Source organism: Pelodiscus sinensis, chromosome 20 (genome assembly GCF_052426305.1).
Source record: "Pelodiscus sinensis isolate ZL-2025 chromosome 20, ASM5242630v1, whole genome shotgun sequence".
Classification (NCBI taxonomy): domain Eukaryota; kingdom Metazoa; phylum Chordata; order Testudines; family Trionychidae; genus Pelodiscus; species Pelodiscus sinensis.
The window spans coordinates 17,421,661-17,484,371 of NC_143071.1; the positions used below are offsets into that span (position 1 = coordinate 17,421,661).

General features: G+C 51.6%; 2 protein-coding genes and 1 long non-coding RNA gene across 8 annotated transcripts; 1 reads left to right on the forward strand and 2 right to left on the reverse strand.

Moving 5' to 3' along the window:
- Positions 1–3,362: 3,362 nt before the first annotated feature.
- On the reverse strand, positions 3,363–18,337 carry LOC112543595 (uncharacterized). The gene is made up of 7 exons (XM_075903723.2): positions 18,193–18,337; positions 14,645–14,992; positions 12,086–12,155; positions 9,159–9,271; positions 6,780–6,817; positions 6,350–6,490; positions 3,363–4,069 (listed from the first exon to the last, which is right to left on the reverse strand). The coding sequence occupies exons 1-7, from the start codon at positions 18,227–18,229 to the stop codon at positions 3,884–3,886; spliced, it is 933 nt and encodes a 310-aa protein (XP_075759838.2). The 5' UTR covers positions 18,230–18,337; the 3' UTR covers positions 3,363–3,883.
- An 18,909-nt stretch (positions 18,338–37,246) lies between these two features.
- On the forward strand, positions 37,247–60,626 carry RAB37 (RAB37, member RAS oncogene family). 6 transcript variants are annotated; one of them, XM_075903716.2, is made up of 10 exons: positions 37,466–37,790; positions 41,223–41,322; positions 45,101–45,211; positions 49,757–49,798; positions 50,469–50,535; positions 50,684–50,736; positions 52,373–52,438; positions 53,891–53,947; positions 55,036–55,112; positions 56,339–60,626. In XM_075903716.2, exons 3-10 carry the CDS (start codon positions 45,104–45,106, stop codon positions 56,442–56,444), a joined length of 576 nt encoding a protein of 191 aa, XP_075759831.1. In that variant the 5' UTR covers positions 37,466–37,790; positions 41,223–41,322; positions 45,101–45,103; the 3' UTR covers positions 56,445–60,626. The 6 variants fall into 6 exon arrangements, with proteins under 6 accessions (XP_075759834.1, XP_075759835.1, XP_075759831.1 ...); XM_075903718.2 differs by having other exon boundaries at positions 41,263–41,322; XM_075903719.2 differs by lacking the exons at positions 37,466–37,790; positions 41,223–41,322 and adding an exon at positions 37,247–37,364.
- LOC106732901 (uncharacterized) lies at positions 42,543–49,867 on the reverse strand. Its single transcript, XR_001369161.4, has 3 exons — positions 49,595–49,867; positions 45,056–45,236; positions 42,543–43,650 (listed from the first exon to the last, which is right to left on the reverse strand). It is a non-coding gene; the product is annotated as an uncharacterized LOC106732901 (long non-coding RNA).
- Positions 60,627–62,711: the final 2,085 nt, after the last annotated feature.

The window sequence follows — 62,711 nt, forward strand, 5'->3', positions numbered from 1 at the left end:
TGCGAGGAGTAAGGGACAAGGAGTAAGGGACTAGCAGTTTATTTAAAAACAAAGTAAGCTATTTTGAAATAGTATTGAAATAAGATATGCAATTTGCATAGCTCAAGTTGCGTATCTTATTTTGAGCTATGTTGCAGTGTGCACTCCAAAAAGATGAATAAAACCGGGACTTTTCAACTTAGAAAAGAGGAGACTAACGGGGAATATGATCGAGGTCTCCAGTGTGGAGAAAGTGAGTAAGGAAAAATTATTTATTTGTTCCCTTAACACAAGAACTTAGGGGTCACCAAATGAAATTAATAGGTAGCAGATTTAAAACAAACAGAAGGAACTATTTCTTCACACTATACACAATCAACCTGTGGAATTCCTTGTGAGAAGATGTTGTTAAAACCAAGACTTTAACAGGGTTCAAAAAAGAACTAGATAAATTCATGGAGGCTATTAACCAGGATGGGCAGGAATGGTGTCCCTAGTTTCTGTTAGTCAGAGACGGGGAAAGGGTGATGGGAAGAATCATTTGATGATTGCCTGTTCTGTTCATTCCCTCTGGGTCACCTGGCATTGGCCACTGTCGGAAGACAGGATATTGGGCTAAATGGACCGTTGGTCTGACCCATCATGGCTGTTCTTAAGTTCTTATGGAGTAGAATTAATTACTTGAAACTATTTTATTCTTGCTCAGAAGCAACTTTTGTGTGTTCCCTGGCTGCTTTAACCCACCAAGGAAGTCATAAATGTGAACTTTGATGTGAGAATTTGACTTTCCCTGTAAAAATTGGATCTTGGGACCAAGTCACCTTTTTGCAGGTCTGAATCTGAACTTCCCCCTGACATTTGGTACCAAGTTGACCCCGTCTCTGGGGAGACCCCTTGCAACAAAAGCTTGAGTGGCGTGCTGAAATAGCCTCACAGAGGCGTTCAGTGCTTCTCATGTACGCTTGTGCTGAGTCATCTATCCATCCTACTGCAGCTCTGAACACTCTCTTCGTTCTTGTACAGACAGTTACGCCTGGAGGTGACGGCCGGTTATTGGGACTCACTTGTGCCTGACTCTGATACTCAGGCTATGTCTACACTCACGGCTTCTTGCGCAAGAATCTGCAGAGCGTCCACACTGCCCGCCTGCTCTTGCGCAAATAAATTTACAGTACGGCGTGGTAAGAGGAGGCTCCTTGCGCAAGAGCTATGCTCTTTTTTGACAGATGCAAGCCCTCTTGCGCAAAAGCTCTTGTGCAAGAGGGCAGTGTGGACACTCAGCAGGGATTTCTTGCGCAAGAAAGCCCTATGGCTAAAATGGCCATCAGAGCTTTCTTGCGAGAGAGCGTCCACACTGCCATGAGCACTCTTGCGCAAAAGCACAGCTCGCACATGGCAGTGTGGACATTTTCGTGCGCAAGAGTTCTTGCACAAGAAGCTGCGAGTGTAGACATGGCCTCAGTGTACAGATCCCTGAAGGAGGCTGTGCCTTAACCTACTCATCCATATAACGGGAACGGCAACCCTCTCCGAGCAAGGCAACAGGCCGCATTCGTGTCTGAAACACCTAGGCCTCTTGGATCTTGTTCTCCACCCTGCCCCAACTCAACATTGGCTCTGGGACACGGCGTCCTTCAAACCCCTACAGCTGGGTTCTTCCTGTGGCAACAAGTTCATACTCCTCTTTTAAGACCATGAGACAGAAGGAAAGCCCTGAGTCAGTTTAAAGGGTTAATTATCCAACAGCCCTTTTTTGGCTGTGGGTCTCTGAAGAATCCAGTCAGAATCGGAATGCCAATCCCCAAATCTCGTGTGTATAAACGCAACTGAGGAACTGGTTTCCCTGCCTCACCAAAGCTTTTCCCTCTTCTCAGGGAATGTTTTCTATCCTGCCGGATTTGTCTGCCTTCTCTCCTCTGGTGTTACACTTTGTGGAGTAGCTGTGGTGAATTTCCCTGCCCTCCACCCTCAATGGCCATGCAGATACAGAGACCATTCCTACTCCCGGTACAATATGGTCTCCCGAAACTTCCTACAACATGTCTGTCCCGTGCATATCTACCTTTGATATGGCACGAGGAAGTGGTTGGTGTCCCTCTGCAGGGCATTGCTCCCGTTTCTTTAAGCACAATTCCCCACCTCTGCTTACGCACATCCACATGCTGTTCATTAACTTTGTCTCCACCGGTCCATCCCTAAGCTACGGGACTTTGGCTCTGAACTGTTCCAGCACCATGATCCCTGGGTCTGCCTCCCAAACCCAACCTCTCGCCCCACATCTAGGAACTGGACCAGAACCACCTGTCTTGGACCCTTCGCTGCAGAATCACATTTTTTCCCTCTCTGGCTTTAACTTCTCTGAGAGCGTCTAGATAAGTGGGTGTAAATAAGACTGCAGACCTGGTTCTCCTGCCTCGCCAAAGCATTTCCCACCCCACCACATCGTGTTCAGCTGCATCAGGCCGTTCTCGTTAGACCATCTCTTAGTCTACTATTTATTTGAGAGAATTTGGTCTGTCTGTCCGTCCATCTGTTCAAGAACACCTCCTAAGCAGTAAGAATTTGGGCCACCAATTTCAGTATAACCGCTTCCTAGTACCATACCTTACAACAAGGTAAGGGTTTGGCTGTGTAGGGTGGGGGAATGAAGGTCCACTCCCCCCACCCTGATGAGTATGGGGACACATACAACCATACAGAAAAGAGACAGAATCACCGGGCAGGTGAAAGGGGCTGGCTGGGGGTGCCCTCCATCTGGGACTGCCCCAGCCCTGAGCCTCTCCACCCCCAGGTGCCCTTTGGGGGAGGGGCTGCAGCTCCCCCTCCCATTTGTACAGGGACATTGTTGGCTGTTCCCCTTCATCTGGGAGCAAGGGGAAAGTGCACAGTTTGCTCCATTCCTCACTCTGAGGAGCGCAAGGGGCAGACAAACCTAAACCTACACAACTGGGGGACAGGAACCCCTCCCTCGGTTGTGCCTTCTGGAGCTACAGCGGCCATGGAGAGGCACTTCTCACCTGGCTCCAAGCTGCTGCAGTGAGAGAGAGCTGGGGCAGTCCTCTGTCCTGGGGGCAGCCTGCACACTGAACCCCTCATGCCCACCCCACCCCAGAGCAATGATTTAAAGGAAGAAAAACAAACTGAGTTCAAGGCCTGAGCAACACCAGGCAAATCTTCTAGTTCAATATAAAGTCTTAGTCATATGATCTGGCCCATTAGCCACCCGAACACTCTACTACCCAGCCTTCCTGCTATCTCCTTACAAATCTTCAATCTAGTATCCCGGGACAAGTACACTGCCCCGGAGGTTCTGCAGTTGCACATTCTACACTCTACTCCTGTGCAAAGGAGGCAGAAGACCGGTAAGCAAGATGATCTCTGGGATTTATTAAAAAAAACAGCATCCCTGGTGTGTCAGTGGCTGGATCTGTGCTGAGCCTCTCGCCCACACCTTCCACAACTACAATGATCACTGGTGTTGCTAATGATGATCCTGAAGTGCCTTCAGACTCCTCAAAGATTAAAGCATGCTCAGTATAGTTTTAGCGTTGTGTATTTTAGCGGTCTGGGTGTACGCCCTGCGCTGCCCACAGTGACATAGCATCATAAGACAACCTGCTCTCGAGAAAAGCAAAGGGCTTCAAGAAGTTGAACCACTACTGGGTTGGTGGGTCCTGGTCTGCTATTTTTTTCCACTCATTTTATTGTGTTCTCATTCGAATTCCATTGGGAAGTATGTCTGTTCACCAGAACAGCTGATTAACCAGCACTCCACCAGAGGATGGATAACAAAGCGTTGACAGTGGTTCCATCTGGCACCTGCTGAGACTCCCCCAGCATCTCGGGTGGTTGCAAGGGATGGAGTCTTAGCACTTCCACACGACTGCAGGGGATAAGGTGCCAGCTATGCCTTTGAGAAGGGACCTGTTCCAGAGGTAGCTTGCTTCTTTCTCAGCTTGCGGTAGTCTGTTTGGTCCAGTCTGCTCAGGGGGCTTTGGTCTGATGGCCTGTCCATATTGACGTAGTCCGCCTGCTCATCCAGGATGGGATACTTCATTGTGGCATGAGAAATATTTGTCCCTCCTGGTGCCTGCAATTTTAAAACAGCCCTGATCAGGGAGAAGGAAGGAGACCGTAACTAGAACAGATGCTCTGTGCTTTTCCTAATGCTCCCACAGCCAGTGGGCAATAGGGCCGGGGCACCTGTCGGCTGTGGCCATGGCACATGCACAAAATTGTGCTGCCCCGAGCCCCACGCTTCAATAGGCCCCGCATCCTGGGCCCCGCAAAACTCTCATCCGCCCCTGCCTGCAGCTCCTTCTGTGTGCTGATTCATCAGCACTTTGAAGAGCTCCGGTCTAAAAACCAGCTCTGCCCGGCAGCCCGTGGCGCTCCAGATCAGTAGAGGAGCATGTGACGTCACTCCTGCACCCGTCGCGTGAGATGGGAGCGAATAGCTGCTGTAAATATTATGTGTGTGCACTGTTTGCTCCCCATCTGTACTCCGACGGGGCCTGCTGTTCCCCAGCACATGCAGTTACCCACAGGTAGGCAAACGTTGGGCGCTCAAAGCGGAACAAAGCAACATTGGCCTTCTCTGGACTAAGATTTCAGTTGGAGAGTGAGATCCAAACTTCTTCAGACCTGGTGGAGACTGAGCTTTTCAGAAGCCTCTAGAAATGCCCTACAGCCTGTCCTACAGCCTTTCCACAACACTTCACGCTGCTAATTCTCAGAGGAGTAGCCGTGTTTGTTTATAGCTGCGAAAATAGAGATGGGGAACCTTTTTTGGGTTGGGGGCTGCTGACCCACAGAAAAATCCTTGGGGGGGGGGGGCTGCATACAACTGAGAAGCAAAAAAAGACACTCCCCACATGTCCCTTGCACACCACAGCCTAGGGGGCCAGGCCTGTAGATTCTGTGTGCTCCAGCACTGATGGGGGGTGGCTGGAGCACTAGTGTGTGTGGGGAGGGGAGCCTGAGCCTTGGGGGCCAGATCCAGGCAAGCCAGGGGCCACATCTACCCCCCAGGCCTTAGGTTCCCCACTCCAGCACAAAAATAACAAGGAGTCATATGGCAGCTTGAAGACTGATTTATTTGGGCAAAAGCTTCGCTGATGAAGTAGGTCTTTGTCCATGAAAACTTATGCCCAAATAAATCTGCTAGTCATCAAGGCACCACAGGACTCCTCACTGCTAATGAAAGCAAAAGGATTCAATTGCAAAGGGACCTCTTGTGCAATGCCCTAGAACAGGCATGAAATTGCATGTAGAATCACAGAACACTAGAACTGGAAGGGACCTTGAGGGGTCATCGAGTCCAGTCCCCTGCCCTCATGGCAGGACCCAGTGCCATCTAGACCATCCCTGATAGATATCTATCTAGTCTGCTCTTAAATATCTGCAGAGATGGAGATTCCACAACCTCCCTAGGCAACTTCTTCCAGTGTTTGACTACCCTCACAGTTAGGAACCTTTTCCTAATGTCCAACCTAAACCTCCCTTGCTGCAATTTAAGCCCACTGCTTCTTGTTCTATCCTCAGAGGCCAAGGAGAACAATTTTTCTCCCTCCGCCTTGTGACACCCTTTTAGATACCTGAAAACTGCTATCCTGTCCCCTCTCAGTCTTCTCCTTTCCAAACTAAACAAGCCCAGTTCTTTCAATCTTCCTTCATAACTCATGTTCTCTAAACCTTTAAACATTCTTGTTGCTCGTCTCTGGACCTTCTCCAATTTCTCCACATCTTTCTTGAAATGTGGTGCCCAGAACTGGACACATTACTCCACCTGAGGCCTAATCAGTGCAGAGTAGAGCGGAAGAATGACTTGTCGTGTCTTGCTCACAACAGCGTCACACTGTTGACTCATATTTAGCTTGTGGTCCACTCTGACCCCTAGATCCCTTTCTGCCGTACTCCTTCCTAGACAATCACTTCCAATTCTGCATGTGTGAGATTGATTGTTCTTTCCTAAGTGGAACACTTTGCATTTGTCCTTATTAAACTTAATCCTATTTACCTCAGACCATTTGTCCAGTTTGTCCAGATCATTTTGAATTATGACCCTATCCTCCAAACCAGTTGCAACCCCTCCCAGCTTCGTATCATCTGTAAACTTAATAAACGTACTCATTATGCCAATATCTAAATCGTTGATGAAGATATTGAACAGAACCCGTCCAATAACAGGCCCCAGCAGGATTGTGAACCATTAATAAATACTCTCTGAGAGTGGTTATCCAGCCAGTTATGTAAATGCTCTTTTGTATGACTCAGCGTGCGCTGTACAACCCAAAGGCAAGAATAAAAGGGATCAGAAGACTCTATTCAAACGTCTCCGCATTTTAGAGCTGAATGCCTGTCTCCTTACTACAGCTGAATACTCCACCATTTCCGGACTGTGCTCGGCCTGAGCAGAGTGGGGTGATGGGGCTGCGCTGGTGGATTTTCTAGGCTTTGGTTTCACAATTGCATAGGAAACATCAACTTCTGTGCTTGTGCTGGCCACAGCCTGGAAAAAATAAAACATACTGTGAGCTAGGATCTCTGAGCTGGTGCTCTCTGTCCCTGCAGTAACCAGCATCGGGCACCTTCCAGGCTACTATCATTTCTGGGAGGATCCAAGGCCACTGCCTACCTCGGTTACCTGCCCTGTGGGTTTTTCCTCCCTTCTAATGTCCCACACACCTACAGCCACTCTCACTGCTTTCTCCAGGCTCGAGCTGGGCTGTTAAAGCCACCCTGGTGGGGTAATTTTTCCAGCCCCTCTGCCAAGCACAGCACCTCTTCCCCTCTCTTACCTCATTCACTGCCGGAGTCCTCCCGCCGGCCCCAGCAGCTGAAAGGTAACAGACCCTCATTACACTGACGGAACGCTGCTAAAAGAGACACGATCTACAGAGGAGGGGTGATGAGGAAGAGGGCTCCCTCCAGATACTGAAGAGTTCAGCTATGGCCATCAGCATTGCTAGGTTGGTCTCTTTCTCCAGAGCTCTGACTGCTGAGCTATTCGTGCTTAGACTAGGCAGCTGAAGACAGGCCGTGGTGACTTGGGATAGCTGGGATGAGGCACAGGGCATGTACCTAGAATGGGTAAGGAACACCCATGTGCAGCGACACCCCTCCCTCCTCGGTCTTTCAAGGGGAGACAGATGGGTCTTCTCCGGTTCCACCACCCCTGTAACTCTGAGGTGCATCCTACAGACCAGAGCCATCTGCGTCCCTGGAGCTCCCAAGGTTGCCAACCCACAGAAATTTCATTTACGGACAAAATGGGAAAAATTTGCGAACAGACAAATTTTTTTATGGACATAATTTTTATACTGTATTAAAACGACATAAATGGTGAAAAGCGAAGAGTAACCGTTGTCATTCATTCATACATCACAAGAACAATATGCGATTTAACTCACTTTCAGTTAGTTAGTCACGGTCCTGGAAGTTTTCCATTTTGTGATCGTACATCCGAACACTGACGCACAATCCATTCTTCACATAGATTTTTGACATTGTAAACAACTAAAACGTCCAATTTCCACTGCTCCACAGTAAAATGGCTGAGCACAGAAGTAATTTAATTGCTATAGAATAATTTCTGTTTTTTGAAATTTTATTGCACTTTTATGAAATTTACGGATTTTCTACGGATTTTATGGACATGTCCAATTTCAGCTAATTTTTTACAGACTGTCAGTAAATTTACTGATGATTGGCAGCCCTGGGAGCTCCTGACCCTGTTTCACTCCTGCAGCCTTCACGTGTGTAATAAGCACCAGTCCCACACCTGGCTCCTGCACCCACAAGCAGAGAGCAATTGTGCTCCTGCCCTGATTCTCTGGAGGGCCAGTGGGCAAAGCAGCTGGAGGCAGCGAAGAGGAAGCAAGTCTGAGGCAAGCCATGACCCACCAGCACAGATGAAGTGTAGACAAAGCCACTGAGCCAATGCTCCTCTGGCGTACAAGTGCCACCCTGGAGCAGTGGGACTCCTCTGGGCGAAGGAGGTGGCCTGTTGCTGTTTGCTGGCTTTAAATCTCTGTACCAGGAAGGCAAGATCAGTCAGCTGTACAAGTGCTCCCTTGGGAGTGGGGGCTTGTCCCCACAGCCCTAACAGGGGAAATATTAGCCTGGTGTCGTTCCGAAGGGCATGCTGTCGTCTGTCCAATAGCGTTCGTACAAGCCCACCAGCAACCCAGCTTCCTCCTTCTCTATCGAATTGCATTACGTGTGGCTGAGCTGGTGCCTTGGGTAACGCAGCTGCTGCTGTTCTGGCCACTGCAACACACCCAGCTCTGGCTAATCCCTGGCGCAGGGGCAATGCAGTTCTGGGCAGGAGCAACGTGCGCGTGTGTAAAATAACAGAGGGCTTGTTCCTGCAGGGCCCGAGCACTCTTGCACGGTCAAGCAAGGCACTTCTGCTTGCCGCCCGTAAGCGAGTGCGGTGAGGGGGCTCTTGGGTGGGGCTGGAACTGGACACACACAGGAAAGTGGGGCCGGCTATTCAGCCTCTTGTAGGACTGGCCCTGTGGAGGGTGGCAGAGAATGGGATGGGGGGGGGGTAGTTGTGCAGGGAATTCTGCACGGGTCGGAAAAGAGGAAGGGGGCTGCTGTCTAGGATTGTCTATGATGCTTATCCCTGTGATAAGCAAGTGCCCCCCCCCCCATGCTCATGGACTAAGCCTGGGGAAGAATTATCCCCTGCTGCACACAAGGGCTGAGCCCAGATCTCGCCAGCCCCTGACCCGCACCCTCTTCCTTCATGCTCACTTCAGCCCGAACTCCAGTAAGAGACACCGGTCGGCCTCCCAGCCCCTGCCCTGTGTCGGGGGGGAAGGCGGGGGCTGTCGTCTCACACTGAAAGCCCTGCGCTATAGGAGCCGTGTCTTGCTATGGGTCTCTGTGGGCTTAGCGCCGTTTGCTGCGATTATTCACACCACAGCCAATGGTAAGCCACTTCCCTGGCACTGAACGTGGAAACGGGATCACAGGGCCCTGCCTGCTGTTTGGGAAACACAGCGGGTTCCTGAGGCAAAAGTCCAGATTTTCCATGGGTGCTTAGGATCCTGGCCTTGGCAAAGCTTCCTTGGCCCGGGCTGATGGGCTGGGGAAGGGAGAAAAAAAAGGGAGGGCAAAAAGAGACTGACAAGACCCGGGCAGACCCCTCCCCCGCTTCATCCTCTCACCCTCTTTCCTCTTCAGCATCACGCTTCCTGCCAGCAGTATGGCTACGATCGGTAAAACAACTAGAGTCAGCAGGAGCAGTGGCAAGAGAAGCACAGACCTGGGGGGAGAGGAACTGGAAGAAAAAGGAACAAGAGGATCTGTGAGATGCTCCCCACCTGCCCGTGAATGGGGGGCGAAGGTGGAAATTCAGTCGGGGCACAAAGCTCACGCTGTTCACCCGAGCACCCCTCCGTGTGCCAGGACAGCAGCCATGTCCCTCCCCACAGCTCCCCTCACCCAGTGCCCTCTCTGCTGCAGGAATGGCTCACCCCATCCCCAAGAACTTGCATTTGCTCCCTGACCTAGCCAACGCCCCTTCCCCTACCGCCCAGCTCCAGAGAACCACCCAGAGCCCCCCGGCACCTTGTCAGACTTGGAAAAAGTGTCGGTGCCCTATCTCCACTCTCGTCTCCTAAAGGCACAAGCCCTTCCCCTGCCTTCTCGGGCGAGGCTGCTCTCAAAGCCTCGCTCCAGCAGCGCCGGGACAACCCGAGTCCCCTTTAGCCAGCCAGGGAGAGCCAACAGGCAGAAGTTGCACCAGTTTAAAGCAGTGCACAAATGGACGCTGTTCAACCTCTGCCTGCCCCAGCTGGAGGCTCCTCTCAGTTATTGGCAGCCTGGTTCTGTTGGGTTTCAAGCGGCGCTGACGGACTGCGCGGCTCTAATCCAGCGGTAGCGCCATGTGGGCGTCCACACCCGCAGTTGCAACGGATTCATTGAACCTGTATAAAAGTGAGGGTTAGGCCTTGCCTGCACTGCGGCAGCACAGCACCAGTCCTGCAGCCAGCAGACTAACTGGGGAGGTTGCCCCAGGTCCCGCACTTTTGGGGACCCCTTGGCTCTTACCCCAGTCATCCTGTGGATGAGAGGGACCCGGGGGGTGACAGGGCTTGGTTCAGGGCCGCAGGAGGAGTCGCCTCCCCATACTCACCACGAGGATGGTGGGAGCTGGAGCGGCTGGCAGCCTGCGCCGCTCCACTGGGCCAGGTCACCCTCCCGGCTCAGCAGAGGCAGGAAGCAGAGCGCTCTGGCCCCAGGGCCCTCCACTTCCCACCACCACAGAGAAGCGGGGTGCAGTGGGCGGGAGGGTGGCACGGTGCAGCAGGGCAGAATGGAGCAGGCTCCTGGTGCCTAGGTGGTGAGCCGGGGGAGATGCCAGCTGCATTACTCAGGGGAGGAAGGTGAGGGCAGGACTTCAGGAAGGGATGGAGCAGGGACAAGGGGGGATTGCAGCAGTGAGAATTGCCCAGTGCCAGACCCTGCCCACCCCTCAGGACAGCCCTGGCACCAGCTACACCGCTGTGTCCCTGTTGGGTAGACACTTGGGACAGGGACGGAAGGGGTGTTTCCACGCTTGTAGTCAATCCGCCCCGAGAAGCTGTAGCTACCTAGACAGAAGAATTGGTCCATTGCCCTAGTGATTGGGGCTTTGGGTGGTTTAACAGCGCTCAGCAGCGTGACTTTTTTTTACCCCCCGGTGTAATGTTGGGAAGCTGCCCTAACTTCTAGGTCTGTGGCTCAACCTTCCATTTCTACAGCAGGGAGGAAGCGTGAGACACCGCACAGCTAACAGGAGCTCTTTACCAGCCACTGTTACAGGGCAACAGAGCGGCAGGACAGAGAAGAGGAACGCTGAGGGTTCTGTATGGACACTGGCAGCTGGGAAGCCAAGCCAAGTCCACTTCTTAGCACGTGTGCCAAGGGAGATAGGAAAGAAATAGCGAGTTGGCGAAATCGCCATGTCAAGGGGAAGATGTGATGTAGCAGCTGGTGACAGGCTGGGAAGGCAGAGCAGAGAGGGCTGGCTGCACGGATCAGAGGAAAGAGAGAGGATTTGGTTGCTGCAGCCGTGTCTGTTTGGTGTGTAAAGCAGTGTTTCTCAACCTTTTTGAATATAGTTCCCTCTTTCAAAAAAAAAGGTTAAGTACCACCAGTACCTACAGTTTTCAGACACACATTTTTTTCGACTATTGCAACACATTTGTTTAAACAACGTAATCATAGCCGGGCGGGTGATTACATTTTGGGGTGTAAAAAGTACAAAAATAAAGCGCTGTAAAACTTAAAAATACAGTTTAAGTTTCAGTTGTGTTGATGAACCCCCCCCCCCCCGACTTCTCTCGAGTACCCCTAAAGGTATTCGTACCACTGCTTGAGAAACACTGTGGTGAAGGACAAGGGTGATCTTTGGGGGATGGGAGTCTGAACGGTTTCTCTTACTGGAGGTTGGTTTCTCGCACACGGGCCTGAAAAGCATTGTGAGGGAAACCAATGGAGGTACTGCAGCGAGTAGAACAAAGGTCTTGAGGACGCTTGGCCTATTGGCCTGATCACAGAGAGAGTCTAGGTTATGAGCGCCTGCAAGCAGATGGGAACTTCCCTGGTTTTGTATGTGCGGAAGCCACCTCTGCAGGCACAAATCTGCAGGCACAAATCCCAGCCCCCTTAGGCTGCCTGCATAAACCAGAATTTACTTGTCTCTGCTAAGGATGCAGAATCCCATTCAATCAGTGAACCAGTTAAACTAGTTAACTGGTTACCCACTAAAGCAGGGGTGGGGGGCTGCGGTGTGGCACAGTGGGCCCAGCTGGGCTAGAGTGCTCCCTACCCATGGCACGACGGGCTGCTCCGGCCAGGCTGGGTCTACTGTGAGTGGGGGGCTGCTCCAACCAGACTGGGCCCACTGCATCACACCACAGATGGGTGGGGAGCTCCAACCCAGCCGAGCCACCAGTGAACTGTAACCAGGAAGCATCATCCAACTAATCACCCACATCCCTCATCTCTGCAGCGGCAGACAGTAACGTTCATGCAAAGCCGGGACTGGAAATTCAGCCCTGGACACCCCCGCTGACCCAGGCCTTCACACCTCCTTAACTGGCCTTACCTTTTGGGGTGCTCCGTCATGTTTGCTGTGGAGAGAGATCCAGTCGTTACCATCACTGCCGTGGAGAGAGCTGAAAGTATAAGCCAGAAAACAGAGTTCTGAGATAGTCAAACTGTCCCTGGGCTGCTGTGTTCTTATTCACTGCTTTTTAGGTGAAAGCTGCCAGCCTGCCCGTGCTGGAGACTGGAGCCCTCTCTGCACAGACACTCCCAGCCTGGGCACAGCAAGATCCCCCCTGCCCTGCTAGGAGTGAACGGGGCGGGGGGTCCGTTTCCTTTGCCTCTTAGCTGAGCCTGCCATGGAGGGGGACAGAGCCCTGCACAGACAGAAGGTTGGTCTCCACAGTGGCATGGGCAAACACGAGCTGTTGGCAGGGTGAGCAGGGAGGTTGCCTTAGTCCTGTGCTGCTCGGTGCTCGCCGGCCCAGCTGCTTGCTCGCTGCCCTGGCTGGGAAGCTCCTGGCCGTGCGATGCAGCCGAGTGCAGCGTGCCGGCTGGGGCCCTGCACACGCTTTGGCCGATCCTGCATCTGCATCCATAACCGCAAAAGCGAGCTGCGGACTGGCAGGGCTCTGACATTTAGTCAGGGTGGCGTGTGAGCAGGCATGCAGCGCAGTGGCTGCTAGGATAGACTGTCACTAGCAAATGCACCGCACACCAGCGACCATACAACCAGCCCATAGTAGCTGCTGTTCACTGTACAGCAGGGCTCTGTAATGGACCCCAGCAGCAGGGCCAACAGCCTTGCCAGGCCCTGGGCCAGGTGGGAGGGGGCCATGCTCTGCACCCCAGAAGGGGTGGGGCCTTGGAAGGAAGGGGTGGGGCTTGGGCAGCCAACCAACAGTGCCACCCCGACTGTCGCAACCCCCCCCTTCTGTCCTCAGTGTCTGGGGCTCCAGCTACTACTGCTGCCATGGTAGCAACAGCAGCAGCTGGGAGCCCCAGGCGCTTTCGTATTGCTGGGCCATGAGGCACTTGCCTCCTTCCTCCCCCCCTTCTCCCCCATGGTGGGTCTGATCCAATGCGCACTGAAGTTAGGGGCACGGAGCCCTAGACTCCCAGGGGCTTTGGCTCAGAGCAGCGGGAATAACCCTTCACTCCATAGTCCAGGCACTGACTGCGAGCTCCAGATTTAACCCATTTGCCCCGCGGGGGCCATTCAGCGTGTTGGAATAGTTACTGGTCAGATGCTCGCTCGGCGTTAGCAAGGTTACATGTCGACAAGCAGAATTGTTCCCTTGATTTGATCTTCGCAAGGAAACGGCGATGGAAGGGGCAAACTCTGCTGGCTGCTTCAGTTCCTAGTGCTGCCAGCCTGGCTGTGACCCAGCCCAGCGTGGGGAGCCCTCGGGGACTAGCCCCTACTGCCAGAGGCCAGCTTGCTCCACGGGGCCTGCTGCATGGAGTGTGGCATGCGGGGCAAGGTCCCCAGGTAGAACACACAGCCCTCCTTGCTACTTCCTGCTCCATCCCCCACCCCCAGCCTGCTGCTTGTCCCCATCCAAGTCCTGCATTCAGTATAGGAGTCTCCCCTATAGATGGCTGCGTCACCAGGAGACCCTGCTCCTGCCTCCCTCTGCCCCAGCCTCAGGGCAGCAGCAACAGGATTACCTCTACATGTGACAGGGAGTGGCTTGCAGTGGTCACCTTATCTAAAAAAAAAGATACATTGGCATTTGGGAAAGGTTCAGAAAAGGGCAGAAAAAGTGATTAGGGGACGGGTCCCATATGAAGAGAGATTAAAAAGACGTGGACTTTTCATCTTAGAAAAGAGGAGACTAAGGGGGAATACAATAGGGGTCTATAAAATCATGCCTGCTGTGGAAAAAGTGAATAAGGAAAAGTTATTTACTCATTCCCACAATATAAGAACTAGGGGTCACCAAATGAAATTAATAGGCAGCAGGTTTAAAACAAACAAAAGGAAGTTTTTCTTCCCTCAGTGCACAGTCAACCTGTGGAACTCCTTGCCAGAGGATGTGGTGAAGGCTAGGCCTTTAACAGGGTTCAAAAAAGAGCTAGATAGATTCATGGAGGTTAGATCCATCAATGGCTATTAGCCAGGATGGGTAGGAATGGTGTCCCTGGCCTCTGTTTGTCTGGAAATGGATGACAGGAGAGGGGGTCACGTGACGATTACCTGTTGTGTTCCCTCCCTCTGGGGCATCTGACATTGGCCACTGTCAGCAGACAGGATACTGGGCTAGATGGACCTTTGATCTGACCCAGTATGGCCGTTCTTATCTTCTTAAGTTCACTGCAGCTGCTTTCCAGCTACGGTACTGGGAGACCCCCAGCAGCTCTCTGCCAGCCCTTCAAGCACTAGGAGCTGCTGCAGGAGGGAGCTTGGGGCTGTCTGGGAGTAGATGGTGTCAGCTGCTCACACCCCGAGCACCTCCTCAGCTCCACACACCCAAACTGGGGCAGTGAGTGTTGGCAGGATGCTACCCTGGAGATAAGCTGGGGGCTATAAATATCAGTCTGAGTCTCTCACCAGCCCATCCCAATTGAGTACACACGGGCTCCAGGTTGGCATCAGTCGGTCCCAGCAGAGACTCACCGGGGAGAACCATCATATTAACACGGGAATTAGGATCACGTCCACTTTTATTTATTCCGCACCAGTAGGTCCCAGCGTCTCCCAGGGTCAGGTTCTCCATGGTCACAGTGAACGTGTTCAGGGTGTGATTGTCTTGGATGGAGACGCTGCCCCGCTTCACCTCGGCCTCCAGCCCTGCAGTCTCAATGACCTTGGAGCAGGTGCTCCACTCTGCTCCTCTGCACCAGTATTTCGGATTGCCCTGATATACTTTCTGGTACTGACATGGCACAGACACCGACCCGCCCAGGGTTCCCCTCACCTCCCCTTGGGTGGTCAGCGCAGGGACAGGTGGTGCCGAGAAACAGCCTGAAAAACAAAACAAAGCAAAATTCTGACCGCCCCACTCCACACCCAAGAAGGGGGCACATGGGTCCTCAACCTCTAATCAGCAGAAGAGGCCCAAGAGACTTGTTCCCTGCACACAGCTCAGCCTGTGTTCACCACGACAATGCACCGGACGACCTGACACCACCCAACCACTCCCCAAACTCCGCTAATAAGCTCTTAGGTCTCATTTGGCTTGTGCGGAATAACCCCCAAGATGGCTAGCAGGGAACAGCTGGAGACTGGGCTATACCCCTTTGGCTCGCTCCTTTCTGAGGCTGAGAGCAGGCGTGGGAGAGGAACTCCCGCTTTCAGGCAAAGTGCTTCTGGTGGGAATGGGAAGAACCAAACCCTCTTCCCTGGGAGGAGGAGGAGACTCACTTGGGTGCAGGGTGCCTGCATCAGCCCCATAACTGCCCCTTTCGCCCTTAATCTGTTTCCCAAAGAGCAAACTCTGCTTCCCCCTGGGACTGCGAGGCTTCCTGCTGAAGTCTGCAAACCCGCAGCGTGGTGGCACCCAAACACTTCTGCTTTCTTTTTCTTATTGGCCACCTCCTTTCCTTTTGCTCAGTTCTCACCAGCTTCCTCCCTCCTTCCCTGCCCCCCCGCCGCCGGTTTGCAGGCAAGAAGGCAGAGCGAAAAGGTGGCTTAGCAACTGGATTTGTGTAGGACACTGGCTTTGATCCCTGCAGTGTTACAGCTGTTTAACACATACCACATGCATGCTTTCTGCCCAGATAATAGAACTTCCCTTACAGCTGTGGCCCTAGCGATCTGAGCACAGGAATGGGAATCAGGAACTCCTGACTTCTACTCCCGATGCTGATCTTGACTCTGCAAGCTGGGATAAGTCACTCCTGCTGTAGAATGGGGGTACTGTGGACTTACCTGTCTCCCCGGGCATGTCTACACAGCAGGGCTAAAGCTGAAATAAACTACACAACTCAAGCTACCTCAATTGCCTAGCTTAAGCTAAAATAGCTTCTTTTGGCGCTGTCTACACAGCACTCTTCCTCTAACTTCCCTTACTCCTCATACAATGAGGGTTACAGGAGTTGGAGTAAGAAGTCCTCCAGCTCGATATTATTTCGACATTATACACTTGAGATTGTAGCTTTGCAGTTAACAGTTCGTATTTATTACATGTAAGGGGCTTACTCTCTGGAAAGGTAACTGCAGTGATTTGAAGTAGCTTCTATACAGTTTTCCTTGAAATCAGGTGTGGGCTCAAACAAAACACAAGATCCCCTCCCTGTCCCAAACATGGGAGTTCATGTAGGAAAGAATTTTGAATGTGGATCTGAATTTTGTAGTTGGCCCCTGTGCCTGTAAAGGCCTGAACCAAAACACAACATTGACACACATCACGAACCTTGTGGGATGCAAAATCTAAATCCACATTTCATGGTTTGGGGCCATCTCCTCTCTAAATAGATGCTGTAAAAAGAGACTTAGATGGCCCACGTGAAACTGTCTCTTTGCCCTCTAGTAAATTTTACCTATGTGAAAAGTTGATATTTGCCATTGTAGCAAAGCTGTGATTGGCCCACTGAGTTCCAACAAAAGTTTGTCTGATTGACAAATACTTACACAGGCAAATGTAAAATTTGCTTTAGGAAAATGCTTCCCCAGAGAAGCTCAGTCATATGAATGCCCATGGAAAGTAAGCAGATATGGAGCATGACCAGGGCTGGTGTGAGTTCATTAAAAAGGGTGAATGAATATTCATGGCACATTGATAGAATTGTTATTCCTGGTGTTGATGAGCTGATAGGAAACAGCCCGGTTTGGCACTCCGTTCCCAGGTTTGCAAAGGGCCTTGAGCTAGAAAGCGGACACCTTAGTACTTGGAAAGGGAGCGTGTTTGACCTGGAATCTCTGGGAGACCATCAAGGTGCCGTTTTTTTTCAGAGCAGAGCCACATCCTAAAGAAACATCCATGGGGCTCAGGAGCTGCAGGCAACATTTCCTGCGCTCTGGTACTGCTCTCCTCCTATGCCACTTAGAACCTCTTTGATTCTTCCCTAGACCCTCCCTGCTTGCAGGGTTCCCTGTAAACTGTGTGCTTGGGTGGCCACTCAGGAGAGATTCAAATGCCTCCCAGCTGATCAGCAGCTCCAGCAACATGTGGCTCTACAGGTGGTGCACATGTGCACCTGCCTTGGTGCACAGAAAAAAAATATTCTGCACATGGATGGAAAAGGTTAGAAGGAGCATTGCCTGCTGGCTCCATTAGCCACCCTGGGCCTGCAGTTGTGCCCACGATTCATTCAAGTTGATCCACAGGAGGGAGCTTCTGTGGCCGCCTGGGAGGTGTAATCCTCACACAGACAATAAACTCAAGCACGTCTATAGGACCAGGCCCTTTCAGCCCCCACAGGCCACGTCCGTGGCCCACCAGAGGTGAGTCAGAGCAGGGAATCACCTCTGGGGCCAGGTAGGGATATGAACATCCTGCCCTCAAGTGTTTCTCTTAATTCCCCATCCCCCCTTTAGCCTCACCCGCACTGCTGTAGCCATGCAGAGATCCCAGCAGGTACCCACCTGGGAGAACAGTCACGTTCATGGGAAACGCCCTCCCCCGCCCCAGTCATATCCAAATGTGCTTATCCCACACCAGTAGGTCCCAGCCTCAGGCTCTCCATGGTCGCTGTGAATGTGCACTGCCTGCGGGTGCCTCTGATGGAGACTCAGTCCCCTTTGCCTCGGCCCCTGTCCCCGCCAGACTGCTGCTCTGCACCCGCATTTCTGATTTCCTCCATCACTTTCATGGCCCTGACACTACACAGACACCAACGTGCCCAGGGGCCGGCTCCCCTCCCCAGGGCCAGTCAGCCCAGGGGCAGCCAGGGCAGAGGCACAGCCTGAAGGACAAAGCAAAACCCATAATTTCCTCTTCACTGAGTGGGGGGGGGGGGCAGAGGAGCAACTTGAGCCCCGTCTCCCCACTGGTCTCTATCAGACCATGCGGTGTGCAGGCGCCACTATTGTACTTGTGTGATTCCCGTTAGTGTTCGTATGAAGGTACCCAGCCCAGATCCCCAGGAGAGAGATTATAACCCCCCCCCCCCCCCAACTCCTCTCCTTCCCAAGGGAGACTGGCTCTCAGGGTGCTTGCTGGAGGGGGAGGGATTAGCCTTTCAGGATGTCCAGGTGTGACTGGAACAATAGAAATGTCTCACCTGCCAGGAGAATCAGGCCAGCGAAAGGCAGCTGCATTGTCCCTCCAATTGCCCCCTTCTCACTCAAGCTCTGTACCGACTTTTCTTTTAAATGCTCCAGAAAGTGAGCGCTGGCTCCTTCCACCTGAGACACTTCCCTCTCTGAGGTTACTTCTGCTTTGTGGGCTGCCGTTTCCTGGTGCCCTGCTTCATATCACAACCTGGCCCGGTTACAATCACTGGGGCAGAAACAATAGATGAAACACAGAAGAAAGTAGCAGGCGGTGGCGGGAGAGGAAGAGGGGCAGCAATCAGCTGCACTCCAGCTTCTGATGGAAGCTTTTGCAGGGCGAGCCTTTGAAGGCCTGTTCTTTCTCTCTGGGTGCATCTAAAACCCCAGCCGTGACAAACACTGGTTGCCCATTCAGTGCTGGTTGTTCTCCTCTCTCTCATGGGGTATTAATGCATCATTGGCTTTAGCAACATCACCTGCCCTTGGACTGTGTTTTATCTGGCAACATTCAGCAGCGAGGCAGTGTGGTCTAGTGGCTACAGTGCAGGGCTGGGACCTGAGTTCTGACTGCCATTGACTTGCTGCGTGAAGTCACTTTGGCTTTTCTGTGGCAAGTGGAGTGGGAGAAACTGAGCCTGCTGACTCCTTTGGGGACCTTAGTCAAATCACTTCCTCTTAATGTTTCAATGTCTCAATGAGAAAAATGGGGGCTGACAATAGCTACTGTTCTACCCCCAGGGGGAATTATGGGGCTAAGTCAGCAGGTGATTGTGCAGGGCTAGGACTATGGAATGCCGTGGATAATTACCACATATTAGCACACACTGAGTTGTTCCTGTTTCTCTAGCCATGCTGAGACGGCAACTTTGCTGTTCACTATTTTTATTACATGGAAGGATTATTTTTTAAATACTGTCTTAGTCTCTACACAATAAGCTAAATTCCCAGCCCAACTTCCCTTCTCATTAGTGACAGATTGGAAGCAAAACCTCAGTCCCCGCTCCCATTCTGAAATTTTTGGAAGGGAATCTAACTCCAAAATTGGACAGCTCACCCCTCTCGCTGGGATGTTTGTGAGAATGCAAAATCTAGATTTGGACTCAGAGCTGGATTTTATGGCTTGGGGTGCAACTTCACTTTAAATAGAGGCCAAAAAGAGAAAAATAAAGGTAAAGCTAGCATTTCAATCCTGAGGTTTTCTTCAGTCTTTTCCCACCCTTACACTTAAAATTAGAGCTGAGAAAATAACAGATAATGAATGTAACCTGCTTTTTTGCCCCTAAATATTCTACAAAGAGGCTACACTCTCTTCTCATTTATCCGTTACCCAGTTTGAGGCTAATTTTTGACCCCAGCAGTGCTCTGTGAATATTGGGTATTTGTTACTTGAGAGTATTGTGGTTGATCAGATAAGTCCTGTCCTATTGTTTCCGGTCTCTGGCTGGATGAATGTGCAAGCACTTCCAGCTTGTGTACATATTACTCCTGGGAGAATTCTGCACCCCTGTGTATGCACAGAGTTGATGTCCACCGCAGATTTCTTTGCTTCCCTGCAGACAAAATACTTTCTGGTGGGCAAGCAAAGGGAAGCCATAAGAGCAGTCATGCGACTCTCTCCAACACCCGGACCCAATTGAACCCCAACTGGACCGTCCTGCAGAGTCTATTATCATTGCACCCAGAACCTCCCAACAAGCCCCTGTGAATCCAGGCCCCTCTCCAGATCCCCCACTGAGATGCCCACACCCAGAATGCCTCTCGCAGAATCCTCTCAACCCACAAGTGGATCTCCCACATTAAGCCTCTCCCCAGTTGGATCCTGCTTTGCTGAGCCTGCCTGCCCACCCCTAATGCACCGAGCACAGAGGGGGCAAGGACTTGGGCTGTCTCCGGGGCAGGCCCATTCCTCGCACTGTGTGAGGGGTGGATGCAGACTCACTGCTGAGTCCGTGTCCTGAGGCGAGTGGGGGGAACTGTGCTGTGATCTCTGTGTAGCCAGCAGCTTGTGTTCCTCGGCGCCCTGCTGGAGCCTCCACATTTATTTAACAAATACAGTTGCAGAATTTTAAACTATTGTGTGCAGAGTGTTTATATTTTACTGCAAATTTGTATTTGTCTGGTGCAGAAGTCTCTCAGGAGTAACCTATGTAAAAGTCAGTCCCTGCTAACGCTCCCACGTGAGACCTTATCAAATGTATTTACAATACAACTGGCCGGAGGGGAGAAGGGTACTCACCTGGGATGGGGAAGACACTAGCTTCAGGTCCTTGCACATCCTGTTTCAGTGTTGCCCAGTGGATTGAGCACTGATCTGGGACTCAGGGGAGCTGGATTTTATTCTTGGCTGCTGAATGACCTTTAGCATGTTCTCATGTCTCAGTTTCCCCATCAGTAAAACAGGTAAAATGACACTGACCTCCTTTGCAAGGTGCTTAGATTTATGGGCAAAAAGCCCAGATCAGAGGCTAGGTCTAGACTTCATCCCTCTGTCGATAGAGGGGTGCAAATCAAGCACGTCGAAATTGCTAGTGAAGCCGTGATTTAAATATCCCATGCCTCATTAGCATAAACATGGCTGCTGCTTTTTTTCAAAACGGAGTTTTTTGAAAAAGAAACGGCAGTCGAGACACAGATCTGTCGAAAATAAAGCCTTTTCCCACAGATCCTGTATTCCTTAAAAAATGAGGTTTACAGGATCTGTCAAAAAAGGCTTCATTTTCCACAGATCCACGTCTAGACTGCCGTTTCTTTTTCGAAAAAACTCCGTTTCGAAAAAAAGCGGCAGCCATGTTTATGCTAATGAGGCACAGGATAGTTAAATCCCAGCTTCATTAGCAATTTCGACGTGCCTAATCTGCATCTCTCTGTCGACAGAGCAGTGTAGTCTAGACACATCCAGAGACAGGTGAAGTCATTAAAAAGAGAAGATGTAAAGCTGACGCCTCCTTGCTTCCAGTGTCAGAGTTGTAGGTGCTCCCCGTAGTGACAGAAACAACGTTGGACTACTTTTTTTACTCCTGTTGGCCCTGCAGAATCAGCACAGCTCAAGGGCAGGAGTGCTGGGGGGTCTGGATTAAGGATGTGAATGAGTAGTTGACTAGATGATTAACCAATAGGCCTAGGCCAGGGACTAGCCAGGGACCAGGCCAGGGGCCCCCCACAGACGGGGCTGCTGCCACCCTGTTCTGCTGCCTCTATCAGGGGCAGCAGCACAGAATGGCAGGTGGGACCTAGTTTGTGCAGGAAGCTGGTTTTAATCAGGTCCTCTTGTGGACCAGCTCCCACCTGGCACCCCATACTACTGCCTCTGATAGAGAGGCAGCAGTGTGGGGTGGCAGGAGGCTCCCCAGGAGTAGGGCCAGAGCACACTGGCTGCCAGCCACTCCTCTGGGGACTATAGAATAGCACCTTAGTGACTATAGAATTCGACTAAGAATTTATGCCGTTAGTCAACTATTTTATTACCCACTATCTAACATCCCTAGTCTAGATTCTATTCGTCCTTCTCTGTCATCACCTGAAACAAATGCTAAATTCCCATTATAGAGCCAATCAGTTACACCTATGCAAACTCATTTGCATATGAGGTTCTGTGGGTGTTGAGGTTTTTTGCCTTTCTGAAACAAGCCCAGAATAAAGGAACCACACAGGCACAGCGAGGATCAAATAATTGTGTTTGCTGAATGTATGCAAGGTTGGAGGCCTAGCTCTAGAAACCCACCCTGTTGCTCCAGTTGGGCTCTGGTGGCTTCTCAACCAGAACACAGTGAGCCCCATTAAAAGTTTCACAAACTACTTAAAGGGACTGGCACTAGTATATACACTACATCAAGAGTCACTGAGGGTATAATCTGAATACAATGGCATTGCATGGGAGTATATAGACAGGGCCAGATTAACCCTTCTGGAGCCTGGGGCTAGTAGATTTTATGGGGCCCACCCTAGGCTCGAGGAAGGAGCCAAAATGAGGGGATCAATGTGCAGGAGAGGGCTGCTGGGGAGTGGGTTGGAGGTGGGGGTGCAGTAGCAGGCTAGGGGTGGAGATTAAGGATGTTAAGTATCAGGTAATTGACTAATTGAATAGCCGATGCATTTCGCATTAACTATTCAATTAGGCGCCTCCGCCTTTGAAGTGTAGCAACAGCTGTTGCTACACTTCAAACCCAAAAGTGCCACACGGAGACTGGAGTCAGTGGGGGAGTCCCCAGTTGATCCCAGGCTCCACATGGCACTGCCACCTGGAAACTCCACCTAGGGACACCCAAGCTGGCCCTAGGTTGCACGCAGCTTCTCAAAGCGGTGGTGCTGCATGGAGCCTGGGGTCTGGCCCCAGGCTTCAAGCAGCACTGCCACATTGAAGTGGGAGTGGGGGAAGCGACTAGTCAACTCTCCGATAAGTATTTGCATATTGGACAGTCGACTGGTCCTTCACATGCCTCGTGGAGATGTGGGGTCTGGGAGGGAGGGAGCAGAGGATTGGGGTGCTTACCTGGTGCAGCTCCTATTTGGCAGGGGGAACAGCTGGTTCTGTGCCACTCTGCACTTGCAGGCACCGCCCCCCACCACTTTCATTGGCTGCAATCCCTGGTCAATGGGAGTGGCAGCGAGAAAGGCTGCAGGGAGAGAGAGACCTTCCCTGTGCTTGCAGCGCTGTGGCTCCAACTTGGGGGGAAAGGGGAAGTAGCAGCACACAGAGCCCGCCCTCTCCCCCACCTCCACCCCCAGCCAGGCAGAGCCCGCCAGGAATGCAGCATGCAGGGGCTTTGGTGGCTACATCCCAGAGCCCCGGGCCTTGGCCTACAGTCCCCAAAACCCTTTTCATAATCCAGCCCTGTACACAAAGGGAGCATTTGTATTACTGGTGGGGACATGCTAGGACAGAATCTATCCTGACTTGAGTTTGCAGGAACTGCAGCTGGGGGAAAAAATACTGGAATACACCTGGATGCCAACATGGCACCCTACATTTGTATAGGGTCACTTCCCAGAGCAGGAGCCTGCTTTCATTGGCCAGAGCCAGAGAGAAGGCAGGGAGAATGGATCCGTTTAAAACAAGGCCCTCTGCTCTTAACACTCCCCAGGCGGTGAGGTAGAGGGTTTACTGTGGGATGGTGGCATCCCGCTGACCTGAAAGGAAGCCAAGGAAGCCATAATGGTTCTCCATCTCTAGGGCTGGTTTCTGGGTGGCTTTGCTCTGTGGGGTTAATATACGGGACTGGAAGGCTTTTGTGGCCTAAGCTGGTTCTTCCTCAGATCTTTGGGGATGCCCCAGGCGAGCCATGTGGAATTGGTTCCCCCGCAGAGGCTGAGACAGAGGAAGCCGGGCTGAGCAGCCCTTCTGAAAGGCTTCTGCACTCGCCTGAGCTGTTATTTGCACATGAAGGCTGTTGCCCAGATGCTGTGACCACACAGCGAGATGCGGTTGGGGGGTTTTGACATAGAGCCCAGGGAAAGAGGAACAGGAAGTTTGGGCATCAGAGGGCAGCTCTCTCTTGACATCAGGGGCTGCTGCTTCATGAGGCCTGTTCAGCTCCTTCCTCCCTTCGAGAGCGCAGAGAAGCTCGATACAGCTGTGGGGTGGCAGCAGACCAGAGGAGCTAAGGGCACTTTGTAAGGGAGGGAGGAGGGGTGCCTGGAGAACATTAGGACGTGAAGAGGTAACGTGATCCTGAGAGACTTGTGCGCCCACATACGCTCACCAGCTCTAGGCACACCCACGTATTTTCTTGCATTGATACGATCGAGCTCCCCCCTCAAACTCCTATTGACTCTGCCACCCAGGGGATCTGGTCCTGGACCCAATGAGACCAATATGGTCTCTCTTTTCTTCCATCCACATGCAGAATAAATTGTGTTATGTGCACAGAGGCATGGTTGGATGTGCACCATCAGTAGAACCACATGCAACTGGGTGGCATATGAATCTCTTCCGGGTGGCCGTCTAAGTACTCAGCATACAGGGTACGCTGGCTGGGACTCCTTCCCTGCTCTTCATTGTCACTAGCTCAGGCCCTGCACATGCCTAACACACTCCCAGGATTGGTCCTGAGAGGTGCCAGGCACCTTCTGCAAGTCACTGTCAAGACTCCGGGGGAGCTGAGGGTGCTTAGCCCTGGTCTCTATGGGTGCTGAGGCATTTCACTGCTCAGCCCTACAAGCCCTAGGCAGTTTGCAGGGCTGAGTCTCAAGAGTGACTTACAGAGTCGGGACCCCACATCCATGAATCTCCCTTGCCCAGAGATCCCAGCTGGTCTCTGGCCCCAAAGTGCTGGCTAGGACTTCAATCAGAGCTTGCATTTCCCTGGTGCTCAGGGGTAACAACAATCCGCTGGGTCAGATCCCCCCCACCCTCATCACTTCGGGGTTTGCTGCTTCTTGGACCCCACAGAGAAGCCATGAAGCCAATTGTCACTTCACTTGCACTGATGTAATTCAGGAGTAATTCTAACAGTCATTGGAGTTAAGCCAGTGTCAAACTGGCCTGAAGGCAGAATCAGAGCCTAGGAGCTCTCTCCTTAGCTTGTGGAAATTGGCATTGTTCAAGGGCGGTGGGTATTTTAGGCAGGGGAAGGTAGTGCCTTCCCAAACCACCAGGATGACCCCACCCAGACTCCATCCCCAGAATGCCTACAGAAGGCAGTATAGTAAGAGAGAGGTAGCCGTGTTAGTCTGATCTTGGTAAAATAAAAGGAAAAAATATGTTGCACTTTAAAGACTAACAAGATAGTTTATTAGGTGATGAGCTTTCGTGGGCCAGATTCACTTCTTCAGATCATATTCTGAAAGAGAATTGGCATGACCATATATAACAAAGGAATACAATGAAGAAAGTGAATACATTATAAACTAACAAATCAGATTTTAGAACAGAAGGTGGGGCGAGGGAGACGGAAGGAGGAAATAGTGTATTGTAAATCAAAGGGTGGCTAATCTGGAGTTAATAGGACTATCAATAGGTGGGGAGGCTGTCTTTGTAATGTGTAAGGTAATTAGCATCTTTATTAAGGCCCATTCGTAACGTGTCGAATTTAAGCATGAATGAAAGTTCTGAAGTGTCTCTCTCTAATCTGGTGTTAAAGTCTCCTTGAAGTAAGACGCAGGTTGCCAGGTCTTCCAGGGAATGCCCAGGTAGATTAAAATGTAGACTAACAGGTTTTTCTTTGTGAAATTGTCGGATGTCTGATTCTTTGGCGACGTGACTGAGCAGTCTGTCCAATATACATTGCAGAGGGACATTGCTGGCACATGACAAACAGCTGGCTAAGCCAGAGCTCTGCCATTATAGCCTGGCTGAAAAGGCCAATTACAGCCAGCTGAGCAAGCCCAGGCCTGACGGGCTAATGGAAGCAGGTTTGGGCCTCATGAGCCACAGGGCTATATAAGGCAGCCAGAGGGGAAGTGAAAGGGCAGGAGGTGGGGTTAGTCTGAGTGTGCACCCAAGTTAGACGGTGAGGCTGGCTACTAGAAACCTAGAGCTCTGTAAATAGAAGCTGGTGGGAAATTGGCACTGACATAAAAGGGACAGGTGACTGCACCAGAAAGGGTCTCCAGCTGATTTGTGGACAAAGAAGGTTTCCTAGGGAGAGAATCCTGAGCAAGGACCTTGCCACAAGGTGAACTGGGACCAGGGAGGCTGGGGCTGCTCACCCTCCCCATAATGCTAGGGGTGTACCTTTGTTCCTGGGGGGGCAGGGCTTGGGCAGCAGGGGTGAGGGTGTGGTCAGGGGATGTTGGGACTTGAACTGCCTAGACTTGAATTGGGGCCTGGACTGGAAACCACAGTTCTGCATGCCACAGGCAACTGCCCTAGTCCCTAAGCTACTGCCTTTACCCACCCCCCATGGCATTGTTCCATTGACTTCAACACTGTTCAGTGGGGTCCAGGCATGCAACAAAAGCACCCAGCTGTAGGTATGTGGGGAAAAGGGGCTTCCTGAGTCCCTGGCTGGGAGATGCTAACAAACAATTCTCTCTGATTCCTACAGACTATCCTGGTTGGAGACAGTGGAGTGGGGAAGACGTCACTGCTGGTTCAGTTTGACCAGGGCAAGTTCATTCCAGGCTCTTTCTCTGCCACCGTGGGCATCGGATTCACGGTAAGGGCTGAATCTTTGGCTACTGCTTTTCTGCAGCACAGGGTTCATCCAGAGAAGGGGTATGGACTATTCTAAAAAACGGAATATCGGACTTAACGTGGCAGCACATAAGTCTGAGGATAGTCGCTGATCAGTAGCAGCACCGGCAAATGCGGCACATGAAGGTAACTCTGATGTTACAGGATATTGAAATCACATGTCAACGTCAGTGGCATTAAGTGAAGTAAAGCCTGGGGTTTGTTTCCATTTGCCTCATCGAATAGCAGCATGGTGCTCCCATGTGAGCAAACTGATCCAGATTCAGTAGTATGGTCCGGTAGCTCCGCATTGCTCTGGTAAAATAGCACCATAAACCCAGCTTTGGCATTTCCCAGGCCCAGACCTGCAAACGCAGCACATGCGTTCTTGCCTAGCTCAGGGGCAGCCTTTTCTCTGTTCATATTTACAGCATCAACGTGCCATTGCCCTCTGACTGGCAGGCCCGGCTCAGCCTTCCTTGCACCCGCAAGGATGCAGGGTCTGGTGTTCTGGGACCTTGCTGGACCACCAAGTGATCCCTGGAAATACCCAAGAGCTGAGCGTGACTCTGAAGGATGCTTTTCTGGGCTGGTGCCTCTGGAGCCCCCAGCAGTGGCTCTGTGTGACCTGAGTGCAGCCAGCAGGCAGATACAGCCCCTCTGCACAGACAGAAAACACCCTTGTGCCTGTTCTCTCTGTGGGGCTGGGGCCGAGAGGCAGCCCCTCTGCATTAGAAACACATGCTGATAGAAAGCTCCCTCCTATTGTGACCTACTTCTGTTCCCAGAGCGACTCTCTTGGGATCTGTCACCTGCCTCTCTGCTGCACCTACAAGTGGGAGTCTAGGGCTTTATGCAGCCTGCTTAATCCTTTGAATCAGTGAGTCGTGGACACTTCTGCTCAAGGCCCTGGAAGGCTGAATTGCTCCCATTACCTTGCAAGTCTGAGAAGGACGGGCGTCTCCCCGATGGCTCTGTTCATCTGGAGAACCATGCTTGGTCCATCCCCTTATTCCCTTCCATGAGGAGAGGATAGAGCTGTCTCGGAGTCAGGCAGCAATTAATAACAGGGATTTCCTTTCCAAATGGGGTGAAGAACCGAGGGAATAATGGTAATTGGCTACTAACAACCTCCTGTCAGCTGGGTCTCTGAGATGAGGAATGATGTGGAGGTGCAGGAAATGCCTAGCAGCTGAGTGGAGTAAGGCTGCCCTCTGGTGGTAGTATGTGGTGGTGTAGCTATGTCCCTCCCAGAATATTAGACTTTACCTACACTTGCAATTGATCCACACAACTTTGTTATTCACAGGGAGCGTAACCCTCCCCTCCCCCAATGGCAAAACTTTTGCCTTGGCAAGTGCGAGCGCAGCGTTGTCGACAGGAGCGCTCTCCGGCCAACAGTGTGGAAGCTGCTTGTGAGGCCTAGAAGTCTGTTGTCGGCAAATATTCCGTGGACACAGCCTTGTCGCTAAGAGCTGCATAGAAGTGGGCTCTAGCCCAGGGATGGGTAAAGGGGCCTTCATGGGCTGGGTGCAGCCTGCTAAAGCAGGTGGATTCAGCCCACAGATGCCCTGACACTCCCCCACCCTCAGGCCAATCAGGGCCTGGGGGAGGGAGGGGTGTACAGTCTCTCTCACTCTGCAAGTGCCCTGCACCCCTTGAAAGGCAGGGGCAGGGAGCGAGAGACTTTGCATGCTCCTTCTGCGTGCTCCTGATTGGCTTGGGGGTGAGAAGTGCGTGAAGTCTCCTTCTGCCCTGCAAGGGGCACACAGCGCTTTGAGTGAAAGTGTCACATGCTCCTTGCAGGGTGGGGCAGGAAGCTCATGGGTCTTTCAGGTGCCTAGAGGGAACTGCCAGCTGTTCAGAACAGCTGGTAGTTGTCTCGAAGTGTGGGGGGGGGGGCAAAGACTTCACATGCTCCTCCACCCCCCCAGGCTAATCAGGGTCCTGGGCCCACCCCTTTGGCCAGAGGCCCTTCACCTTTCAGAGTGGCTAAGGGCCACTTCAAAAATTAGTAAAGTGCCCCCCCCTAAAATTATTGCTCACCCCTGTTCTAGCCCATGAAAGCTTCTTCCCAAATAAATGTTAGTCTTTATAGTGCCACAGGCAATGTTCTCTCTAATCTTTTCCATCCATGTGCAGAATAAATTTTACGTGCACTGAGGCACATGTGCACCACTAGTAGAAACAAAACCCTAGTGGTGGGTGCTCTGCTAATCAGCTGGGCAGCATTGGAATCTCTCCTGTGTGGCTGCACAACCACACAGCTTACAGGGAACGCTGGCCATAGGACTCCTCGTTCTTTGCTGAAACAGACTAACACAGTTACCCCCCCAAAACTTGTCTCCTGTGTCTAGACTACAGGTTTTCTTTGAAAAAACTTCACCTGTGTCTAGACTGCAGTCATGTTCTTTCGAAAGTAAATGGAAAGAATGTGGCGCATTTTTTTTCGATCACGGTAAACCTCATTTTACAAGGAATAACGCCTTTTTTTGAAAGTACTCTTTTGAAACAAGGCACTATGTAATGCAAACTGTGCTTTTTTCGAAAGAGCGTCTAGACTCTTTCGAAAAAGCGGCTTGCTTTTTAGAAAAATCTGCTTGTAGTCTACATGGTCTCTTTCGAAAGAGGGTTTTTCAAAAAATTAAGCCTCTTTCAAAAGAGGCTTGTAGTCTAGATGTAGCCTAGTGTTGGTGAGAACTAAGGAGAAGTCAATTTGCATGAGGCTTTGCAGAGCAGGTAACTTGCTGACCTTTTTGTTTCCTGGAAAGAATATGGAGAGAGTTCAGTGGCCTGTCACACATTTCCAAAATGCAAATCAGAAGAGCAGATGGGTTTGGCTGATAACCTGTTCCTGTTTGGCCCAGCCAAGGAGCACAATAGCTATGTAAATTCTCCACCCTGTGCTCCTTTGTTGCAATGGAACAAAGACAAACATCTCTCCTTCCTGCCAAAGACACTCTGTGTTCCTTTCTTTACCTGCTATTGTCACCACAAAGCAGCAGAGGTAGCATTTACATGGCATAAAACTAGAGATCCAAATCCTATCTGCATCAGCATGCCCTCTAAATCCGTGGTTCCCAACTTTTTTTTTATACCGCAGACTGGCAAACCCATTCACAAACTTTTGCAGGCTGGTAACCTTTCATTTGCATATTTGCTACCTCATATCTGCTGCCCCCTGAGACAGAAGCACCAGCTGCGCCACACCTGGATCCATAACCACTGACCCACTGCAACCTGCCCCCTCTTGCCCTTTGACCTCTAACTCCTGCCCTCCCTCAACCCCAGTCCTTCTCCCTTTAACCCCCAGCCCCAACCCAGCCCCCTGTTCCCCAGTGCCTGATACCCTTTGACAGTGCTTTTTTTGTTTATTTAGAAAAAAAAAAAAGGTGCCAGTACTCCAGGGGAAGAGTTGTTGAGCAAAAAAAAAAAAGGCAGTGGGGCCAGCATTGCCCTTTTAAGAGACACAGCCCAGTTGACTGCCGACCATTTTCATTAGTGGTGCCGGTATGCTCTTCTTTCCAGGTAAGCTCTGACTGGAGGTTCCAGTACTGCATACTAGGCAGTACCATCACAAAAAAGCACTGCCCTTTGACCCCCAACATTATGCCCTTCACTTTGACCCTTTAACCTCTGGCCCCTACAGCCCATGCCAACCCCCTCTTGCCCCGTGATCCCACCATGCCTTCACCCAACACCCCTTTGCCTTTGACCCCAACTCACCCCCACACTCCCAAGAGTGAGGCTGCCCTCTCTAGGGAGCATGGCTACTAGTGTCATGCAGGCAGGGGGAGCAGACATTGGCAGTGTACACGCTCCCTCCTCCTTCGCAGTCCCTCCCTCCCCAAGTGCGTGTTGTGCTCCCATAGATAGAGGTGGGGGAGAGGAAAGTGTGGAATCCCATCTGGGCTGCCATTTTACCTGGATGGGAGGGGGAGAGAGAGGGAGGCGCCTCTTGCTCTGGGTCCTCCTGCTGCCACCTCAGCCCCAGAGCCTCCGCTGGGCAAAATCAGCTGCCATGGCTGACGCAGCTGAAGCTGGCTGCTGTGCAGCAGCTCAGAGCTGCCACAAACAGCTGGCTTCAGCTACGGCAGCCGCTGCAGCCCGGTAGCCAACGATTTGCAGTCCAGCACCAGTCTGCGGACCAGCAGTTGGAAACCGCTGCTCCAAATCTAAGCCAGTCAGAGGGTTCGAATACATTCATTATAGATCTGGGCAAGTCATTCAGATGTGGCTGTAGATCCAAACGGCTCCGGAGTTTTGAGGGACATCTCTCCTTTTCAGTGTGATTGGCCATCCTCACCCTCTCTTAGAATCCTAGGGCTGGAAGAGACCTCAGGAGGCCAACTGCTTGCTAAAAGCCGCACCAATCTCAACTAAATCATCCCAACCAGGGCTTTGTCAAGCTGGAACTTAAAAACCTCCAGGGATAGAGATTCCACTACTTCCCTAGGTAACCCATTCCAGTGCTTCCCCACCCTCCTAGGGAAATAGTTTATCCTAATATCCAACCTAGACCTCCCCTAATGTAACTTGAGACCATTGCTCCTTGTTCTGCCATCCATCACTACTTAGAAGAGCCTCTCTGGAACCCCCCTGCAGAGAGGTGAAGGCTGCTATCAAATCCCCCCTCACTCTTCTCTTCTGTAGACTAAAGAAGCCCAAATCCCTCAGCCTCGCTTCATAAGTCATGTGTTACAGCGCCTTAATTTTTGTTGCCCTCCACCAGACTTTCTCCAGTGCACTCACATCCTTTCTGTGAGGAGGAACCCACAGAATAACTCCTGGAACTGATGTGCAGAATGCACTGTTCTTCTCTCATCTCCCTCCACCTCCCAGCTGCAGCATGGAGCCCACCCACCACTGAAATACAGCCCTCCTGGGATGGCATGTGGCAACTCTTTAACAGCAGCTCTCCGTTCAGGACATAAAGTTAGGAACAGATGATTCACTTGACACTGCAGGAGGATTTCAGGCCTGTAGAACATAATTATCATCCAGAGTTGTGAACAGAATAATTGTTCTTGGTATGATTAAAGCCTTACTTATTACAGCACCTACTAGGAGCTTTTAGTCTCAGCGCATTTTAAATACATCCACCCAAAGGATCTCAGTTGTGTTCAGTTTCCTGGCCTATGAGTTCATACTCCATGGGCATATTCTTCTGTACAGTTACCGAAACTGGAAATACAGGTTCTGAAACTATTCTCTCCTGAGGGGCAGAGGAAAGTCTTGGCTAAAACAAAACTCAGGCTATGTCTACACTGGAAAGGTTTGGCGACGAAAGTCCTGTCGACATGCAAAAGTTACCAAAACTGAAAACTTGTGAAACCCATTTTTCTGCCAACCCACTGTGGTCATTTCATGGTCACATTGTTAGCTCCCCTGTCGACAGAGCAAAGCAATGTGGGTTAGCTTCTTACTGTGCCTGGCCTCCCCTTCAGACACTAAGTGCGGAGGGAACGCATAACGTAGTGCTAGGCATTTTGGAAATGTGAAAAATTTCCCATCAGCCACCTCTTCCCTGCCCTCCCTGGGTGCCCAGCTTACTTTTGCGCCCACATCATGTTCAATGTGCTGAGGACAGCACGCATTGCAGCAGAGCTACTTCTGCACTTACCAGCAGAGAACGGAGACAGTTGCTGAAAGTCCTTACAAACCTTGGGATTTGAGAACAATTAAACATAAGAACGGCCATACTGGGTCAGACCAAAGGTCCATTTGCCCACTATCCTGTCTGCCAACAGTGGCCAATACCAGATGCCCCAGAGGGAGGGAACACAACAGGTAAGCATCACATGATCCCTCCCCAATCACCCATTTCCAGACAAACAGAGGCTAGGGACACCATTCCTACCCATCCCGGCTAAAAGCCATTGATGGATCTAACTTCCATGAATCTTTCTAGCTCTTTTTTGAACCCTGTTAAAGTCCTAGTCTTCACCACATCCTCTGGCAAGGAGTTCCACAGGTTGACAGTGCGCTGAGTGAAGAAAAATTTTGTTTGTTTTAAACCTGTTGCCTATTTCATTTGGTGACCCCAAGTTCTTATATTGTGGAAATAAGTAAATAACTTTTCCTTATTCACTTTTTCCACACCACTCATGATTTTATAAACCTCTACCATATTCCCCCCCTTCCTCTTTTCTAAGATGAGAAGTCTTTTTAATCTCTCTTCACATGGGACCCGTTCCAAACCCCTAATCACTTTTGCTGCTCTTTTCTGAACCTTTTCCAATTCCTCACTGCCTGATTGGTACACTGGTTGTCACCAGATTGAGTCCCTCCTCCTTGTCCACTTACATCTCTTCATCAGTAACTTCTGTCTCCAGGATAACTCCTGTTTCTGACTCTATGGGAAGTATCCCCGCTGGGTGTGGACATGGGGTCTCCACCCGGGATTGCATCCAGTTCTTTATAAAAACAGCACGTTGTGGGTGCAGCTCACACCCGCTGTTTGCCGCCTTCACTTTCTGTTAAGTCTGCCGGAGCAGGAGAGTGTTTTGAGCAATAGCCACCCCCGTGTCCCTGAGAATGCCATGAGGACACCAGGAAATGGATTTTAAGTTCTCAGGGTTTGCAGGTAGGAAGTGCATATCTGTTTGCCTGTTTACATGGCTGCAGAGAAGTGGAGTTCAACGCACAGGCCAGAGTGACTAACTGGGCATTGTGGGAAATATGCTAGAGGTCAATAAATTTGGCAGACTGTAGTACACACTGCATGACTGTCAATAGTAGAGGAAGGGGGGAGACAAAAGCCCCTTGTGGGAGTTCTTTGTTGCCAAAATGGAGCATTTGTCGCAACTTTTGTCATGTCGCAATGTGAATGCTCTCTGGCTTTGTCACCAAAAACCCAAACAAAAAACCTTATCAGTGAAAACTAGGCCTCGGAGACCATGGAGAACACAGTCGCTGAAACACCTGCATGGAGCATATCTCTGCCATCTCCCCTCTGCGTTTGCATGCATCATTTAATTTATAGACCTGTAAAAGCATAATCGCCGTATGTTGGAGACAAGTCCTGACTTTGGTCTCAGTCCTACTAGTTTTACATGTTGAAATCCATTGACTTCATAGAAATTACTCCATATGTGCACTGGGGCAGAATCAGGCCCACTGTTTTCAGTGACTTACCCCAGCACTGGCGAGGGAAGAATGTGTCCCCAGTTTTGTCCTCACATTGTGTAGATTGACTTAAATGGAACTACACCAATTTATGTCAACTGAGGATCTGCCCCTGCATGGCTGTGGCATTGTTATAGTGAGGGGCAGTGCTTAATAATTACTGTGTAGGTGATTCTGTACAAAGGGCATTGCCTGAAATGCATTGGCATGGTGGTTTGTTTGAGTAACATAACACACTCTGTCATACAAAGAGGAAAACATTCCTGGCTCCTCCACACACAAACCCCACACCCCTCATTAGATGAGATCTGAATTAGACCCGAGAAGTGTTATAGGATCATATTTACCCTTTTCCCTTTGAGCCTGAATGTCTTGCCAGACATTGCAACCTGCTCTTAGTCTGTGGTGGCCAGGGTGCAGGCTGGAGATAAGTCCTGACAGTTGGGGATTGAGGGTAGAATCACTGAACTTGGTAACACTGGGCATTTAGTTTAACAGAGGTAGAATGGTCAGAACACAAATGGGAGACCTGGGGTGTGTTCGAGGCTCTGTCAAAGGCTGTGGCTTTGTCTTAACAGCCGCAGCGGCACTTTAAACTGCAAGTGTGGCTACAGCACTAGTGGTGGGAGAGAGCTCTTTCCCAGCGCTCTTTGTAAACCACTTCTGCAAGGGGAGTAGCTAACAGTTCAGGGAACGCAGCACGCAGTATGGTAGCATGGTTCACACTGGTGTTTTACAGCTACCTTGCTGCGCTCTGGGGGAAGGGTATCTTTTCACACCTCTGCACCAGAAAGTTACAGTGCTATAAAGTGCCAGTGTAGACTTGTGTGTAGCCTCAGACAAGTCACTAATTTCTTTGTGACTGTTTCCCCAGATGTAAAATTATGAATCGCTGTTAATTACAGCTAGATGCTGTACAAACGGTAGACATACAGGATGCGTCTACATTACAGCGCTTAACTCAAAATAAGCTACGCAAATAGAGCTACGTCAATCTTATTTTGAAATAGGGTGTGTCTACACAGGACTTATTTTGAAATAGAGCACTCTTCCTCTGACTTCCCTTATTCCTCGTACAATGAATGTTACAGGAGTCAGAGTAAGAAGTCCTCCAGCTTGACAGTATTTTGACACTATTTCAAAATAACTTAGTCCATGTCTACACAGCCAGCAGTTATTTTGGAATAGTGCGGCTTATTTTGAAATAGTGTTGCAGTGTAGACTTACCCACACAGTCCCTGCCCCAAAGAGCCTGCAGTATAATCAGACAAGTTTAGACCAAGGATGAGAGGAAGGGATGTGAGCCAGATACTGTGTGATTGGAATGAATGTTACATGACATTTGCTCACAGTCGAAGTCACATTTGGCAACTTTACCCCTCAGTCCTAGCGATTTTTTTTTTTCTTCCGTGAGGCTTGAAAATGTCCAGATTTCAGACTGCTCCCAAACCAGATTTCCACTCAGTAAGAAAAGTCTTGCCTGGATTCTATGTAGTGCAGGTGAGGAATGACCAGCCCTGTGTCAAATTCTCTGATGGGCACACTCACCTCAGGTCCAAGAGACAGGAGCTCAGGGCTGGCCTTACCATGAGGTGAACTGAGGTGGCCACCTCAGGTGACAGACTGGTCCAAGCGAGGGGACATGGGGGTGTCATTTGAGCTCCCCGCCTCAGGTGCCAAAATGTTGTGGGCCAGCCCTGCAGGAGCTAGCTGGAACCCTCGGGTTACATGATATGAGAAATTGGTCCTTTGTTAGTGGTTTGTTTTTCTTCCCCTAATGATGAGCCCCATGGGATGTTACCACCCCATTCTCCAGCTAAGTGCTCTATTGCTGATTTATGAAGGGAACGAAAGCACTTTTCACTGCTATGATTATACAACCAGAGCGACCAGCAAGATGCAAGATTAATGCATCAACTGATGTTTATATGACCCTCTCCACTCCTCCCCTTGCCTTCAGTGCCCTGCTGGGAAGTTTCCCTCCCATTCACTCTTTCCTATAAGATGAAGTAGAACTTCACCATCTTTCTTAAATATCCTTTTAAATGAGTTTGAGGTTGCCTGAAAGCATCGGGTTAAAAGACTGGGGTAAGGGTGAAAACCGAGTTGTTCCATTGCCCCCGTTATTCCAGACAGTGCTCAGGCAGGTGGGGAGCATGGAGTGGAGAGGAGCTGGCCTAAATCAAAGGCTGTTTGGATTTCACTGTGCTCCACCAGCCTGGAGAAGGTCTGCTAGCATGGTGGTGTGACATGCTTCTTTGCTGTCTGTGGTGGGGGTACCTTGGAGGGAAGGCAGCAGATCACCTATGAATGGTCATAAAGTTGTCATCAAGCAGTCACTAACTCTTTGGGTTCAGTTATTGAGTCCTGGGGGAATGCTGCAATTTTACTATGATTCCAAATGCAACAATCACAGAATTTCCCCCTGACCCCCAATTTCATTGTATGATGTTAGGGTGAGGTTGGCCTCATTTTGCTCCTCCACAAGTCTCTAATGATCACTGAAAGGTGTGTGGGTTAATATGTTTAGTGCTACCGCCATGCATGGCACTTTAGAAAGTTAGCGTTCAGGCAGGTTTCAGCCCCAAACAGATTACTATTTAAAGTGGAGAGAGGCAAACAATGGCTGGGCCCTCAGGATGGGAGTAGACAGTCGTAACTGATCAATGAAATACTCTCTCTTCTAGGTGCCCATCACCATAGTATCTGAGCACCTCTGCAGAATACCACCTGACAGCAGCAGTGGGTTTTAATGAAAGACTTGAAGGAAGTGGTGTGGTGGATGGGCAGAAAGACACTATCTAATCCAAGGGGGCACTGGGAAATAAAACAGGAAGTTAAGAGTGGGGGGGGGGGGTAATGAAACAGTGTTTAGGGGCAAGGCAGAGCACACAGGGCTGGACAGTTTCGTAACTCAAGAGAATCTGCAGGCTCATGTCCCTCTTGGCAGCTCTGCAGAATGAGCAGAGGGGGAGCTCTCCAAACTTGGGAAAATTCAGCAATGGACACAGGCGTGCCCCCCTGCCAGCCCACAGCTCTGGGTGTTTCAGAGCCCAAGGGTGGTTTCAGCCCATTCTGGGCAGATGGGATTGGATCTGAATTAGAATCCAGGTCTTTGGTTTTAGTTCATGCCCCTCTGGCGTCTGCTTAATTTGGGCCTGGGCTGCCCAGAGCTGAGCCCCTGAAACTCTGGGCTTGCTGCATCTGTTGCATCTGTTATAAATGCTTGAGCTGGGCCCTGTTGTCATCACAAATTAAGCCCAGTCTCTAGTGTATATGGGTTGATGACATAGCTCTGAGGACAAACCAAAAAGTATATTAGTCCTCCTGAAAGCAGCAGCCTGAGTGATCTGAAGGCTTCCCCTATGTCCTCTTCCACCCAGGTAGCTGGATATACCCAGGCCAATGTATGTCCATACAGACATGCCCAGGCCAGTGCATTGCCAGGCCCTGCTCTATGTCCCTCCACTCCAGGTGAGCCAGCAGCTAGCCCCCTTTTCAGCCTGCAGCCACTCACACAATGGCTGTCACTGTCCAGGGCCACCCACCTCTCAGTGCCTGAGGCCCCCTGCAGGCCCATCCTAGAAGCACCTGTATCCCTGGGCCCTGGCTTGCTGGCTGCATGCAGGCTAAGGATTTGACCCAGCTGGAGCCAGTGTGCTGGATGCCCCCTTCACCTGGCTTTGCTCCGTCTCCCTATGGGGGTCAAACCAACCCCCTTCAGCTGGCTCTTGGGAGGGGAGGGGAAGATGGGGGAGGAGGGGCTGAGCTGCAGGAGATGGGGGAAGGGCCAAGGAATGGGGGAGTGACGGGACCCACCTGGACCAGCCAGACCGGAGCTTGGCTCCTGCCCATCACAGGGCCCAAGGGGAGGGAGGGCTGGGTCCTGCGGGACGGGTGGGGAGCGGGGAGCGGAGCCCAGTCCAGCCGGCGCAGGGGGTAGGCTCCCCGCTGGCTGGGTCGGGTCCGGCGCAGGCTGGGAGAGGAACGCGGGGCAGGGCGGGGCAGGGGAGGCTCTGGCGTCGGTTCGGCCCGTGGAACGCGCCGCCGGGTTCGGTTCCGCGCAACCGGCAGAGCAACGGGCCGCGCCCGGCTGCGGGGGGACGCGTGTGGCTGCGGACTCCGGTTCCGGGTTCGGTCCGGCCGTGGCGCGGGAAGCAGCGGGGAAGGGGGCGGGCCGCGCGGAGGAGGAGCAGCGGGGCTGGCGCTGCCCAACCTCCCCTAGTTCCTGCTCGCGGCTCCCTGCCGGGCTCCTGGACCATGAGCGGCCGGGCACGGCCCGCGGCTCCCGCCCAGAACGGCTGCCCCGCGGCGAGGCGGGGGTGGGCCCCGCCGCTCTGCCAGGACTTCGAGCTCGCCGCCAAGGTGGGAGCCGGGGGCGAGGCAGCGCCGCCCGCGCGCAGGTGGAGGGCGCAGCTAGCGGGGAGGGATGGGAGCCGCCCGGGGCAGGGGCCGAGCCCCCGCAGCGCGCCGGGTTGCTCTCCCCCGGGGTCCCCTGGCGTCGCCTCTTCCCGCCCCGCGGGGCCACTTGCCTGCCCCTTCGCTGCAGGAGCTGCAGCCCTCGGCCGGCGCAGGGAGCCGAGCTGCGCAGGGAGGAAGCGAGCGGTTTTGCGGGCAGCCTGTTGACAGCTGCTCTGGAGGGGCAGTTAGCGCAGGGCGGGCGGGGGATGGTGAAGTGGGGTCCGCGTTGAAGCGCTTGCCAAAGGCGCCCTGGCTCCCCAGGGATCCCCTGCAGGGTGGGGGTAACTCTTGGGCAGAGCCCCGAGGGCTGGGGCCCCTCTTCTTCCATCCCTCCCCCAGTCTGGGGCTGGGCACCGAGATCCCCTCCCGGGGTGTCCTTGCCCCTGATACAGCGCGGGATGTTCCCATGCGCATGAAGGGGGGAGTTAAGCGTATAGCACCCGGTATTCCCAGCACATCTCCCATCCAAGTACTAACCAGGCCTGACCCTGCTTAGATTCCTAGATCAGGCAAGATCGGCATGTTCAGGGTGGTATGGAGGGGGAAGTCAAGTCAAAGCCCCTGCTGGTGGGGTCACGGAAGGAGCCCTTGTTGTGACCTGGGAGCAGGCTGGGTGCCTGACAAGAGCAGGGAGCCCAAGTCATGTCATGTGACACGGAAGCAGGGGTGCCATGAAGTACGCCCACCCCAGAGTGCAGAGTTTGGGCACCGATCAGTCCTGCCCCTTTGCCAACATCCCTATTCCCTCAGCCCCCAGTCAGCTGCCAGTTGCCATCAGGCGCCTTTATTTGATGGGCACTGGACCAAGTCAGCCCCATAGAAATGGTTCCCAGCAGGGGTATCTGCTATCAGCCAGAAAAGTGGGACTCCCCCAAAACTGGATGTGATCCTCAGTAGGGCGTTCTGCTGAAATCTCTAACAGGGTCTCTGCGCCCTGCACAGAGGAGAGGCCAGGCCCTGGTGAGCCAGACCCAGCCTAGGAACAGCAGAAGAGATGCTTGCAGCCTGCATCTGAGAAGGATGAGAACAGTGAGGGTCTGCAGGCCTTCCCTGCCCTTTCTAGGCCTCGTTGTGCTCTCAGGGCTCTGCAGTTGCACCCGGAGCTGTGAACACAGGGAGAGGAATTTCCTCACAGAGCTTGCTTTGCTCACTCCCAGCTGCAGCACCTGTCTCCTGCTCCCTGAGCCCCCCGATCTTGCATGTATTTAGCTCACAACGCTCCATTCTGCAGGGCAGGGCTATTGCACCCCTATTGTATAGCTGGGGAAGCAGAGGCACAGAGGGGCAATGTGAATTGCCCAAGGCAGGGACAGCAAGATCCGACCCACCACACCTTTGGGTCTGACCTGAGGTGTGTGCTCACAGGACCCTTAGGTAGGCTCCCTGCCTGCTGCAGTCCTTGGCTGCTCCTTCCCTCGGCCTTTCTGTGCCGTGCATGGCGAGGGGAGGCTTTGCATGCTGCCCCCACCTCCAAAACAGTCATGGCAGCTGGTTTCTGGCCAGCGGGAGCTGCGAGATTGGGCTGGGGGCAGAGGCAGCACTCAAAGCCTCCCCTCCCCTCGGGGCGTGGCATACATGGGCACAGGGAGGGAGTAGTTAGGAAGCCTCCCTGATGGTCCCACTAGGCTGCTGGCCAGGAGCCACCTAGGTAAGTGCCCCCCAACCAGAGTCTGCCTCTGGCATCCCACCCCTTCTCACACCCCAACCCTCTGTCTCCCTGCCCAGGGTCACCACCCAAACCCTCTGACTCCCCCCCTCCCCCAGGTCACAACTCCCTCCCGGACTCTGCACCCTCTCCTACACTCCTCCTCCAGGCCAGATTCCTCTCCTGCATCCATATCCTCTCCTGGAGCCTGCACCCCAATCCCCTGACCCAGGTCACAACCTCCTTCTTCTCCCAAGCTCCTTCTCAGACCCCACACTCTCCCCTACACCTTTGTCCCCTACCCTGATCTCCTTTCTGCACCCAACCTCTGTCCCAAACCCTGCATCCCCTCCAGAGAAAAGTGCAGCCCTTGGCCACTTACCAAATTCATGGCATGCCCCCCCCATCAAAAATCATTGCCCACCTCTGGCCGTGGGTCACATAGGAAGTCTGTGCCAGAGCAGGGAATCGAACTGGGGAAGGAACAGGGACACAGCTGAGTCACACCTAGAGCCCTGGACCTTTTTTCCATCCTGCCTCCTGATTTGCTTTGCCCCTGCCTGCTATTGCTGGGAGAGCTCGTTCTGCTTTGCTCTGGTTACTCCGAGAAATTGCATTTAGTTCCTTCTTTTCTTGGTCACTTCATTCTTTATTAATGCTCACGCCTCCATCCTCCTCCTTCCGCTCTGATTGTTTGGGTGGGCTTGAGAGTTTTTCCCGAAGGCTACCTGGAAACTGAATCATAGAGCTGGAAGAGACCTCAGGAGGTCATCAAATCCAGCCTCCTGCCCAAGGCAGAACCAATCCCAACTAAATCAACCCAGCCAGGGCATTGTCAAGCCGGGACTTAAAAACCTCTAGGGATGGAGATTCCACCACCTCCCTAGGTAACCCATTCCAGTGCTTCACCACCCTCCTAGTGAAATAGTTTTTCCTAATATCCAACGTACACCTCGCACACTGTAACTTGAGACCATTGCTCCTTGTTCTGCCATCCGTCACTACTGAGAACAGCCTCTCTTCAGCCTCTCTGGAACCTCCCTTCAGGAAGTTGAAGGCTGCTATCAAATCGCCCCCCCCCCCCCTCTTCTCTTCTGCAGACTAAACAAACCCAAATCTCTCAGTCTCTCCTCATAGGTCATGAAGCTAGAGCCAGAACAGCATGGGGTTCCCAACGTTCCCTTCTGATCAGCTGGGCCTGCACAGGGTGTGGCCAGGCCACACCATTTATGGAGAATTTGCAGGCCGAAGGGTCATTTTGAGGCTCAGAATCTTTTTAGCACAATTGATCTGCTGGCCCAACAAGATTGAGAGCATTTCCCTCCTGGATGGGTACGGACAGAGGCCTCTTCTGCATGTCTGGGCAGGGACAGTTCGCATGTTAGGGCCTGACTTCCAGAAGAGCAAAGCATCTGCAGCTCCCAGCTCAGGGGACAGGTCGCTGCTCCTTTCACTGCTCAGTCCGCAGTATGTCTCTTGCTGTATCCCGCTCAGAGTTCTGCTGTTAACAGGGGGTGGGACTACCTGATGAATCATCACCTAGTGAGGATCATCCGAGAACAGGCAGGAGGGGAATCATGCTTTCTGGGCCTCGTGTTTCTCCGGGTGGCTGGCACCACCACCCTGGTGTAAAAATGGGCATGGAGGTGCCAATGAAACTGGGGACTGCACACTGAGTTCTGTTTGCCTAGGAGGAGTGGATGCTAAGCTGTGTTTGTTTTGGTGTCTGAGGCGGTTGGAGCAATAGGAGAGTCCTGGGGCTGACCGAGTTTGCTCAAGGAAACAAGGCAGGTGAGGCAAGATCTTTTATTGGACCAGCTTCTCTTGGCAAGAGAGGCAGTTTTGAGTTTATCTCCGCGGTCTCAAACTCACAGCCCTCAGGCCATCTAGGGCCAGAGCATTGTTACAATCTGGCCTAGGCATCCTTGCAGGGCCAGGGGGGCAAGGGCATGTCTGTATCCATTCCCCAAGCCTCCCCTTCCTGCCCTAACCTCTTACCCCCATTGCACCCCTTCTCGCAAGGCATGCGGCCTTGGAATTACGGGGGGGCCTGGGATGGGGTGGCAGCAGGGGTTGGGCCCTACACAGTCACTAGGGTTGCCAGGTGTCCGGTATTGTACCAGACTGTCCGGTATTTGCACTCTCTGTCCGGTAAACATGGGTCATGTCAGGTATTTTCAGATTTTTCCGGCTGCGCACCCGACGGAAGCCTGGTGTGGGCGGGGGAGCAGCTGGGAGTCCCAGCTGGGAGGCGGGGCCGCGATTGCTGCCGGGAACCTTCAACTGGTTGAGTGTGAGGAGGAGGGGAAGCTTCCTCCTCGCTCTTACATCACCGGGAGCCTGCGCGGGACAGGCAGCAAGTGCCCAGGTCAGTCCCGCTCCCCACCGGCTGATTTGCTCACCCCCCCCTTCCCGGCCAGCCAGTTCTCCCCCAATTCCCCTTCGGATCTCCCCCGGCCAGCCCCTCTGCACTGACCCCTAGCTCTGCTTCCCGCCAGCCCGTTCCTCTTCCTTGTCTCTCCTGGCCAGTGCTGCTGCACCTCTCCTCACCCCCGCCAGTTCTCCTCCTGCTCCCCCTTCCTCCCGGCCAGCACCGCTGCACCTCTCCCCATCCTCGCCAGCTGTGCTTCCCACTCCCCCTTCCTCCCAGACCCCCCGTTGCTCCCTCCCGCCCCCTGCCAGCTCTGCTTCCTGCTCCCTCTTCCTCCCAGCCCCCCCGCTACACCCCCCACCCCCGCCAGCTCTGCTTCCAGCTCCCCCTTCCTCCCGGCCACCCTCGCGGCCCCCGAACCTCCCAGCTGTGCTTCCTGCCAGCCCCGCTCCCTTCTGGCCAGTCCCCCTCCCCCGATATCTCTCAGCCAGTCCCGTTCCACCCGCCCCCCCCCCCACGACTAGCCCTGCTTCCCATTGCCCCCCCATCTCCCCTGGCCAGCCCCGTTGCCGCCACCCCCCCCCCCCCCCGTTAGCTGTTTCCAGGCCCCCCCCCCTTCTCGGCCAGCACTGCTCCCTTCCTGGCCAGTGTGTTTGGGTGGTGTGCTTTTTTGTTTTTTTGTTTTTTTGTTTTGTTTTTTGCGCAACAACTTTGGTCCCCCCCCCCCCTTTTTTTTTTCTTTCAACAAAATTTTTTCCCAGTGTGTTTTTTTTTTTTTTGTGGCGGGGGGGAAAGGTGTTCGGTATTTTTCTTTCAGCCATCTGGCAACCCTAACAGTCACTGCAGCAGCCCAACCCTGCTGCTACTCCATGCCAGGCCCTTCAGTAATCCCCTTGAGAAAAGGGGTTTGGGAGAAGAGGTGCAATGAGGGGCCAGGGTAGGGTCTAGGGACATGGACTCTCTGGCTAGACTGTGAACATGCTCTGGCTGTAGATGATCCACAGGCCATGAGTTTTAGATCGCTAGTTTACACAGAGCTCTTCTTCAGGTCTGGGAAAGGTACCCAGAGCAGCACAGCTAAATACAGGGTGGAAACATACTTCCAGGCACCATTCAAAGTGAAGGGGTCTACTAACACCCCTCCCATTATGGGGGGAAGGAAGACGGAGACGGCAGTTGGAGAGGGGCTGTGAGTGGGTTACAGATTGGTGTAATAGGCCAGACATCCATACAGCCTGTTCAACCCATGATTTTTAGTGCCTAGCAAAGCTATACACTTAAGCGCCAAGGCCGTCTTTTGAAGATGTGCAAGTTTGTTTCCTTTAAGGGTGAGGACTGATAGGTCAGCTATCCAGTGATCACTTGGTTGGAAGTTTTCACCCCCATTCTAGCATTTTTTTGCATCTGTTATCCTGGCAGGGTCTGGTGTTGCTTCGCGTTGGTGTGTTGCGGTCTGTAGGGAGTCAGCTTCTGATGATGAGGCTGGGGGGGTTGTTTGAAGGCCAGAAGTGAGGGTTCGGAGAAGAGCTTTCAGGATTAGATTGTATTTTTTGGATGAGCTCCAGTGTGGTAATAACTAGGGATGTGTGGTTGGAGTGGCTTTGGTTTTTTTCTTTACTGAAGCACGTTCTTTCAGGGTATTTGGGGGTCCATTCCATGATATGATCCACCTTGCTGGTGGAGTGTCTGTGTTTGGGGAAGGCACTTTGAGAGTGTTAAGGTGTCTGTCCTGGACTTTCTCCTTGGACCTAGACAAAGGGAACAGAAAGAATCGGCCATTTGCTGAGATAGGCCTGAGATCTACGTCCGTCAGCCTGTGATTGCAAGGAGAAGCCTGGTGCTGGTATCTGGAGAACTGAGCCATGCTGTGTCTCAGGCTCCACGAAGAGATCTTGGAGTATGGGTAGTTGGAACGGGTCTAGTTATAAAGAGCCCCTGCAGCAGTGTCCCTGGCCTTACACCAGTATTGGCAAAAACAACAGTATGTTACATGATATGTTCATTTAGAGGGGAAACGCATTTAGCCATTCCCTGCTAGATAATGGGGTCATGAGCAGACTCTCAAGTAGTGACATGATAACAGGCCCGCTCCTTTAATGACTTCCACCCCAGCTTCTCTCATTTCTCTCTCTCTCTCTCTCTCTCCCCTTCCCCCCCTCCCTCCCAGCGAAGGTGGCTTCACTTTTCCTTACTCCCAGCAAAGCCACATGCTGCCCTGCAGAGGGAAGAGGGAGCAAGTTCTCCCTTGAAAGGGTATGTCTACATTTGCTCCCTAGTTCGGAGTAGGGATGCGAATGTAGTGTACCGAAATAGCTAATGAAGCGGGGATTTAAATATCCCGCGCTTCATTAGCAAGATCTCGCCCGGTGCGCTAGTCCAAATCACAGCTGATTCGAACCAGGAAGTGCGCACCGGGACGTGTTAGTTCGAACCAAAGCCCTTGGTTCGAACTAGCGTTTCGCCTCATTTTTTGGGTCAGAAAAATCAGTCAGGGGCCACATAAAAGTAGAAGTAAAAAAAACCAACCCCACACCCTACATTCCCCTCACACACCAGAGCCCTGAGGGGCCCAGGCTAGTAGATTTGGTGGGCCCCCACTACATTCTAGGGTGGGGCCAAGAATGTGTTCAGTGTGTGGGAAGGGGCTGCCAGGAAGTGGGCTTGGGGTGTGGGATCTGGGCGGGAGGGAAGGTGCAGGATTGCGTTGGGGGTTGGTAGGTCTGGGAAGGCAGTAGGGTGCAGGAGTGGAGTGGGAGTGTGGGGTCTGGGTGGGAGGGGGGGCTGCAGGGCTAGAGCACCAGCTCCCCAGTGCTAGTGGCGGGGCGGGGGGGAGCCCTGAGCCTCAGGGACCAGATCCAGAGAAGCCAGGGGTCGGATCTGGCCCCATAGGCTGTAGGTTCCCCACCCATGCTGTAAGAGAAGCTGTAGCTGAGACACACGCTACAGAGCAGTGTCCTTTTGCGTGGGACCTGTATTTGAAAGAGGAAGGGAGCTGGGAGAGGAAAGGAAGCTGATGGCGCTGAAGCTCTGGGAATAAAAAGAAACACCCCAGCCTTTCCCTGACTGTGTCACCCACCACCTCCGACCGTGCTCCTCCTCCACAGGGCTGCACCACCCTCGGGTACATAATCACTGTGAACCAGCTGCACTTACCCTCCGACCCGGCTCCATTAATGGGGTTTTGCACCCGTGTTGTAGGTGATGCTGCTCGGAGATTCAGGCGTGGGAAAAACCTGCTTCCTGGTCCAGTTCAAAGACGGGGCCTTCCTCCCTGGGACCTTCATAGCCACTGTCGGCATAGACTTCCGGGTGAGACCGCTGCAGCTTTCTGCACCTAGGCAGAGCCTCTTGTTACAACTCGGGACAAGTGTGAAACACCCCTTCCCCTCGGCCCCCCTGCTGATAATTGCTGCATGGAAGAAGGTTCAGTTAAGCCTCCCCCTTGTCTTCAATTGCAGGAGCTGTTACCTGAAGAAGGGGCAAGTAGCCTTGAGGGACCTTCTCCCTTCACACAGAGGGCACCAATCCCTGGCAGTGCATTAGCGTAAGGGAGGCGTAAGATTCAGAACTAAAGCAGGCTCCGTTTTTGCTGCCCTGAGCTCCGTCATTTTGACACGGGCTCTATTCTCATTGCCTGCTATTTCCAGCCTTCTGGTCTCACTGGGGCCTGATTCTGCTCTCACTCACACTGTGGTGAACTGGGGTTAGTGCACTCAGCACTGCAAAGAGATCCGAGTCTGGCCCCTCATCTGGAAACCAGAGGCTCCCAAAGGCTCGGTCTACACTATAGGTTTTTATCGGGAAAAGCTACACAAGTTGCGCTCCGTAGCTTTTTCCGATTGCTTTTCCAGAAGAGGCTTTTCTGCCATTTGGCCCTGTGTAGACGGGGCCAAATGGCGGAAAAGCCACCTCTTTCGAAGGAGCCCTTACTCCTCGTAGAACGAGGTATACAGGGCTCCCCGAAAGAGCGCGTCTGCTCTTCCACGAAAAGAAGCAGAAGAGCAAACATGTCCCCTGGACACGGCGGGATTTTTCCGGGACACCGGAGCAGTTTAGACCTAGCCAAAGGCTGTGTTGTACCTGAGGTCAGTGAGGAGGAGGGGTGAACTTGAGGGGGTAGAGGCAGATAAGTGCCCAAACATTTGGGCTCTGATTCCATTATCTGAACCTTTTAAGCTGCACTCTGACAATGAGAGAATTCCTGGGGAGGAGGTTTATTGCTTCTTTATACGACCATAATACGTCCCAGCTCCAGGCATGGCCCAGGACCTCGCTGTGCTAGGCACTGTACAAACAGAACAAAAAGATGCTCCATGCCCCAGAGGCCTTCTTGATCATCCTCATTGGCAACTGGGCCAGAATCCACCTGTTCTCATGGAGCCAGCAGCCCTTGCTGTGGCTGGGCAAGGCGGAGGGCTCAGAAATGAAGCCAGGGTCTCAGACACTTCTACCCTTCCAGCCCTCAAAGGACCTGCTCCGGCGGGGTGATAAAAGGTTCCCTTTGGCTTTTATTTAACCCAGACTAGTTCATCAAGCCCTCGCGGTAACCCACGTGTGGGCAACTGATTCTTAATGCAGGGTTGTGCCTGCTGCCTTGTGGGCCTGTGGGTGCTGGGCTGTGAGTCCCGGGATGGGGACACGTGCCCTTGTGGTGCTGTGGAAGGTGGTTTGTGGTGGAGGGAGTGCAGGTGGTAGCTCTGTGTTGAATGGCTGATTAAGCGCTATAGGATACATGGTGCTTTACTACACGCACAAAAATGAGAGGCAGACACTGTCTAGATAGCAGGGTCATGATCAGACCCTGTCTTAGCCCTTATGTGCCTCTTAGTTTTGACCCCCAGAGCTGTCCAGAAACGAAAGCCACATTTTACTCCATTTTAGGGATGTACAATCTTGTTGAATTAGTTAACCGGTTAAGTGCAAGACAGGAGACGGCAGCTGGATACAGACAGAGGGGACTGTACCAATGAAACTGGATTGGGTAGCATGATGGGCAGTGTCTCTGCTCACCAACAGCCTAACTGATGATTTCGGTGGTGCTTCTCCTGGGCGTGGAGCACAGTCTCAGCTGCCCTCTCTGCTCCGAAGCTGAAATCAGCGCTCAGACAGGAGAAACGGGAGGAGACCCTATTCCTGTCTCGGGCTGGGACGGGCGAGCGCATGCGTGCGACGTTGCGTATTCTTGCACTGTTGTAGCAGTGCTGCACCCTCAGACATCACTGAATGGAGAATTTTACTTGGGCCTCTCTAGTTAGTGTCCTTGCATTACTCCTGTGATGAGTGCTCAAGGTTAGCGTGCTCATATTAATTACAGAAGACCTGCAGCATTTAGCTTGCTAATTGGATGCCTTTTAAGGCCCCCCTACTGAATTCTGCCAGCTCTCTCATCTGCAGCCAGGGGAGGTGTTGGCAGCATCATCCCGCGTTGGCTGCATCATCCCGCGTTGGCACACCCTCCTCTCACCTGTTCAGAGTCAGGCCCCGTTATGGAAATATCTGCTGTCGAGAGGTACCCAAGCAAAGCAACCAGAATGTCCAGGGGCATTCATTAGGAAGGCAGGCAGCCAATCAGAGAGTGCCCTGGCAAGTGACACCCACCTTGCCAATCATAACAACCCTAGTAAAAAGAGTAGCTGTTGATAAGAAACACCCACCCCGCCAATCAAAACAAGGGGAGTATCAAGGGCCTGGAGGGAGCCTCCAAGAATCCAGAGTACGAAAACATCCCCGGCAAGCCTTTCTGCACACATGGGGGGAGTCTGAGCAGGTGGAGCAAGGCTCCGGATTTAATGGCATTTGCTGCATCGCTAATATGTAACTAGCTGAGATTACAGATCTTTATTCCTCTCCCCTGTTGCCCTCAGATGAGCCCCTTGGCTGGACAGGGCCATGCTAAATTCTCCCCCAGCAAGAAGCTGCACTGAATTTTCTCTGCTTGGGTTTCCCTTTGTTCATTAACCTGGGGCAGCCGTGGAAATAACCTCGACCAGCACAGCGTCACTCACATTTGAGGTCCAATCCTGTAAAGTGCAGAGCACCTTCAGCTCCCACCCATGTCAGCAGGAACGGTGGGGCAGTCAGCACCGCACAGGTTTGAGCCCATCTGTTAGCACCTCTGGCTGTCTACTGAGCCCCGAGGCCCTGAGATAAAAGCAAGCCAGGCAATTTGTGGCATCGGGCGTTTCAGTTCTGTGACAGGCTGGATTTCAGTGCAGGGCAGGAGAGAGAACGGTGCAGCTTGGTGCACAGTGCCCTGCAGGGCTGGAGCTCTGGAACTACTGGGAGCAAACACCTGCTGTGGGGTGCTTGGTCTGAGCTCTGAGGGGGTTCTCAGGAGACATGTTGTGTAAGAAGCCTTCATTCCCTACGGGTACGTCTACACTGCCACCCTAATTGGAACTAGGGTGGCTAATGTAGGCATTCGAACTTGCAAATGAAGCCCAGGATTTAAATATCCCGGACTTCATTTGCATATTCCCGGACACCGCCATTTTTAAATGCCCGGTAGTTCGAACTACCTGCCCGCGGCTACACACAGCATGGACTAGGAAGTTCGAATTAAAGCTCCTAATTCGAACTACCGTTAAACCTCCTTGCAAGAGGAGTAATGGTAGTTCAAATTAAGAGTGTTAATTCGAACTACATAGTCTGTGCCGCATGTAGCCGCGGGCAGGTAGTTTGAACTAAGGGGATTTAAAAATGGTGGCGCCTGGGAACATGCAAATGAAGCCTGGGATATTTAAATCCTGGGCTTCATTTGCAAGTTCGAATGCCTACATTAGCCACCCTCATTCCAATTAGGGTGGCAGTGTAGACGTACCCTACGTTATTTCCAGATGTCTCCGTTTTCCCACTTCTAATGAAGACTGTCTAACCTAGGGATGTTCAATTTAGATTAACTAATCAACTATTCAATTAGTGTATAAGGCGCCTCCGCCTTTGAACTGTAGCAAGAGCCTTCCCCAGCTCTTGCTACAGTTCAAAAGCAGAAGCTCTTGTACATTTCAAAAGGAAGTCCCAGCAGGGAGCCTGGGATTCCCCACTGGCCCAACGCTCCCTGCAGAGCCTCAGCCTTTGAAATGTACAAGAGCCCTGCTGGGGCTCTTGTACATTTCAGAAGCAGAATCACAGCAGAAGGGGTGCAAGCAGAGACTGATTCAGTCCCCACTCACACCGTTTCCCATTGTGCCTCTACCTCTCCTGCCCCCCACGGAGACAGTGCTGGGGGGAACCAACTTTTAAGCTAGCTACTTCCTGCACTGGCTCCAGCTCCCTGTCACTTGCTGCCTCTCTCTGATAGAGGCTGCGGAGGGGAAGCGACCAGTCACATCACTAGTCTGCTATCCAATAAGTTTCTCCTTATTGGATAGTCGACTAGTTGACTAGTCTCTCACAACCCAGGTCTAACCTATGGTATTGCTAGGGTGCCCATGGCCACGATACGTGAGCCCTAGCTCCTAGTCTCTCCAGCTGGATGTTCAAATTGTAGGAAAATGCATCCTTGATGGAGACCCAAGCTGGAAGCCTTCTCCACAGCTGCCAGTATTACTGGTTTCAGTGGGCTCATCCCATGACTATGAGCCCTTGAGTTGAAAGCCTTAACATTGATCTCTCTTAATATTCTGCCTTGTTATTTAGCTGAGAGGAAGAAGCAATTAAAGGAGACAGACCTACAAGAGGGTTACCCCTTACCTCCTTCTCTCTGTCTCCAGCTTTGCTCTGTCTCCGTGGAGCAGGTCTACCCACAATCAGGCAGTAGGATTCAAGAGGTCCTGTGAAATGCAGTATGAGGAAGGGGCAGCCCACTGGCTTTCTCACCATATTAAACCAGCGTGGGTTTGCTTTCTCTTACAGAATAAAGTCGTGGTGGTGGACGGTGTGAAAATAAAATTGCAGGTGAGTCTGGGGTGGATGCTGATGCAGCATGTGTCCTTAATACTTTGTCTGAGGGTGTCTGTACAAATAGGCAGCGGCTCTGTGGCTTTTATCTATTCTTTGCCATGTGTATACACGTCATAAGGTCTGGGGGGAGGGGAAGGGAAGTTGCTCTGTTCTCTCCCACTTTAACTCTTACAGTGACAGTGCACAGATGGCCAGCTGTTAGCACAGACATTTCTCAGGGAGATGGTGAGCTTGGGGGGGCAAAGGTTGTGCTAGGCGTGAGGTGGTACGGGATATGCTATATGTGCACGACACACACCACCTTTAAAAACCCCCCTTCCTAAAGGCCTGGGACAAAGGCTTAGTTTTTGCCAGCCTTTCGTGCATTTGCCCTCCGTAACCTTGGCAACCTCCAGCCTGAAGTCCGTCTTGGGACCTCAGATATCATTTCTATCCGGGGCTCTGAATCTTCAGACGGGTTTTTACAAAACCCCTTTCCCAGGGAGCAGCATACACAAGCAGTGGGTTCCTCGCTGCTTCCAACCGTTGCGCTGTCTCTGAGGTCTTAGTTTGTTGCCTTCTACTACACCCTGAAGCCAATGCTCCCCGGGGATTGGAGAGCTGGGAATGAAACGGGTGGCAGGGAGGGGTTTTCCTTGGTTTTCATGGGGCTGTTTCTTTGCAGATCTGGGACACGGCGGGGCAGGAGCGATTTCGCAGCGTGACTCATGCCTACTACAGAGATGCCCAGGGTAGGTTCTTGCGCAAGTTGGAGTCTTGCCCGATTCAGGTTCAGAGGAGAGCTGGAGTCTGCAGATGTAGTGAAGCTGCTCTTGCCACTAATACCTAGGAACAGAATCCTCATTAAACGCCCACTTTGTGTCTCTTCTTTTCTTCCAGCTTTGCTCCTCTTTTATGACATCACCAGCAAAATATCCTTTGACAATATTCGGGTCAGTATCTATCCCCTTGGACCTCACCAAAACCATCGTTAACTCCTAAGCCCCCAGAGAGGGGTAGCAGAGTTGCCTTGCCCCCTTATTCCAGGAGGACTGGACCTATTGCACACTAGGCAGCTTTTTAAGTGCTTGCTACACAAACCCCCACACCCGGAGTGGGAAGCTGTGTTTGGCTTTAAACACATTACACCTCAACTTGCAAGCAGGGGACTCTCCTTCCAGAGCCATCTAACACAGCCACTCCATGTGCAGTGCAGTGTTCCTCTAGCACCATGGGAACATCCCAGTGCGTGTCTACCCATTCCTCCTTCCAGCTAGCTTTCCTATGGGATAACAAGTCCCAGGAGAAAGAACTGCAGCAGGTTTCTACCCCCTGACTCTGGCAGACTGGTACAATGGGAGCATTTGTCCCAAGGCATCTGGCAAGGCAGAATGGCTACTCCTCTGCCTGTCCAGCTTGCACTGTGTTACCATGCAATGGGTGACCTTTGCCTTAGTCACTGAGGACATGGGGGAATAGCTGTGCACTGGAGCCCACATCCTGGGATACTGAACCCAATGCTGCAGAAAGCTGAGCACGCTTGACTCCCCTTGGAATCAGCAGGGCCCTCTTATCATGGGCCACTAGCAAGAAATGAACTTGGGGCCTTCAGCACTGCAAGCAGACCCTCTGCTACATGAGCTAAAAAAGAAATTCTGCTAGCTGCCCCCTATAGTAGATTGTTATCCTCTCCGACCTCTTCCATTGCTGATGCAGTTATGTTGGATGGTGGTAACATGAGTTTGAGTTTGGAAGAATTGACTGGTGCTAGGATGCACTGAAAGCCATGCACAGTCAATGGGTAGTGGAGGTAGCTGGTACCATGCTGAACCAGGGACACAAAGGGAGGCTGCCTCTGCGTCCTGCCACTTGGCAGATGATGTCCTGAGGCCCAGAACTGGGCGCAGGATGGTACAGATTGGCAGACTTTACAGGACACGGAGGTGCAGGGACAAACCATTGAGTAAGGTACCCAGAGAGGAGAGCTGGCTGGGGAAAGTTATGGTGAAACATTTTTTTTCCATCAGAAAACAGGGCTTGGTCAAAACCAAAACTTTTCCTGGAGGGATCTGTTTGACAACACGTTTGTTGAGATGGCTTCTCAGGGCCTGGGTGGAACTGCTGGTGGAGAGGGAGAGAAAGACAAAGCACCACCCCAGAGTAGCAAATAGCTCCCTGATTTGGAGACTCCCCTGAGATGCAGACACTCCAGATTTTAGTCTCTGCTCCAAATCAGGTGGAACAGGGATCTCTTTCTTTCTCTATGTTTCCCATGAAAAACGTTCAAAGGTCTTGGTTTCATTCTATATCAGAACAAAGGCAGACTTTGAATCCTTGAATTTTTTCTCCACCACTGATTGATGTGTCCCAGAGACCTTTGGGCATAAATGTTACAAAAACTGCATGGACATAGCAGACCATGTTCCATCCCTTTATTCTGGCTATTTTTATGCAGGGCCCTTTCCTCAGATCATCCCCTCCTGATGCTCCCTCCCTACCCACCATCCCCACAAACTTACAGTTGCATATAAATTTGCTTGTCTCTGCTCTTCATCTTTAAGCCCACATGATCCTCTTCCTCTCTTGCAGGCCTGGCTTACAGAGATACACGAATATGCTCAAAAGGATGTGGTCATTATGTTGTTAGGCAATAAGGTGCGTTATGTACAGTTACTCTCCTTTGTTTTATGCTGTCTCTCCGCACCTTAGACCAAGGGAAACCCAAAGTAATATGAATACGGCTCTGAGGTTTCCTCTCTTCATTCAGTGGCGCCATCTTATGGGGGCTTTGCCTGCCCTGTTTTGGAAGAACATGGTCTCCAACTGTTGTTGATCCATATCAGCTCTGACCATACAGGGCAGTTTGCAAGCTGTTCCACTTCCCAGCTTCACCAAACTGTGTGGCCTTGTCTGGTTTTCTTCACATCCTATCTACTAAGGTACCAGGAAACTCTGTCACATCTTGAGTGGTCCATTAGGCACAGGTGTAAGCTCAAGTAGGGTACGTCTAGACTACATGCCTTTGTTGCCAGAGGCATGTAGATTAGGCTACCAGACATAGGAAAATGAAGCGGCGATTTAAATAATCGACGCTTCATTTAAATTTACATGGCTGCCGCACTGAGCCAACAAACAGCTGATCAGCTGTTTGTCGGCTCAGCGCGATAGTCTGGACGCAAGGGTGGCGACATCAAAGGTATTTGTCGACCACCCAGGTAAACCTCATCCCAGGAGGCATACCTGGGTGGTCGACAAATACCTTTGATGTCGCCACCCGCGCATCCAGACTATCGCGCTGAGCCGACAAACAGCTGATCAGCTGTTTGTCGGCTCAGCGCGGCAGCCATGTAAATTTAAATGAAGCGGCAATTATTTAAATCACCGCTTCATTTTCCTATGTCTGGTAGCCTAATCTACATGCCTCTGGCGACAGTCTAGATGTACCCGTAGATATGATCTTCCATGATCTTCCATAGACAATGTCAGCAGGGTTTCACTGTTTCACTCTCCCAAACCCAGAACCGGGCTCCATTTTAAATTCTGTAATTCCTTGACTTGGTTCGGTTAGCCTGTGTCAGCTTAAATACCCTCCAGAGCTGGTGTCAGTGGGAGAACAGAGTTCACAAGTGCTAAGCTCCCATTGCTGTGCCGTGTGACGGGTTTATGCACATTTACCTAGGTTTGGAACTTGAGAACTGTTTGAACTAGGGTGGCTAATGTAGTCATTCGAACTTGCAAATGAAGCCCGGGATTTAACTATCCCGGGCTTCATTTACACGTTCCCGGGCGCTGCCATTTTTAAATGCCCGGTAGCTCGAACTGCCTGCCCGCGGCTACATGCAGCACAGGCAGGTAGTTCGAATTAACACTCTTAATACGAACTACCGTTACTCCTCCTGCAACTAACCGAACTAGTTTAGCCATACCCTGAGACATTTAAAGGCTGCAAATGACTCTTGGGTGCATCCATGCATGCTGTGGCCAGCAGAGGGAAACCTAAGTCTGAGTTTTTAGCAGGTGAAGTCTAGGGATCCCTGGCTCCATGATGGCTTGCTAGTGCAGGCCGATTTGTGAGTGTTTCCAGTAACTCTTTCCCTCTGGTTACAGGCTGATGTGAACAACGAGAGAGTCATCAGAACAGAGGACGGAGAGTCACTTGCCAGGGTGAGCCACACATTGCGGGGTGTCCATCAATGCTGAGAGTATCTGGCCACTCCCTTCATTGGCCTGTCCTCCTTGGGCTGTGATTTCCTTTGCTGTGCTAGACAGGCCTTCACTAGGCTACTCCCTGGGGTCACAGAGCTGTTTCTCTGTGTCAAACTCAATTCTCCACCTATCACTTCAGTTCATCCAGCTCTTAAACCACTTACAGAAATTAGACATACTCTGCACCTCTGGGGCCTGGCAGTTCAGAGCCCCCGGCACCTCTGGGGCCTGGCAGTTCAGAGCCCCCGGCACCTCTGGGGCCTGGCAGTTCAGAGCCCCCGGCACCTTTGGGGTTGACATTTCAGAGCCCCGGCACCTCTGGACTTTCTGCATTAGTTGTGAATGTAAAAAAATTGTTGGAGCACTGGCCCCACTTACATTACAAATTAAGCCCTGACTAGGGGACTGTGTCTGGACTGGAGGGCTGGAAGTGAGGCGGTCAGATGTAGAGGAGGAGCTCGATGGAGTGGGAAGTCAGGGAGGGGTTAGGCTTTGGGATGGGGGAGGTTGAGGGCTGAAGACAGCAAGTGTGTTGGGGGAGCAATAGAACTGGAGCGTGAGGGAGGACTCGGGGAGGGCTGCATTGTGAGAGTGGCGATACGGTTGGGCGCAGTGTGGGGTAGGAGGAGCAGGATGGGGCCCTCTCTCCTCAGCCTGCCAAAGTATGGGCAGCCCAGTAATCTGTTTGCTCAGTGGGGTGGACTAAGGTTACATGAGGCTCTGCTCCAGATCCCCAGACAGACCTCTGTTCCCCTCCCCCACTGATCCGCTCTCCACCTTCTGGAATGATCCTTGTTCTTCCTTCCAAACCTGACCAACCAGGCGTAACCAGCCGGGCGAGTGCCTAGCGCTGCCCCCAGTTGCTCTGCCTCGGGTCCCGGCTCTCTCTGGGGACTCCTCTGGCCCTGGACCCAGACTCGAAGAACCGGCTTCAATCCCCTGCTTTGCTGGCCGGTGGGCAGGGCGTGTTTCAGAGCAGGACCGGGGCTAGAGGACGAGGTAGGAATGGGCAGCGCGGTGGCTGACGGTGCTTGCTCGCTCCGCAGGAATACGGAGTGCCTTTCATGGAGACCAGCGCCAAGACAGGCATGAACGTGGAGCTGGCATTTCTGGCCATTGCCAAGTGAGTGACCGAGGAGCTGAAAGGGCAGCTTCTCATGCCAGGGCTGCCTTCCCATATGGAGGGTGCATTGATTTAACGTGTGTGCACAGAGTTGGGAACGGGTGCCCTGGGGGAGGGGGATATCTCTGCCTCTGAACGGGACGTGTCCTCTAGTGGTTAGATCAGGGCTGTTGGCTTCTGCATACTGACTGTGTGGGCAAAATGCTTAACCTCCTCTGGCCATCAAATTGCTCTTTCTTATTATGAAACTTATCGCAGTTTGTGACGCATGCGTATTTGGGCTGGTCAAGAAGGCGGTCTGATGCTTTCCTTTGAAGCCGTTGGCATTCATCCAAGGCAGGGACAAGTTGCAGGTCTGCATGGGCTGCTGGTCCGTTCCAGTCCAGCACTTCCCATGGGCCAACTCTGTAACACTCAAACACTTTCCTCCAGCTCGTGGCTGAGAGTTCTTGGAGCAGAGCCTGGGGTGGTGCAAAGGAACAGACTTCCTTTGACTTCTGGCCTCTTGTCTCCTTTGTTCTGGGAAGCCAAGTTCTAGCCCAGAGTTAATTTTTGACAGTCAGGTCACAAGTCCACGAATTGCCACCTACTGCCTCTGGAACGTGGATTATATTCCCAGCAGCACTTAAAAAATGCCCCCTGCTTTGCATCATGACGTGGCAGCGGCAGACAGGGCCAACACAAAGGGGCAGGAAGGGGGCTAAGCTGCTGCTAGTGCCTGGCTCACAGAGGTACAGTCGAGCTCCACCACCAAATAGAAAGATCAAAGGTTCCTTTAATGTTATCCCAGTGCTGCATGATCCAGGTGCATTGCCAGCAAATGGGCTTAACCCTTTGCTAACACATCTGTCCCATCCACAGCCCCTAGCCCACCAAGACAATACACTAGGAAGAATTGTATTTCCCCTTCCCCTGAACTGATGCTGCTTCCCTGGGTGGAACTCAGTGTCTCCCCATTCAAGTGGCTCTTGGCTTCCCGCACCGTAGCTAAGACATGGCCAGATGTATCAGCTGGCAAAGTGGGCTGAGATTGTAGTCTCTATTTGCTGCTCGAGGAAGTAGCACAGGCCCCGATCAGCTCCAAGAGCCAAGCTATGTATTCCACCCCCTCCTCGGGAAGAAAGGGAGGTGGAGCGCATCGCCTTTGCCTTTCTTGAGAGAGGCACAGCTGCCTCTGTTGTGCGCTGGGTGGCTGCTGCGATGTTTCACCGCTGTGCTTCTTTCAGAGAACTCAAGCAGCGAGCGGTGCAGCAGCCGGACGAGCCCAGGTTCCAGATTCAGGACTACATAGAGTCACAGAAGAAAAAGTCCAGCTGCTGCTCCTTCATGTGAGAGAGGAGGATGCCAGGCCAGGAAGGAGGACTAAGGGCACAGGGAGTCTGGTATAGAGCAAGAGGAAGGCGGGGCTGGAGAGGAAACTGGCCAGATTCCTGTCCTCAGAAGGCGGTCTAAAAATATATATATATTTCTGGCCATCAATTACCGATAGGAAGCAAACAAAGCTACAGTGAGAGCTGGTGGGGGGGGGAGGGAGTGTATGTGTGTGAGCATGGGGTATATGTGTGTGAGCATGGGTGGCTGTGGGGAAGTTACAACAGAAGCCAAATAAAGGCCAGATCCGGATTTCACCTGACTAGTAAATCTTACAGTGAGTATTCAGCCTTGGGAGTCACTCCTGGCAGCCCAGCCAAGGCCTTGCATCGCGGGAGTATCTTGCATTAACCTTGCTGTATAGCCCAGCCCAGTGTTCAGGACTCAGCTCCGAAGAAGCCAGGGCTGAGTGTGGATCCAAACTGGGCCGAATCTACATTGGCTGCATGGCCAGTGCCCCATGGACAAAGTCATCTTCAGCAACATAGCCACGACCCTGTATCTATCTGGATTAGGCCAGATTAGCACGACTGCACAGCTGGGGGCCTGCAGCTTTCCAGTCCAGAGTCGCCAGCTTTCTGTCCGGTCTCCGTGGGACAGCTCTGTTCTGGCATCTGGCAAGGTTGAGGAGTGGAGAGGGCAGAAAGACGTGTTTCTCATGCATTAGCAGGTGACATTTTCCTGCTGCGGATGAAATCAGCACAAGTGTTTGCTAATGGAAGGGGAAGATTTCACCTTTTCCCTGTGACATCTGATTTCACCTTTTCCCTCCCCGCTCTCCTCACCTGCCCCAGAGCATGTGCAGAGCAGGTGCCAAGCAAAGGGCTTGGAGAGCCAAGTGGTCTTACAGTGCCTGTTACCTTGGAAGAAAGCTGCTGATCACTGCACTAGCTGAGAGAGAGGAGAGCACTCTCCATTTTTCTGACTTTAAAAGGACTGTTTCCAATCTGCTGTTTATTTAGAATTATCTCAGGCTAAGCTGCAATTTAACCCTTTCCGAGACCCAGTCCAGCATGCCTCAGATACGCTCTGGGCCCCACTCCTGTTCTAAAGTATGGGCAAGCCCCTGGGGCGAGCATGAAACCAGCATCACCAGCTTGTTTGGAAAAAGGCTCTGGCTACTTGCTGTGGGATTGGCCTGGGAGATCTTACCGCTCAGACCATTGCACCTCAGTGGTCGCTCGCTGTCCGATGGAGCCAGGCTCCGTGCCTCGTCTTGCTGCTCTTGCTGTTGAAATCAAACTGCTGAAAATTGGGGGCCTGATCCAAAGCCCACTGGTGCCTTTGAGAGTCTCTCCATTGATTTCCCTGGGTTCTGGATCAGGCCCTAATTGCTGAACTACCAGTGTCCTGCTTTCAAATGCAACCCCCCTGCTGCTCCCTCCCGGGGTGTTCAAACAGCATTGCAGGTGTGAGCTACACCACAGGAGGCTTGACCCTCCCTGTTGCATCCCCATGGGCCTGACTATTGTAACACATGTGGTGCCTTGCAGAATTCTGCAGGCCCTGGAGTTCACCAGGGCCACACAGGGCAACTGAATGATATGGGTTCTGCCTTAGGGTTGGATTTCCTCAGGAGCCCGGAGGGCTCAGGGAATTGATAACAAGGCCAAGAGCCTTTGACCTCTAGGCCACTAGCTCAGATACAATCTGACCTCCTGCTGAAGCCCAGGGAAAGATTCCTGCTGGCTTGAGTGAGAGTCAGATCCAGTCCAAAGTCACCATCCGCTGGCTCTGGGGTGAAATGGGCCTCTGGTTGGCTCCTAAGAGACAGATGTCCACTGTCCTCAAATGACCTTTGCCCTTGGCACCGAGTGGCTCCTTTGTTGCCAATGGCAGCAGAGCAGGCAAGCTCCAAATGCGCACGGAGAGCAAGCTTGCTCTTTACTCCCAGGCAACTGGATGGGAGATAGCAGGAGGAGCTCGTCACCTCTGCCCAGCCTGGAGCTCATTTGCCGACAGCCAGAGACCACCCCCAGTCTGCCATCCTGTGGAGGCAGCATGTCACAGCTCCTCTTTTGTAGAGTTTAGCTTTCCCAGCTGTGGCCCCGTGTCGCCTTCACTGTGATTTTACCTTGTGTCTGGTTTGCATTTTCCTTTCTCTAGTGTGTCCCCTGCCCCTGAAGCATGTGCTTTAATGGAGTCCCATTGACTTTGCTGAACTGGGGCTTGAGAGTGAATGTGCATTAATCTCTTTTTAGGTACCGGTCTCATGCGTGTTGTGTCTAAGGGTCTGAACTAATTACCTATTAGAGTTACTGGGCTGTTGTGGTTTTGGGGGTTTTTTTGGTAGGTATATGCTTAAAAAAACCAAAAAGGCCCAGGTCCTGTGGGAACTGAGGCACGGAAGGAAAGTCAATTTTGTTGACCCCCCTGGGTACAAAAGCTATGTCTACACTGCAGACACCGAGCACAGCAATATTGGCAAGAGGTTGATCTCTGATTGGCATAGCTATGCTGCTCAAGGTCTGTAATGTAGACACAATGACACTGGCAAAACTGTGCCGATACCAGTGTAGCTTGTTTCACATGGGCGGTATGGTACTGATGCAAAGCACAGCTTTGCTGATTGAGCTGTGTCTGTGTCCACACTAGGAATGCATTGCTGGTCTAGCACATCAGTTTTCCTACACCAGTAAAGTGCTCCCACTGTGGACAAGGTGTAACTCACACTGAGGCCAGGAGGACGGCTGGAGTTACAGGGTCTAGCAGGACCTGGCTCAAGCCGGTCACACTGGCTATTATGCTCTGCCAGATGAGAAGAGACTTTTGTAGGAATAAATATTCCAGGAGCACGAGCCTTGTCACAGGAGGTCTCTGTAATTTATTAGTATCATCTAGGGCAATGCCCTGACGATGCTTAATTAGACCATAGATGGGAGGGTTGACTTAACACTGAAATGCTTTAACTAATAATTAATGCTCCAGGGAGGAAGCACAAATGTTGTTTGCCAAACCAATGCTGGAGTTAGACTGTAGAACAGCATGACGGTGTCTTTCACAACTGTGTTACTTTCTGATCTGTCCATTACTTGCAGGTTGTATTTTTTATTACGATGTTTGAATTTGCTATGTCCTATGCACAGTTCTCAGAGCTTCACATGAGCCTGAGCAGTTCTCTGGAGACAGAGGGTCCTGTTCTTTGTTTCCCCTTGACCCTTCTTATTTTGAAATCTCAGGAATGCTTTCTTCACAGGGTGCAAGTCTGTTACCTCCCCTTGTGCTCGGCCAGAGATTGGCATCACCGATTTCACCTCAGCTTTGCGTCTGTGCCCCACAAGAAAGCAGGATCGTGTGGGGAGTTGAAATGGCATCACATCATTATACTAGGCTATGTAAGATGCTGTAGGGCTGTCTCAAAAGGTAGCGCTTCATTTGTAAGGCTAAGGCCTGGTCCAGATTTAGGCTTTGAATCAGAGCAGAGGTGATCACACAGGAGATTCATAAACTCCCAGCTTTGAATTTTGTTTGCATTTCCTTTTTGTCTACGTATATAATGCAAATCTTTCTCCCTGCCCTTGTCAGGTATCAGATTAAACCCACTCGGCAAAGAAATGATGCCTCATTCAGCCACCTCACTCAGCAAACACTTTGTATTGTGCTTGCCTCTGAATTTTGTGGGCTTCACCCTGACTCCACCAAAATCAATGGGAGTTTTGCCACTGAGATTAATGGGAGCAGGATCAGACCCTGTATGTTCTAAAATCAGCACTGCTGCGCGTTGCTTCATTTTACCCTTCCTTTAGACCTGCTTCTCCTGCCATCCATATCAAAACTCCCATTACATTTGCTGGGAGTAGGATCAAATCCTTTGTCAGTAAAATCAAAGTCACCCTAGTATCACATGTTATCACACTAGCAGGAAGCAATGACAGGAAAAAAACCCAAAATATTTTTCTTGACAATCTTCTTTACACAATTCATGAGGATCTGGCAAGTCTAGTTCTACCACAAGTGCTATGGAATGACACTGCACTACCATTCCATATGGGAATTTCTTAGAAGTCGCAGGATCATACACAGCAAGTCCATTCTCTGGCAGTCGTAGCTTCTCTCTCTATTATCATGGGACTCCTTTGCCTCCTCTGTTGTTCACGGTTTATTGTTTGCAAGTTACAGAATTAAATCTCAGTATTTTGGAGAGCAAATGTGTCCGCCTAGTTCTTGGCCCAAGCAATTTCCAATTCTTTAGAGAAGAGAGAGGGTGTTGCTGGCTGGGTATCTGCAATGCAATATTTGCTGGGCATTAAATAAGTACAGCACAAGCCCTGGAATTTCTGGTGTGCGTCTGCCTAGCCCCTGTGACTTCACTGCACATTTCAGAAGTCCAAAGGTGATGGGGAAGAGTAAATATGGTCTGTTAAATTAAAACCAACCTCCTCCCCCTGCTGTTCTCATGGTACAGAGTCTAACATTCCCCAAATACCTTTGTCTTCCCACCAATGGAATTGCTTCTGTAGCTAAGCTTGCAAAAAAGAGAGAGAGTTAGTTGGCTTTTTCTTTTAAATTCTTTTCGGTTTTGCATCCTAAATTTTGATCTTTCTTAACCTACTAAGCAGCTGCTGAAAAAAAAAACTCCACACTGACTGGGAGAAACCAGGAAGATTAAGATACTTGCAGCCAAATAAACATTAGGAAAGCTGTCACATTCTGCTTTATCATCAGTGCTCAAAGTTCCTGAACTGCGGGGTATGTGGTGTGTTTCTTTCCCTCCCTCTGGTGAATTTCACCTCCCTCCCTCTGTGCCTTTCTAAACCCTCCCCTGCCAGAACTGACTTGTATTTCATGGCTTATAAAAAGATTCCTGAAAAGCACATTTTTTGCTTGAAGAATTCCTTCAAATTGCACTACTTTTCAAGAAGATGTCTGTCATGTTTGCAAAGCATGTGTTGTGGCTGGGATTCATCATTGGTAGCCTACTGGGACTGCTGAGTTACTCACCTAGCTATAAAGAAACTTAAAACTTTTTCTAGTTCCAGACTAACTCGGCTACCCTTCTTTAGCTATAGAGGTCCATTCTACAGGATCAACATCGTAGGTTTTAAACCCACCGCTGATAAACTTTAAAAAGGAGATAATTACCCATTGTGATTCCCAAGACTCCTTATAAGGCCTTTATTTCCACTCTGAAAAATACTCTTACTTCATAAAGGGCTCTCCTTAGAACTAAATTGGCTCTTTAGTCCTGTACCTGCCTTCTTGCAGTGAAATGCAAAGAAGATGGTCCACTTCCCTAAGGACATTGAGTTCATCCTGCTGGAATTGAAACTAGCAGTGATAGGGCACAGACAGGTCCGCATAAGTCCACTTTGCTGGATTTCCCAGTTGACATTGTCACTTTAGCTCTGTGTCTCTGTAATTCTGTTAAGCATAGTAATTGTATAAACCAGGGGTGGGGAACCTTTTTGGGACAGGAGCCACTAACCCACAGAAAAATCAATCGGGCTGCACAACTCCCCCCCCCCCCCATTGACATGGCCCCTGACTGAGAAGACACCCACATTCCTCTCACACACCAGCGTTGGGGGTGGGAACAAGCCAAGTAGATTTTGTGTGCTCCAGCCCTGTAGTGGGGCCAGAGTGTCAGAACCAGCTCCCCAATGCAGGGGCCGGATTCAGGCAAGCCAGGGACTGCATCTCGCCATTCCCGATCTCTGGTATAAACCAACTGTAGGGGGCTTCATAAAAGCTTCCATCTATTCCACAGGAGCTTCTGTCCTTGCATTTTAAATTATGCTGAAGTTGTGGTAGTTTAGCAGACGACAGTGTTCATATATGATGGAAAAAGGGTCCCCAAAACTGACAAAAAACTAGTTTTAATTTGCATTTTAATTCCTTTAAGAAAACTGTTAGAGTTTTTTCTGCCTCTCTGTTTTAGCTCAGAGGGATTTTTGACCAGGCCTCAGAACAAAAGTAAAACCACCAGAGGTGCTCAGACTGTTCACTTTCACTTTTCGCTCTGCTGTTATACAGGGCAGGGCCTGGGGGTGGGATGAGGCATCACCAGAACAGGAAACCTGAGGGTGCACAACTGGTGTCAAATGCACAAAGTAAATGTATGGGAGGAGGGGGAATGTCTAATTTGACTCTTGTTTCAAGTGCTCATAGGGGTTACAAGCAATGTTCCCTGTAATCTTTTCCATCCCCATGCAGAGTTTTTTCCAGCCATGTGTGGAATAAATTTGTATGTGCACCACAGCGTGTATAAATGTGCACCATCAGGAGAAA

What these genes read in the sequence shown, in the direction of transcription:
- LOC112543595 (XM_075903723.2), bottom strand. Translation starts at nt 18,229, where the DNA reads ATGCAGCTGCCTTTCGCTGGCCTGATTCTCCTGGCAG. An exon ending in ATGACGGAGCACCCCAAAAG is followed by an intron (nt 9,272 to 12,085) that starts GTAAGGCCAGTT and finishes TTTTTCTTCCAG; the next exon opens with TTCCTCTCCCCCCAGGTCTG. An exon ending in TGGTGGAGTATTCAGCTGTA is followed by an intron (nt 4,070 to 6,349) that starts GTAAGGAGACAG and finishes TTAAAATTGCAG; the next exon opens with GCACCAGGAGGGACAAATAT.
- RAB37 (XM_089771921.1), top strand. Translation starts at nt 41,696, where the DNA reads ATGTCAGGTATTTTCAGATTTTTCCGGCTGCGCACCCGACGGAAGCCT. An exon ending in CTGTCGGCATAGACTTCCGG is followed by an intron (nt 45,212 to 49,756) that starts GTGAGACCGCTG and finishes TTTCTCTTACAG; the next exon opens with AATAAAGTCGTGGTGGTGGA. An exon ending in TATCCTTTGACAATATTCGG is followed by an intron (nt 50,737 to 52,372) that starts GTCAGTATCTAT and finishes CCTCTCTTGCAG; the next exon opens with GCCTGGCTTACAGAGATACA.